Source organism: Eptatretus burgeri, chromosome 9 (genome assembly GCF_056783735.1).
Source record: "Eptatretus burgeri isolate ZD-2024b chromosome 9, Ebu_testis_v1, whole genome shotgun sequence".
In the NCBI taxonomy this organism is placed as follows: Eukaryota; Metazoa; Chordata; class Myxini; order Myxiniformes; family Myxinidae; genus Eptatretus; species Eptatretus burgeri.
This window is the reverse complement of record NC_140969.1, coordinates 95,487,500-95,559,588: the sequence shown is the minus strand read 5'-3', so window position 1 is coordinate 95,559,588 and position 72,089 is coordinate 95,487,500. Positions and strand designations below refer to the sequence as shown.

The 72,089-nt window shown below is 42.7% G+C and overlaps 3 protein-coding genes across 11 annotated transcripts in view; 2 read left to right on the top strand and 1 right to left on the bottom strand.

Moving 5' to 3' along the window:
* Positions 1–4,687, bottom strand: part of LOC147020680 (hyaluronidase-2-like) — a 65,969-nt gene extending 61,282 nt beyond the window's left edge. For 3 of the 7 annotated variants that reach the window (XM_085896208.1, XM_085896209.1, XM_085896207.1), the window contains exons 1-2: positions 3,839–4,086; positions 1,684–1,825 (exon numbers count right to left, since the gene is read on the bottom strand). The gene's annotated coding sequence lies outside the window, so the exon portion shown is untranslated. The other 4 variants (XM_085896211.1, XM_085896212.1, XM_085896210.1 and 1 more) reach the window with 4 other exon arrangements.
* A 23,057-nt stretch (positions 4,688–27,744) lies between these two features.
* LOC147020679 (actin nucleation-promoting factor WASL-like) lies at positions 27,745–61,619 on the top strand. 3 transcript variants are annotated; one of them, XR_015061924.1, is made up of 11 exons: positions 27,745–27,986; positions 35,178–35,312; positions 37,517–37,600; positions 37,698–37,788; positions 46,807–46,972; positions 50,904–50,946; positions 52,018–52,174; positions 52,852–52,980; positions 53,219–53,436; positions 56,381–56,528; positions 60,501–60,549. XR_015061924.1 is itself a non-coding variant. In XM_085896218.1 (11 exons), exons 1-11 carry the CDS (start codon positions 27,882–27,884, stop codon positions 60,557–60,559), a joined length of 1,287 nt encoding a protein of 428 aa, XP_085752344.1. In that variant the 5' UTR covers positions 27,746–27,881; the 3' UTR covers positions 60,560–61,619. The 3 variants fall into 3 exon arrangements, 2 of the variants coding, with proteins under 2 accessions (XP_085752345.1, XP_085752344.1); XM_085896218.1 differs by having other exon boundaries at positions 27,746–27,986; positions 56,429–56,528; positions 60,501–61,619; XM_085896219.1 differs by lacking the exon at positions 35,178–35,312 and having other exon boundaries at positions 56,429–56,528; positions 60,501–61,619.
* A 7,001-nt stretch (positions 61,620–68,620) lies between these two features.
* The window catches only part of LOC147020678 (mitochondrial import inner membrane translocase subunit Tim17-B-like), a 34,316-nt gene continuing 30,847 nt past the window's right edge, over positions 68,621–72,089 (top strand). Inside the window, exons 1-2 of the mRNA XM_085896206.1 lie at positions 68,621–68,770; positions 69,157–69,256. Coding sequence (XP_085752332.1) covers positions 68,745–68,770; positions 69,157–69,256 — 126 coding nt within the window. The 5' untranslated portion in view covers positions 68,621–68,744. The remainder of the gene's footprint in view (positions 68,771–69,156; positions 69,257–72,089) is intronic.

Genomic DNA, 72,089 nt, shown 5'->3' with positions numbered 1-72,089 from the left:
ACCGCCTCAGGTTAACCCAAGGAGACCGCCGTCTGGTGGACGACACCTCAGCAGCACTCCGACACACTCTCCCGCAATCTGACCCAGGGATGTTACCCCGTGGTTTCCCTCCTATCAAAGATTGGGGGTCCCGAAGGCTTTGCCCCAATCCCCTCATCCAGTGAGCTGCCCTGCGAAGGGAAGCTGCACAGGAGGTACTCCCACGGAGTGGGTTTTCAGATTTTTTTGCGTTTTGCGGAATGAAGGGTTTTACGGTGGCCGGAGTGCAAATCCTGCCACCAACCTCCTAATAAGAAGTAACCCAACTGCAGGAGGACGTCTGCAGACACAGTTGGGCACTAGATATGGATGGCCGTTGGCTCACAAGGAGCTCCTCCGCCCAAACCCTAACCCTAACCCTAACAAACCCTAACAAACAAACTACCTATATACCATGAACTCAGATTATAAAAACACTCGACCTGAACAATCATACAAAAATCATCTTTCACTTCCTAATAACATCACTACCCACATACCATGAACTGGGATTATAAAAACACTCGACCTGAACAATCATACAAAAATCTTTTTTCACTTCCTAATAACATCACGACCCACGTAGGATGAACTCAGATTATAAAAACACTCTACCTGAACAATCATACAAAAATTATCTTTCATTTCCTAATAACATCACTACCTATATACCATGAACTCAGATTATAAAAACACTCTACCTGAACAATCATACAAAAACCATCTTTCACTTCCTAATAACATCACTACCCACATGCCATGAACTCGGATTATAAAAACACTCCACCAGAACAATCATACAAAAACCATCTTTCATTTCCTAATAACATCACTACCCACATACCGTAAACTAGGATTATAAAAACACTCCACCTGAACAATCATACAAAAACCATCTTTCACTTCCTAATAACATCACTACCTATATACCGTGAACAAGGATTATAAAAACACTCCACCAGAACAATCATACAAAAACCATCTTTCACTTCCTAATAACATCACTACCTATATACCGTGAACAAGGATTATAAAAACACTCTACCTGAACAATCATACAAAAACCATCTTTCACTTCCTAATAACATCACTACCCACATACCGTAAACTAGGATTATAAAAACACTCTACCTGAACAATCATAGAAAAACCATCTTTCACTTCCTAATAACATCACTACCTATATACCGTGAACAAGGATTATAAAAACACTCCACCTGAACAATCATACAAAAACCATCTTTCATTTCCTAATAACATCACTACCCACATACCGTAAACTAGGATTATAAAAACACTCCACCTGAACAATCATACAAAAACCATCTTTCACTTCCTAATAACATCACTACCTATATACCGTGAACAAGGATTATAAAAACACTCTACCTGAACAATCATACAAAAACCATCTTTCACTTCCTAATAACATCACTACCTATATACCGTGAACAAGGATTATAAAAACACTCCACCTGAACAATCATACAAAAACCATCTTTCACTTCCTAATAACATCACTACCTATATACCGTGAACAAGGATTATAAAAACACTCTACCTGAACAATGATACACCTGTTGTGGCAATTAGCAAACTCGGTGTGTTATCAAAAGTAGTATTTTCACGTGGTGTGGTGAAACATGGTGAGTGGTGAACTATTACCTATTAGAAGGGTCGTGTTCTACCAGGTCTGTGCGGTCGTGTTCAATCACCGTAGTCACAGCACATTGACCTGTTCGGTTCCTTTGCAGGAACGCATCCCGATGATCGAGGATTCTTGGTTTGGGTTTTACCTCCGCGTTCCCTGGGAAGCCAAGGGGAGGAGAATTAGGGGATGGGGAATGGGGTGGGGGGGAGTTGTGGAGGAGGATGGGGTGCAGTGGGTGGAGCGACTGGGTCCATGGTGCATTGAAAGGTGCGTCGATTGATGGAAGAGAATGAAGGTGGACTGAGTGTGTGAGTGGGAGGAAATGGGGTTGGGGTTGGGGGAAGTGTTAGTTTTCGGGTGGGAATAGGATTGTGTTGGGGGATTGTTGATGGGTGGATGGGAGATGTGATGGCATATCTGTGGTGTTGACGAGATGTAACGGGACAGTATGGGATTGGATGGTTGGGTATAGTGGAGGGGTTGATTTGAGGGTGGGAATGGGGGTTAGCGTGGAGGGGTTTTTTTGAAGGTGGGAATGGGGGGTTAGCGTGGAGGGGGTTTATTTGAGGGTGGGAATGGGGGGTTAGCGTGGAGGGGATTGATTTGAAGGTGGGAATGGGGGTTAGCGTGGAGGGGGTTGATTTGAAGGTGGGAATGGGGGGTTAGCGTGGAGGGGTTGATTTGAAGGTGGGAATGGGGGTTAGCATGGAGGGGGTTGATTTGAAGGTGGGAATGGGGGGTTAGCGTGGAGGGGGTTGATTTGAAGGTGGGAATTGGGGGTTAGTGTGGAGGGGTTGATTTGAAGGTGGGAATGGGGCGTTAGCATGGAGGGGGTTGATTTGAGGGTAGGAATGGGAAGTTAGCGTGGAGGGGTTGATTTGAGGGGAGGAATGGGAAGTTAGCATGGAGGGGTTGATTTGAAGGTAGGAATGGGGGGGTTAGCATGGAAGGGGTTGATTTGAAGGTGGAAATGGGGAGTTAGCGTGGAGGGGGTTGATTTGAGGGTGGGAATGGGGAGTTCGCGTGGAGGGGGTTGATTTGAGGGTGGGAATGGGAAGTTAGCGTGGAGGGGGTTGATTTGAAGGTGGGAATGGGGGTTAGCGTGGAGGGGTTGATTTGAGGGCGGGGGTGGGAATGAGGGGTTAGCGTGGAGGGGTTGATTTGAAGGTGGGAATGGGGGTTAGCATGGAGGGGTTGATTTGAAGGTGGGAATGGGGAGTTAGTGTAGATGAGGTTGATTTGAAGGTGGGAATGGGGAGTTAGTGTAGATGAGGTTGATTTGAAGGTGGGAATGGGGAGTTAGTGTAGATGAGGTTGATTTGAAGGTGGGAATGGGGAGTTGGCGTGAAGGGGATTGATTTGAGGGTGGGAATGGGGAGTTAGCATGGAGGGGGTTGATTTGAGGGTGGGAATGGGGAGTTAGTATGGAGGGGGTTGATTTGAGGGTGGGAATGGGGAGTTAGCATGGAGGGGGTTGATTTGAAGGTGGGGGGTGGGAAGTTAGTGTGGAGGGGGTTGATTTGAAGGTGGGGGGTGGGGAGTTAGTGTGGAGGGGGTGATTTGAAGGTGGGAATGGGGGTTAGCATGGAGGGGTTGATTTGAAGGTGGGTGGTGGGGAGTTTTCGTGGAGGGTTGATTTGAGGGTGGGAATGGGGGGTTAGCGTGGAGGGGTTGATTTGAGGGTGGGGGCGGGAATGGGGGTTAGCGTGGAGGGGTTGATTTGAGGGCGGAGTGGGAATGGGGGGTTAGCGTGGAGGGGTTGATTTGAAGGTGGGGGGTGGGATGGATGAGCATGGTGAGGGGATAGTTAGTGGGGGAGAGATGGGGTGGAGCGTTGTCGTGGATGGGGGTTGATTTTAAGGTTTTGGTACGGGTTGAGTGGGGGTGAGGGTTGGGTGGGTTGTGGTCAGGTTAGGGTGATGTGACGACCATATGAACAAAAAGCTCCCGGAAAACGGTCAAACATTCTCCTGCTGAAGTACACCGAGTGGATGTCTCGGCACGATTCGTAACCGCGTTTCGTACACCACCACACGCACGTACTCCCGATACCATTTTAATTCCCAACGGTATCCGAACTCTTGAGTCCACACCTATTCGGAGTCCGCAGAGCGCGCACAATGCCGGCTTTTCCCAGCGTGAGCCGGCGCGCGCAGCTGAGGTACTCACGTGAGGGGCGCGCGAGGTGCTCACGGGAGGCTCAGGGTGACGCGCGAGGTGCTCACGGGAGGCTCGGGGTGACGCGCGAACCGAAGAGCCGCAGCCTGTGACCCGCGACTACCGCGCCGGCCGGTTGGTCGGACGAGCGGTGAGCCGAGGCCCCGGCGGCAGGTATTACCGGGCAGCGATCCCATTCGCGGGACAAATTCGATTCATTCGTTATTCATTCTCTTTCTTCCAGCCCTTCGCGACTCGATGTGTGCCACTCATTCGTTCATTGTGAGCGCGGCTTGAGTGTAACCCGTCGTGATTACAAAGCGAGCCGATGGAGGTGTCGTGTCGGTGAGGGTGAGGGTGAGGGAAAGGGAAACATTAACGACATTAAATAATATTTATATCTCACATCGATGAAAGACAATAATTTGCTTTTCTTTACCTGCGAACAGTTCACGGAACTCTGAGGTAATATATATTAAATTGCGATGAAACTTTCACCACAACGTCATGAAAGGTAAATCTGTGGTGACTCACCAATAGATTTCATTCATTCAATTTTCGCCCTTTTGCAAAGTTCCCCCTTTATACCCGAACACCCCCTCCTGACAGACCCAAGCCCTCACGCTCTGATCCACTCGACACCTGCGAACACAGTTGGGACGTTATTTGACGATGACGTCACACTGGAAGCTGATTGTTTCGTTTTAACAATCAGGATTTTCTCACCGAACAAACAGCTCTTCGCGAGGGTTTTAGAGTGCTGCGAACACTGCACTTCAGTATCGAGGAATTAACGTGGAATACACAACGGTCCTGCACACTCCGCTGGAGCTCTCATTTCTGGCTAAATGTCCTTTTGTCCTGGAATTCCTGGCACGAGGCTCCACCTCCTCTTTCCATCAATTTGGTGTGTGTGTGTGTGTGTGTGTGTGTGTGTGTGTGTGTGTGTGTGTGTGTGTGTGTGTGTGTGTGTGTGTGTGTGTGTGTGTGTGTGTGTGTGTGTGTGTGTGTGTGTGTGTGTGTGTGTGTGTGTGTTACCTTTTCGGTGTTGGATGAAAAAGCTGAAATTTTGCATTCCGCTGCAACGCGAAGCCAATATCCCAGGAAAAACTAGAACGGCACTCAGTAGAGCACTTACCTCCACCAAGCTGAATAGTTTACGTTTTATATCCACTGATCGGCTGGATCTGGATCCGGATCTTCACCAAAATCGAATCATTTCATCCTTGTCACGCACACACAACCTGTCCACCAATTTTCGTCCGAATCTGTCTGCAACGTTTTGAGATATCCTGTTCACAGACAGACAGACAAGCAAGAAAGATGTCATCCAGCGCATGAGAGTTGCAACATCCCCAAAACAAATATTTGACCTTAAAAAATAAATTGGTGGTTGAATTCGGTGACTTGATTCGCAAATCCTCTTCAAATTTCAAATAAATCGGAAGAAAATTGAGGATTTTAGAAACTTGATCTTCGTTGTTGACCTTTGACCTGTGTTGACCTTTGTTGACCTCAAAATCAATAGGCTTCTTGCGTATGAGCAACTCCACCATTTGGTGAAGTTTCGTGAAGATCGGTCTAAAATTGTGACCTGCATGCGATTGACAGACAGACAGACAGACAACCAGACAAACACACAGAATCACACACAGACCAACCAACATTCTTGAGAATCTTCAATTTCACAAGTTACAGACAAACAGACAAGAAGAAGACCTCATGCTGAGCACGATACTTGCAAAATGCATGAAACAAATTTGACCTCAAAAATAATTGGTGGTTAAATTAATTGACCTGAAATATAAATCCTCTTCAAATTTCAAGTTAATCGGAAGAAAATTGAGGATTTTAGAAATACCCTCTTACTTGTTGACCTTGGGCCTATGTTGACCTTTTGGTCTAGGTTGACCTCAAAAATAACTGGCTAGTTGAATTTATTGACCTGAAATATCAATCCTCTTCAAATTTCAAGTCAATCGGATGAAAATTGAGGATTTTAGAAATATCCCCTTCGTTGTTGATCAGTCATATAAACACCATGCACCTGGAGATGCCTGGAATGTCAAGCGATGTCTGAATTGGAGAAATGAACATTAATTTTTTTTAGCAGTTGGAACTATTTCTGAAGTCAGTAAAGAAGTTTAAATTTTGAAATTTGGCTGAGATTAAGAGATTCTCGAGGTTATAGCATGTGCGGATATGAAATAAAGCCACAAATGCTGGTGTGTCCAGGCGTTTATAAGCATTGTATCCAGTGATTCTGAGGCATGATGATCAGGCAATCGATGATATAAGTGAGGAAAGTGAAAAATAAAAAATTATCGTTAAGAAATCATTGCAGCCTATTCCAAGTTAAAGCACTGTTGAGCAGGCCAAAAAACATGGTGGCTTAAGACTCCAGAGGGCTGACAAAGATGGTGCTCCGCTATCAGGGTAAGGCTTATTTTGGTTTTTAGTGATGAGCACCTCCTAAATTATCTTCAAAAGGGGTGTTTTAATGAACTCAAACACCCAATTTTCATTCATGCATTACCTTGGAGTTCCCTTCGTATACATGTAAAGTTGCATGCCGCTATGTTTCATGATTTGGTGGTAAAAACGATTCACAATGACGGGTTTCCTTACTCATTGCTCTGCAGTCTGCATTCAACCCCTTCATTTGTCATCTCATTGACCTCATTTCATCTATCTATAATTCCAGCAATCTGTGTGTGTGTGTCTGTGTGTGTGTGTGTCTGTGTGTGTGTGTGTCTGTGTGTCTGTGTGTGTCTGTGTGTGTCTGTGTGTGTCTGTGTGTGTGTGTGTGTGTGTGTGTGTGTGTGTGTGTCTGTGTGTGTCTGTGTGTCTGTGACCGCTGTTTCCCGACAACCACTGGTCCGATCTAATTGAAACTTGCCAGCTATATTGCTGGGGACCTGTGGATGTGCCTTTTCATGATTTGATATTAATCAGACAAGTGATTCCCAAGTTATGGCCATTTATTTACCAACCAATGACAGGACACGTGCTGTGTAGGCGTGACCGATGCGCCATTTAGTTACCAATCACAGGACACGTTGCTGCATGGGCGTGGCTGCGTAAGCTGGTGCACGGCCGGCCGACGATGACGTCGCGTGCTGTGCTGGTTACGATGGGGATCGATCGGTGCCTTAGTTACTGTGGGGTAGGAGTGCCAATGGTAAATGGCAGCGAATGTCATTTCAAGCAAAGACAGGGAGGTAAATTTGATTTTTATTAACTCTGTGTGTGTAAGTATCACAGCAGTTGTTACTTCAATGCAAGCGATAATTCGTGGAATGAAGTGAACATTCCGTATGGGCACGCACTACTTTTGGATAGTGATGACTGACTGTATTCTAATAATTTCTCGATTTCTTATCCGCATTTATAGATAAACACAATGCCCCAATCCAGTCGTCGTTTATGAGAGCGAAGGAATGGCCTGTGTAGTTGTTTGAAAGTTTTTTTTTTTGCATGTACGGCCACGCACATATGGGCATGCGAGAGCGAAGGAATGGCCTGTGTGGTTGTTGTTTCTGGCACGCGGTTTGAAAGTTTTTTTTAATTTTTTTTGTATGTACGGGCACGCACGTACGGGCACGCACGTACGGCCATGCACGTACGGACACGCACGTACGGACACGCACGTACGGCCACGCACGTACGGCCACGCGAGAGCGAAGGAACGGCCTGTGTGGTTGTTTCTGGCAAGCGGTTTTAAAGTATATATATATATATATATATATATATATATATATATATATATATATATATAATTTTTTTTTGCACGTACAGCCACGCACGTACAGCCACGCATGTACGGGCACGTGAAAGCGAAGGAACGGCTTGTGTGGTTGTTGGTTCTGGCACGCGGTTTGAGTTTTTTTGCGGGGGTGGGGGGGGGGAGGGTTTGCACGTACGGCCACGCATCTATGGGCATGCACTAGTCTATCTATAATTCCAGCAATCTCTGTGTGTGTCTGTCTGTTTGTCTGTCTGCGACCGCCGTTTCTCGACAACCGCCATCTCTTTGAAACTTGCCAGGAATATTGCCGGGGACCCCCGGATGTGCTTTTTCGAGGTTTGATATCGATCTTTTTTATTTTTTTTCGAGGTTTGATATCGATTCGAGGACGAGCGGTTCTCAAGTTACGGCCATTTTATTGCTTTTTCAGTGTTGAAAAGGTGTATATATGGCAGCTAAAGGTGTTATTCCACCTTCTCACCTTATCATGCCATTTTTTCCCAGATTATTAATCACCAGACGACCACCGGTCCGATCGGATTGAAACTTGCCAGGAATATTGCCGGGGCGCCGTGGATGTGCATTTTCAAGGTTTGATATCAATCGGACAAGCGGTTCCCAAGTTAGGGCCATTTATCTGTCAACCAATGACAGGACACGGTGCAATGACATCACGAATGACGTCACAATTAATTTTTTTTTTAATTTTTTTTTTTTGGCACGATTGACGTCTCAATTCTTTTTCTTTCTTTGGTATGACGTCACAATCGACACTGGGGACCTGATTATGTGCCTTTTCAAAGTTTGATAGCGTTCTTCCTCATCCATTTCAGCTGTTTCCCAAGTGTTTCCCAAGGTTTGAAAGCTGTTTTATCCCAAGGTTTGAATTAATTAATTAATCCCAAGGTTTGATTCTTATTTAATTATTAATTTATTTAATTATTTAATCCCAAGGTTTGATTATTATTCAAGTTATTAATTAATCCCAAGGTTTGAATTTTCCCGAGGGAAACAGCTGTTTCCCCAAGGGTTTGAAAGCTGTTTTTTTCCCAAGGTTGGAATTAATCGTTGTGCTTGGTAGACATTTGTGAATACATTTACAGAGAGAGGGGTGAGAGAGGAGGGGGGAGAGAGGGGGTGAGAGAGAAGGGCGAGAGAGAAGGGCGAGAGAGAAGGGCGAGAGAGGGGGTGAGAGGGGGGCAAGAGAGGGGAGGGAGAGAGGAGGGAGAGGGGGGGCAAGAGAGAGGAGGGGGGAGAGATGGGTGTTGTGGGGGGGGGAGAGAGGGGGCGTTAACAGCTGGGGACCTGATACTGCAGGCACGACCTGATACTGTAGGCCCCTACGGGCCCGCACAAGTATTAAAAACAAGTGGTGCCAGGCACAACAAATCCCGCCCATTTAAGGCAAAATTATTTTGGCAATCAAATTTAAATTTGATACATCCTTAACCTGAATGTTGATTATAAGGAATATTTTAGTCTTAGTTTGAAGTCAATTAAACCATTTTGACGAAGTTATGAGTGAAAAACGATTTTGATCTTTTCGTGACCTTGACCTTGACCTTTGATGCAATTGGACCCAAAAGCTCATGGGGTCGTCCAAGGTTCATTGCCCACCTGTGGATTAAATTTGATAGTGTTTGCTAAAGCTGTTTTGCTGTAAAGTTGCTAACAGACAGACAGACAAACAAACAAGCAGTCATAGACTGGTACTTACGAAATCGTCAACTTGACCTCTGACCTTGTTTAATAAAAGCTGTCTCGAGAGAAGGTAGCGACACAAACCAGAAGTTTCTACGATGATTCTGTACCAAACCATCAAAAATCGAATGTTTTGGATGTTTGACCTCACTGTGACCTTGACCTTTGACCGATTTTGACCAAAATCTAATCAGCGCTAGCCATCACCCTCCTGAATCACGTGGCGTAATTTGACATTGGTAGCTTCTTCCGTTCTCGAGTTATCATTTTTTGGATGTTTGACCTTACTGTGACCTTGACCTTTGACCGATTTTGACCAAAATCTAATCAGCATGAGCCATCACCCTCATGAATCACATGGTGTAATTTGACATTGGGAGCTTCTTCCGTTCTCGAGTTATCTGTACCAAACCATCAAAAATCGAATATTTGACCTCACTGTGACCTTGACCTTTGACCGATTTTGACCAAAATCTAATCAGCATGAGCCATCACCCTCATGAATCACATGGTGTAATTTGACATTGGGAACTTCTTCCGTTCTCGAGTTATCTGTACCAAACCATCAAAAATCGAATATTTGACCTCACTGTGTACTTGACCTTTGACCGATTTTGACCAAAATCTAATCAGAACTAGCCATCACCCTCCTGAATCACGTGGTGTAATTTGACATTGGTAGCTTCTTCCGTTCTCGAGTTATCATACCTACAAACAAACAAACAAGCAGTCATAGACTGGTACTTACGAAATCGTCAACTTGACCTCTGACCTTGTCTAATAAAAGCTGTCTCGAGAGAAGGTAGCGACGCAAACCAGAAGTTTCTTTGATGATTCTGCACCAAACCATCAAAAATCGAATGTTTTGGATGTTTGACCTCAATGTGACCTTGACCTTCGACCAATTTTAACCAAAATCTAATCAGCACGAGCCATCACCCTCCTGAATCACGTGGTGTAATTTGACATTGGTAGCTTCTTCCGTTCTCAAGTTATCTGTACCAAACCATCAAAAATCGAATATTTGACCTCACTGTGACCTTGACCTTTGACCGATTTTGACCAAAATCTAATCAGCACTAGCTATCACCCTCCTGAATCACGTGGTGTAATTTGACATTGGTAGCTTCTTCCGTTCTCGAGTTATCGTGCCTACAAACAAACAAACAAGCAGTCATAGACTGGTACTTACGAAATTGTCAACTTGACCTCTGACCTTGTCTAATAAAAGTTGTCTCTTGAGAAGGTAGCAACAGAAACCAGAGGTTTCTACGATGATTCTGTACCAAACCATCAAAAATCGAATGTTTTGGATGTTTGACCTCACTGTGACCTTGACCTTTGACCGATTTTGACCAAAATCTAATCAGCACTAGCCACCAGCCTCCTGAATCATGTGGTGTAATTTGACATTGGTAGCTTCTTCTGTTCTCGAGTTATCTGTACCAAACCATCAAAAATCGAATATTTGACCTCACCGTGACCTTGACCTTTGACCGACTTTGACCAAAATCTAATCAGCACTAGCCATCACCGTCCTGAATCACGTGGTGTAATTTGACATTGGTAGCTTCTTCCGTTCTCGAGTTATCGTGCCTACAAACAAACAAACAGAAACGGAAGTCATCAATATACTTACGAAATCTTTAGATTTCTTAAGTAACAAACAAACAAACTAACAAACAAACAAATAAGCAGTCATAGACTGGTACTTACGAAATCGTCAACTTGACCTCTGACCTTGTCTAATAAAAGCATGAATCAGTCAGAAGCCCAAGGGGAGCTTGAATTCTGAATTCATTGTGATTTATGATTTTACACCGTGGTTTGCAGATAATGAGTCCCAGACAAAAACTAGATTTCTTATAAAAATTCCATTTTTTTTTTGTTTTTATTTTTTAAAAAGTGATTCAGTTCCAGCAGGATATGCCAGATAATAGGTGTATTACTTTTCAGAAGAATCTGATAAAAGACTTATTATTTATTATATATCAGTTATTCATCGCTGTTCCAGAATTTCGACAACCGAGTTTTAAGCGTCCTAAGCGATTGCAAAAACCGAAGACAAAATTAAAATCGAAGTTAAAACGAACTCGTAACGTCGAGCGAAGCAAAAAATCTCCATTTTTCCACGCAAAACCTTAACGTCACTCAACGATGCGTCTGCTCAAGCCCACTGCATCATGGGACGACCCGTGACGCGTCGAGTGAAATATTTTTTTTATACAATCTTAAAACATCTCCAAAACATCCGATTTTTACCAGAATTTCGACAACCGAGTTTTAAGCGTCCTAAGCGATCGCAAAAACCGAGGACAAAATTAAAATCGAAGTTAAAACGAACTCGTAACGTCGAGCGAAGCAAAAATACTCCATTTCTCCACATGAATTTACGGAATTATGTTTGACCTCACTGTGACCTTGACCTTTGACCGATTTTGACCAAAATCTACTCAGCACTAGCCATCACCCTCCTGAATCACGTTGTGTAATTTGACATTGGTAGTTTCTTCCGTTCTCGAGTTATCGTGCCTACAAACAAACAAACAAACAAACAAGCAGTCATAGACTGGTACTTACGAAATCGTCAACTTGACCTCTGACCTTGTCTAATAAAAGCTGTCTCTCGAGAAGGTAGCGACGCAAACCAGAAGTTTCTACGATGATTCTGTTCCAAACCATCAAAAATCGAATGTTTGATCTCACTGTGACCTTGACCGTTGACCGATTTTGACCAAAATCTAATCAGCACTAGCCATCACCCTCCTGAATCACGTGGTGTAATTTGACATTGGTAGCTTCTTCCGTTCTCGAGTTATCTGCACCAAACCATTAAAAATCTAATATTTGACCTCACTGTGACCTTGACCTTTGACCGATTTTGACCAAAATCTAATCAGCACTAGCCATCACCCTCCTGAATCACGTGGTGTAATTTGACATTGGTAGCTTCTTTCGTTCTCAAGTTATCGTGCCTACAAACAAACAAACAAACAGAAACGGAAGTCATCAATATACTTACGAAATCTTTATATTTCGTAAGTAACAAACAAACAAACAAACAAACAGAAACGGAAGGCATCAATATACTTTCGAAATCTTTAGATTTCGTAAGTAACAAGCAGTCATAGACTGGTACTGACGAAATCGTCAACTTGACCTCTGACCTTATCTAATAAAAGCTGTCTCGAGAGAAGGTAGCGACGCAAACCAGAAGTTTCTTTGATGATTCTGCACCAAACCATCAAAAATCGAATGTTTTGGATGTTTGACCTCAATGTGACCTTGACCTTCGACCGATTTTAACCAAAATCTAATCAGCACGAGCCATCACCCTCCTGAATCACGTGGTGTAATTTGACATTGGTAGCTTCTTCCGTTCTCGAGTTATCTGTACCAAACCATCAAAAATCGAATATTTGACCTCACTGTGACCTTGACCTTTGACCGATTTTGACCAAAATCTAATCAGCGTTAGCCACCACCCTCCTGAATCACGTGGTGTAATTTGATATTGGAAGCTTCTTCCGTTCTCGAGTTATCATTTTTTGGTTGTTTGACCTCACTGTGACCTTGACCTTTGACTGATTTTGACCAAAATCTAACCAGCACTAGCCATCACCCTCCTGAATCACGTGGTATAATTTGACATTGGTAGCTTCTTCCGTTCTCGAGTTATCGTGCCTACAAACAAACAAACAAACAAACAAACAAACAGAAACGGAAGGCATCAATATACTTATGAAATCTTTAGATTTCAGAAGTAACAAGCAGTCATACACTGGTACTTACGAAATCGAAAACTTGACCTCTGACCTTGTCTAATAAAAGCTGTCTCTGGAGAAGGTAGCGAAGCAAACCAGAAGTTTTGACGATGAATCTGTACCAAACTATCAACTTCTTCCGTTCTCGAGTTACCGTGGATAAACGTAACAAAAGGTCACACTCGACGCCCCCCCCCCAACTCAAAAGGATGCCGGCGCAAGTGCGATGACGTCAGCGCGCACACACAAAACCTTTACTTGAATCAACGACGCGTTTGCTCGAGCACGCTGCATCACGTGACGAGCCATGACGCGGCGGGTGAAATATTTTTATACGATCGTAAAACCTCTCCAAAACATCCGATTTTTCCCAGAATTTCGACAAGCGAGTGTTAAGCGTCCGAAGCGATCGCAAAAACCGAAGACAAAATTAAAATCGAAGTTAAAACGAACTCGTAACATCGACCGAAGTAAAAATACTCCATTTCTCCACATGAATTTACGGAATTATGTTTGACCTCACTGTGACCTTGACCTTTGACCGATTTTGACCAAAATCTAATCAGCACTAGCCATCACGCTTCTGAATCAAGTGGTGTAATTTGACATTGGTAGCTTCTTCCGTTCTCGAGTTATCGTGCCATCAAACAAACACACACACACACACACACACACACACACACACACACACACACACACACACACACACACACACACACACACACACACACACACACAAACACACAAGCAGTCATAGACTGGTACTTACAAAATCGTCAACTTGACCTCTGACCTTGTCTAATAAAAGCTGTCTCAAGAGAAGGTAGTGACGCAAACCAGAAGTTTCTTCGATGATTCTGTACCAAACCATCAAAAATCGAATGTTTGACCTCACTGTGACCTTGACCTTTGACCAATTTTGACCAAAATCGAATCAGCGCTAGCCATCACCCTCCTGAATCACGTGGTGTAATTTGACATTGGTAGTTTCTTCCGTTCTCAATTTATCGTACCTACAAACAAACACATAGTGGGGTAAATTGGTGACAAATATGGGATCGATCTTGCAAAAGTGGATACCAACATGCCATTTGGCACAAAGTACGATAGATATGTCTACTTTAATTTTTTAACGAGACCCAAGTTGGCAAGGCCCTTGATTGGCTGTAATTAGGTCATGATCCAAGATGTCTGCCAATCACTATATATACATAAAGTGACAGTGTAAAAATTTCAATATCAATTATATTTACAAAAAATATTAATCAAAATAGTTAAATAATACAAAACAAATCATAAAATATGAATTGTAATAATGTATATTTAATTAAACTGCCCAATAAAAGGGAAAAAAGTAACGATTTTTTTTTTCTCATAATACTATATGAAAACCATTGATTTATGCAAAAGTTTCATTAAAAAAAAAAAATGCACATCTTTTCTCTTGCCTCTATTGAATGAATATGTACAGACCCCAGCCATGGTTCACCATACCTTTGATATTGTTCCGGCTGTGGAAATTAGCATTACACCATAAAGGACCCTCAGGTGAGATATCTTCATAGGTACATGTGTAGTTAGCCCAAGCCCGTTGTATAGAGGGAATTTATGTGATTCATCCGGGCTGCGACGCTTTGAGTTAGCCATTTTTTCTTTCTCTATTGTTATTTTCGACCATTAAGCCGCCAACAACGCAAACAGCCACTACCCTTACCTTCACAACTCCATCCCGCAAACACCGCTTCACCGCCATTCCCAAACGGCACCATAACCATCAAACCACCACCGAAAACCCTCCACCACCTTCGCCTCTCTCCTTCACAACCAACAACCGCACCACCTGTGAACACTGAATGTCGGGCCGTCTCGGGCCCGTTCGGCGATTGGTGCCGAACACACCGAGCCACGAGCGCGAATAGCGGTCTTTCCAAGGGGAAAATTCAGATCAAAAACGCTTCACGCCCACTTCTCCTCCGTCCAATTAGCGAGCGCGGGGCGGCTTGGCCCCGCCTCCAGGCGCGTGTGTGTGAAGTCGATATATGCAAATTCTAGGATCAGGGGAGGTTCACGTCCCCATTTCCTCCGATCAATGGGCAAGCGTGGCTCTGCCCCCGAGGTCATTCTGATCCGAATATTTGCATATTGGTTTCTCCTGCCGCCTATAAAAAGGCGAGCGCAAGGCGAAAGGAGAGTGACAGAGTCGAGTCGGTCGCTGAGGAGAGTGTGGAACGGAGAAGAGTTGCAGAGAGTCGGGCGAGGGAGAGCGGTGGAACTGCAGGCAAGGGAGCTCGGGTCCGAGGCAAGAAGGACGGCGGTCGGCGACGAGGTCACGGTGTGGGATCGCTCATCTCGTCGCGGGACCCAAGCCAGCCAGCCACTCCCCTCCCCCAGGGCATCAACAATCTCCCTTTCCCCCGCGCTGAGATAGTGCAAAAGGGGGGCCCGTCCCCCCCCCACCCCACACATGGTGCCAACGAAACCCGCCAAGGAGCACGGAGTCGGGGCACAGCCGTGCCGCCACATTTGCGGCTCACCCGCCAACGCGTCACGAGGACGCGGGTAGGACCCCCCCCCCCGATCTCGCGGACCTGGCCGCTCCTCTAGGTCCCACACACATTTGGCCTACGGGCCTGTCTGCCTCCTTGTCTATGAGGGTGGCTTCTTTCCTTTGCTTTTGTGTAAATGTGTGTTGGCGCCGTCTGCGAAGTAAAACTGTATGTATTGCCGTGTGTGCGCGTAGTCGGTATTAACTCTGCATCGTTGTTGCTTTTATTGTTTTGGTTGCTTTATGTGCATTTTGACTGTATGGCTGTATATACGTGCTTTCCGTGTGCCAGGAAATAAATGTGCATTGGGTGAACTGTGCCTGTTTCGCTTCGTCTCCTTCCTTTTAATTGACTCTCCATCCTGCTTCACGTAAAGGGTTCGTAGTGGGTGCAAAACGCCCGGTAAATAATCTGAACCGTCGAGGTCGACGATAACACCACTCGGTTATCCCGATAGTACGGAACGGGCCGCCCAAGCGGCTTGTGTCCGGAGTCGACCTGCGGCGAGGTACGATCGCCCGGTTTATCATCCGCGTAGGTACTTAGGTAAGTCGAGTTTGGCGAACAACCCTATCCTACGCGGGTGGCCGATTGGCACGATTGTGGTGAGGTCGAAAGGCCCACCCGTGACTGGCCAGCCACTCCGGGCGATAGTTCCCGGAGGGTCACGACTGAATTGTCCGTCCGGTGGGCGACGTGCCACGATCCGAGTTATGTGGCCGTCCGCACGCCAGCGGGCGCGAATTCGCAACAATATAATCAAGTTTGCATGCAACAAGCTGAACCCAGACCAGCCTATTGTTGTCACATGTGACCAACCTGTGTATGCTGTGGCGAAGTAGGTGCAGTGGCTTCTGCCAACCCAGTATGGAGAAGACCATGTGATTGTTATGATGGGAGGCCTCCCTATTGAAATGGCAATGCTTCATGTTATTGGTGACTGGCTAAGAGGGAGTGGACTGGATGAAATCTTGGTGAAAGCAGATGTGACTACTTCAGGTAGAGCAGAGGCCTCCATCTTCGGAAACCATGTAAAAAGGTCTCGCTACGTACATCAGGTGACAGTTGCATCATTGTTTATCCTCTTGAGGAAAGCATAGGAAAGTCACAAGGATACAAGCCTTGAGAAGTTGGAGTTTTCTGAGTGGGTCGCAAAACGAACAGATGAATCTGGCCTGTTCCCTTACTGGTATCAAGTGGTTGTCGAAGAGACAATCCTTTTGATGTTCGTCAGAAGCATTCGTGAGGCGAATTTCATCATGTTTATGGATGCTCTGCAACAAATTTGTCCATGGATGTTTGCACTTGACCATGTCCACTATGCCAGATGGCTGCCTGTTTTTGTGAAGAGTCTAAAAGAGTTGAAGACCAGGCACCCAAGTGTATACAAGTTTATGCAAGGAAAATATGTAACTCAAAAATCCCACAGGCCATTCTCTAGTCTTTCAGATGATCAGGTGCATGAGCAGAATAACAGAAATGTGAAACATGATGGAGGTGCTGTTGATATCCTGGACAATCCTTCTGCTCTCATGAAATAGATGATTTCAGGACCTGAGATTGCCAGAATGGTGACCGAATTTGAAGAGGAGTGTGGAATAAATGGCAATGTGGAAGAGGGGTTTCACCACGAAGACACAAAGTCGTTCTCGAAACATTTTGAGAAACACATCAGAAATGTTGTATAAATATTTGAAGAAGAGGGAAACTCTTACCAAGAAGGAAATACACTAATGTCTCTGATTGATAAAAATGTTCTGGAAGGAAAGGCTGTTGAATCTGTGAAAATAGCAGCAAAGATTGGAAGTGACCAGTACCAATAATATGTCCAAGAGAGACTTGAAAAGAGCAAAGTGTCTATCCATGATGTCATTCGCAAGAACAAGCTCCATCTTTTCCATCAACCAAATTCTCCCTCAACAGGAAATGCAAAGCAGAAAGTATCAGCTTTGACTCAGGATTGTCATTTATTTTCTCGCTTATTCATTGCATGCCAAAGTTGGGAAGGGGACCTGGAAGATTTCTTTAGCCATTAGAACCATTCCTACCCCCCATCCCTTTCAGAATTTGGAAAATTAAGGAAAGGTACTAAATCAGAAATCATGGAGTGCCTAAAAGAATGTGGATCGCCAGAGTATGCTGAGCCAGATTATACAGCTGTACTCATTGATGGATGAGTCACTCTACCGCTTCAATGAGCTGTACTCATTGATGCGGTAGAGTCAGGCCAGCTGTCCAGCCAATGGGTGTAATGCAGTGGGGGTGGAGTCACGGCAGCTAGATACTGACCAGCTGTTGTTCATATGGCAACACCTGGAAACGCAGTTAATTTTTCACTATACAGCAAAGATGATTTTAAACCAGCAATTATGAGCAATTCCAGGAAGGCATCAATAATAGATGTGGTATTTGACCAATACTTCCCAAACAGCTTAAAGGAATCTTGCAGAGAGAGACGGGGAATTGGTAAAAAGGTCAAGGTGACCCCCTCAACAAGAATTCCTAGGAATTGGAGCAACTTCATCAAAGTGGACGATAACAAATAGGTATTATTCAAACTTCTTGCAGAGGATTTGATAAAGGACCAAGATGAAACTAAAACAGTTGTGGTGAAACATTTGGACAATGTGAAGTCATCATCTCGTATATTTGAGGCAGACAATCATCTAACATCAGTATGCCAGAAGTTTGGGACCACAGATGTGTTCAGCTCTGCCTTACTGGCATGCCTATACTGGCTGTGATACAGTTTCAGCATTTGCAGGGCATGGCAAGAAATCTGCCTGGAAGGTGTGGAAGGCATTCCCTGAAATCACTGACATTTGTCAGTCTCTCCATGAATCCTTCTGAAATAACAGAGTCAAATGGCACATCTGGAGAGGTACACAGTCCTCTTGTATGACAGGACAAGTTCATGTACTGACATCAATCAATGCCGACAAATGCTTTTCACCAAGAGAAGTCGGCAAATCGAAAATATCCCTCCCACAAAAGACAGCATTAGAAGAACACTGCAAAAGGGCAGCTTTGCAAGCAGGATACATTTAGGGGTAGTGTCTGATCAGGATGCCAGAGGTACCGGATGCCTGTCAGTGGGGCTGGAAGAAGACTGACCAAGGAATGGTACCCCACTGGACAAATCTGTCCGAAGCCTCTGTTCATTGTCAAGAGCTCCTTCACTGTAACTGCCAAAAACGATGCAGTGGGAGATGCAAGTGTATTAAAGCTTCCCTCCCATGTACAAATCTGTGTGCTTGTGATGGACATTGCTCTCGGGATTGAAGGAACATAGCATTGCTGGACAGAATTTCTTCTGCATCTGTGTGTCAATAAGCTACAAATGAGCCCTTGAAATGAATATAATTTGCAATATTTACATTGTCTAGCTACCTTCTATGATGCCTCTCTGGGGTATATAAACACAGACAAAAGGTAGACTGAGTAAAAGACTTAACATCTGTAAATACTTCTGTAAATTAAATGTTGTTTAATCAAAATAATGGGAATTGAACTCATTAAAATACCATTATTAATTATTTAAATATTTTTTTGATGTAAACTCAATTTCTTTGAATCATGTATGAAATATGGTGATATTAAAGCATATGCAAGTAATATCTAACATAATTTGATGGAAATGGTTGTTTTTTATACTGATTAATTAGCGTTTGGTGGCCATCTTGGATTTTGCTTAATTACACCCAAATCTGAATTTGGCCAGTTTGGGTCTCATTCAAATATTAATCTATATATAAAAAACTCCCTTTGTGCCAAATGGCATGTTGGTATCCACTTTTGCAAGATCATTTCACCAATTTACCCCACTAACACAAACACACACACAAACAGAGGACGGAAGTCATCAATATACTTATGAAATCTTTAGATTTCGTAAGTAACAAACCGGACAATTACAATATCCCGCTCCCTCCCTCCGGGGGGGGGGGGGGCGGGATAATAACCCAATGTACACACATGAAGCAAAAGCATGTGTACGGCTTATGTGCATATATAATACATCATGGTGATATACCTGGCATCATTCCAATTGCACTGGGCCATGGATTAACACCCAAGCCTAAGGCCCTAAGGCCTGAGGCCTGCCGATCTGTGCTGCTTCATGCAATGGCGGCATGTGATTTTGTTGCGGTAGAGTCAGGCCAGCTGTCCAGCCAATGGGTGTAATGCAGTGGGGGTGGAGTCAGGGCAGCTAAATACTGACCCATGTATAATATGTGATGTTTTCTAAATCTAAAAAGAGCATAACAGCTGTGAAAAATTGATGAAATGCCCTGAAACTCAAACGTGTTTTGTAACTTTTCAGAATAAATCCACGTACCACATCTCGGTTGAATGTGTTAAAGGATATGGGAAATAAGTCTGAAAAAACACAGGTGGGAAGGATGGATGGACAGAGAGCAAACCTATAGTTCCCTCCAGTGAAACCAGTAGGGGACTAATAAAGGTTCAATGGGGGTGGTGTATAATGGTGCTGTTCGGGACTGCTTCTGGACTACTTCAATAACACTAAACTAACGTTTTTTTTTTTAAAAAAAACGATTGTTAAAATCATTATTTTATTGAAATTCAAGTAACACTGCATGGGGTATCATGTTCTCTGAACTCTCTAGTTCCTTTTATTTCATTGTTATACATCTATCAATCAAATTTGATGTCATTGATGAAGATACTGATGACATCTTGGGTTATCCAAATGAGGAATCCTGCTTCACTTTGCTTCCTGCGACCCTACGTGTTTTTTGGTGTCAAACAGGATATGGATTTCCAAGTGAACTGTTTGGTCTTGCTGACAGTGCGTGGCAGAAACAGTGGTTGTATCTCTTCCTGGTGGGGTGTGCTTACACATTGTGTAAGCATACGAACCGTGCTTCCCCATTGTCTCGGGTCACTCACCTGCATTTGATTTTTCATTGATTTATTTTCATTGATTTATTTTCATTTATTTATATTTTAACTTATGGACGCTTTCCAACTATTCTGTAATTTTTTTTTCCTGGTGTATTGACTTCGATGTCCGGCGGCACACAAAATTACCATGCTTCCCCATTGTCTCAGGTCACTCACCTGCAGTTTTTTCATTTTTTTTCATTTATTTATATTTTCATTTCTGGATGCTGTCCGATGTACCGGCCTCGATGTCCATAGGCACGCAAAATTTCAGCTTTCTTTGTCACCGGAAGGTACCGATCTTTAATGTGAGTGAGTCAGTGAGTCAATGAGTGGTTCGAAAGAGCTTTTTATATATTAAATTAACCAGACATTTTGGCCTTCAAACTTCGTGACTTAGCAACTGCTTTGACAAGTCTGACAAGTGTGTTTTAGTCTTCGAGATAAAGTGTGTGTTCACCTTTGTGATGTGTTTTGGGATTTTAAAACTTTTATACAAAAGGGTATTCCTCATTAGATAAATGCAATTCTAATCTTACATACTTCCCCTGCAGGATTGTTGTCTTTGTATAGATTTATTTCAGAACCTAATGAGGAGAACATCACAACTGAAGTGCAATGGAGTTCAGATAATACCTACACAAAAATATACAGTTTGTAAGAACTTCATCACCGATAGGCAAGCTATGTGGCTTCGTCATAAGATACAGCTTCGGGTATTGGAATTGGTAGATAATAATTATAGCGAGCTGAAATGTCACTTTGTGGAAAAAGGTTAGTAAATAAGTTCGGGCAGAAACGTGAGATGCTACACATTCCTTGAGGTTTTGTGCTCCTGCATATCTGCCTCGAAGTCAATGGAAGGAAGAAAAGAGAGAAGAAATAAGTGCATTGTTTTCTGCAACAGAAAGCCCAGACCCTCTTCAAGATTTCAAAATTATGTTAATGCAAATACTGGAGGAGAGACAAAGTGAATGTGGGGGGTGCAAAAAATTCTGTACCCTGAATATGGTGTTGCATTGTCTTCTGAATTTCCCTAAAGTACTGGATTCACTCTGAGATAATACGGTGCATACTTTGGATTCTCTTGAACTCCCTCACACCTGATGGGCCTGAGCTATGCCAAGACGGCATGAGTATCCAAGGTCTGTCCACACCATGCTGAGACATTTGTTTGTGCATGGCAGGAGCACCTGTGTTTGATGTGGACAGGAATGCGTGGGGTTTGCTGCTTGGTTACTCCCTTCTTTTCAGCTTTCAGTTTTTCACAATGGGGCTTTTTCAGAATTATGAAATCTCTCGAAGGAAACATCTGGAGCCATGGATTAAAAAAAAACATTAATTCTGAAGCCAAATTAGGCTAAATAATACAAAACTAAAGTGCGGTAACGCGCGAAACCATGTTTCCTTTCATGCTGATTTCACAAAGGGTAAGATTGAAGATGACGGTGAGAATATAGATAGAAGCTGAAAGGATATTGAAATTACAGCTGGACAATGGACCGCAGGAGTACGTGGAATGTACAGACGAACATGATCCATGTCACTTGAGAAGAGCGAAGGTAAGGAGATGTCACAAGAGTTAATGAGTGTGGACAAGATTATGGGTTTGTGTGAGAGACAACATGACATAGCAGCGGGAGCTGTCATTACTTTCAATCCTTGAAGGCAGAAACAGGATTGATTTCCCCCACTAACAAGGAGTTACAAAAAACTTCAACACAGGAAGAGGCCATTAGGCAGATCACGCGTTCGCAAACCGACCAATATCCAAGTACCCATTATCCCCAATACTTATAGATAACTGTTTGACTCGATTTTAAATCTACCAACTGTTCATGCCTCAACTACCTTTCCAGGAAGACTATTCCATGTATTAATACTTTTATTTCTGAGTGAAAGACCCCTTCCTTACTACCGTGCTAACTCTCCTCTTCCTTATTCTGAAACTATGGACCCTGCTCCTGTCAAGTCCATTCTGCTGAAAAAGTTATTCTGCACTTATTGTTTCTCTACCCTTCATTATTTTAAACCTCTTTATCATATCCCCTCATGTTCTTTCGTATGCAGCCTGTGGCTTGCCCCTGTTACCAGTAAACTGGTACTCATTTTGCTGACCTCAGAAGGATGACAGGCTGAGTCAACCCACCTGGTGTTATTTCAACGGAGAAAGAGGGGTTCAAACTCACCACCCTAAGATCTTAAGCCAGCCACCTTAACCGTTAAGCCAACACCAGGATTTATCCCCTCATAATCATCTCTTTTCTGAAGTATAAACCCCTGTCTCTCCTTCAGCCACCCCTCATGGCTTCATCTAACTATGCCCAGAATAATTTTGTCCATTCTATGCTGAATGCTCACTATCATAGCTATATCTTTCCTGAAATGTGGTGACTAAAACTGAATACAATATTCTGGATGAGATCTCACTAAGTTTTAATACAGTGTTAACACGATCTCTTCTACTGTTCAATCCATCCATTGGGACCATACTCTGTGCAGAGCAATGGTGCTGCCGAAGCAGTTTCCTTGGCTATTGGACACAATCCTGGACGAGTCGCCACTCTGACACAAGATACCAGCAAGTTGGCACTCATTTTGCCAACGTTAAAAGGACGAGAGGCAGAGTAAACCCAACCTGGTATTAATTCAATAGCCAAGGGGGATTTGAACTCAGGATCCAAGGATCCCAAGCCCACCACCCCAACCATGAAGCCAACACAAGGCATTTATACTGTTATCACTACCTCTTATGCGATATATTTTATCCCGCTAGGAATACAACCGAAAACCCTATCAGCTTTACATATAGCTACCTGGTACTGTCCTGTCTGTTTAGCCCCCCCCCCTCCCTCACCTACCTCGACAACCCTCCAATGCTCACAGTACACCGTATCTATAACCACCGAAGATCCTTCTCCTGTATAACACACTCCAAAATTTCCCTTTCCATCAATGTAATCCTTATTTTCATTATTCTTACCCATCCATACCCAGCAACTTACATTTCTTCATGTTGAACTGTATCTGCCAATCTTTTACCCAATGTATTAAAATGCGTTTAACAGGTAGGGCGATTCATTAATATGTGTGCCGTTCCTCGGATGGATGTTGAACAGGTGTCCCATCTGCCGGCATTTGTTGCTGGACGTTGAAATTCCCACAATTTCTTTTATGAAGAGTAGGCGAACTATCTCCGGCACCATAAACAAATTCCTGCCATAACTACTGCTGGGAAGGCAATGGCAAACCAACCAGCATAACCCTTGCCGAGAAACAGTTTTGGCAGCACCAACGCTCTGTATCAGAGTATGGTTCATGAGAATTAAAGTGTCTGTACTTTCCTGAATCTGATCACCCCCACCTCGTTGCCTTACCCCCACCCCTCTATATTCCTTACCTCCTAGCTTAGTGTCATCTGCAAATTTGAAAAGCCAACTCATAACCCCACAATCTAAATCATTGATGTAAATTATGAATAATACTGGTCCCAGGACTGATCTCTGAGGTACTCCCACTACTTCAGTCTTCTCATTGAAAGTCACTCTTTGCTTCCTATCACTAATCCAGTTAGCTATAATGGCCTGCAATAAATATTCATCCCCATCTACCAATAATGCCACATTTAGATTAATTATGCAGAAACAATTTTTTCCAAATTAACTTTTTTATTCATAACCAGAGATCAAACTAAACAGTGTTATAGTTGAAGGAAGTTACATGTTAGGAATACCTGAAAAAAACACGTACAGATCAAAATTCACCAGTTATAAAAGTGTTCAGCTTCCGTGGTCAACACTTGGTGGAAGCACCTTTTGTAGCAATGACTGTTACGAGTCTTTTTGGGTAGGTCTTGACCAGCTTTGTACAGTGAGGTAGTGAAATATTTACCCATTCTTCACGTGAAAATTGCTCGAGTTCTGCCAATTTTGATGGGGATCGTCGATGGACTGCAATCTTCAAGTCTCACCATAAATGTTCAATTGGGTTCAAGTCAGGACTTTGGCTGGGCCATTAAAGAACATTTATTTTCTTCTCATTCAGCCACTCCAGTGTGGCTTTATCTTTGTGCTTCAGATGATTGGCCTGCTGAAATGTGAATCTCCTACCCAGTTTCAGATTCATGGCTGACTCGAGCAGGTTTTCATCAAAGATTCTCCTGTACTTTGCACCGTCCATGGTCCCTTCTCTCCTGACAAGCTTGCCAGTCCCTGCTGATGAAAAGCAGCCCCACAACATGATGCTGCCACCACAATGCTTGACAGGAGGAATGGTGTGACTGGGTGATGGGCAGTGTCAGACTTGCGCCAGATGTAACGCTTTGAATTTAGACCAAAAAGCTTTTAGATGCGTCGTTTTCAGCAATGGCTTGCCACCTGTCCATAGAGCTCTTTCTTGCCACCTGTTCTTTCTTGCCACCTGTTCTCCTTCTTGCCACCTGTCTATAGTGGCTAGCTTTGTTAAAGGAATAGGATATTGTTGATTGATGAACACTGACCGCTATCTCGGAGATATACCCTTACAGATCTTTCAAAGTCATTGTTGGATTTACAGTGACATCCCGAATCAGTTTCCTGCTTGCCCGGCTGCTGCGTTTGGATGGGCGACCTCATCTCGATCGAGTCTGGGTAGTATGATACGACTTCCACTTCTTAATGATGGATTTAGCTGTATTCAAAGGGATAATGAGTGACTCAATGTCTGACTTCTTTGGAAAGTTCCTTGGTATTCATGTTTGCCTTGTTGGTTGACCAAGTGAGTTGCACCTTAAAACTCCTTAGATAAGTGGGGGAGTATAATTTTTAAGGTAAACCACTGATTACGTACAGATAAAACCTCTTACACTTATTTTTTAACCTTTCAAACAAATAATTTGCTCCTGAAGTGATTTAGGGTTAATTAGGCAAAGGGTTTGAATACTTATATTATACAACTGAGAATCATCTGATTTTCCCTGTTAATCTCACTTATTCACATTTTATCTGCATTTTTAGCTTTATCACTTTAGAGTAGTTTGTGAAGACTCTATATGTTAAGTTTGATTTGAAAGTATCATTAAATCAAATCAGGTGGCATCAAAATGTGAACACTTTTTAGGGGGGTGAATATTTTTGCAGGCCACTATATGCAGTAAACCCTCAAATATCTCTGGTTCTAATATCGTGGGTTTTGACCAATCGCTGGCAACCTATTGTGTTTTGTTATCGCAGGATTTCATTTTGACCAAACACACGATTTCGATGAAACTTAACCACAACCTTCATCACTCGTGATGCCAAAAATAATCGTCCTATTTTCACCAAACTTTGCAGAACTTCCGAGAACCAAGGCCTCCTGAGGTCTTACAAATGCCATCAAAACTATTGCATATTAAGTTGTGTCAATTGAAAGGTCAAAGGTAATTACGATTCTGGGATCACTACTTTTGACTTCTTCTCAAAAAGTATTTTCAGCCGATTTGGATGTAACTTGGTAAGAATCATCTCTGCACGGTGTTTCCACAAGTTTGTTCAAACCATCGGCTAATTTACACATTCCGTGGGTCATCCATGCCAACCAGTGGTTCCCTGGTTCTACCAGGTGAGCCCAGGGGCATTGCCCCTATTGTAAAAAAAATACAGTATTAAAATGATTGCCAGTTATGTTAGTAATTGTTTTGAATAATTTTATTACATGCTTTTGACAAAAAGAAAGCAATGCTTGGAGGAAATGAAAATCCACCGGAGCATAAGGGCAAATCCCAGATAATTACCCAACTTTCAGTGAGGCTTTCTGCTGCTCGGAAATGTTCTTTTGGCTGAAGTTTACCCGGATGGGCAACATCTGGATATCTTGTTCTATTGCTCAAAACGAGGCTGCAAGGAAACTTTCCACTTGCAGTAGCTGGGCGTGCTGTCAGCAATAATTATAACATTGACAATGATGGAATGCCTGCAGGAACTGGGTCAACAACACATCTGAGGCTAACACGTGAGTGCTGCTTGGGAAAATAAATGATGCAGCACTTTTGTGCCCCTTGAAAGTGTGTTGTGTTTTCACTCCTTACATAAAAGAACCTGGCATGGACACATCCCTCAAAATGACCTTGAAATGTTATCAAAGCTCTGCTTGAAGTTCAGGATTTCTTCCTAAAATATAGGAGCAAACATATTTGGAACTCACTCCCCTCAAGGAGGGGTTTGTACTTACCGCTGCTGCGACGTTTCCATTCTTTTATACAAAGTCAAGGTTCGTGGAAGAGCTAGTACACTGAATGCATCAGAATGCAACATCACAAAAGGAACAATAGAGAGAAGGGGGGGGGCACACCATCAGGGTTGAAGGATAAAATAGATTGAGATTTGAACTAATGGGATGTGGGGAGGAAAAAGGGGTAGGGGAGGATGCATGCGGTGGACAAGATTGATATAGAAGGAAACTCTCAGGAAGGGAAAACTTTGGATGGGGGGTGATCTGAGAGAAATTGTAAACATATTTGGTGAACAAACACTTTTTTTATTTATATAAGGAGAAAGATCACTTTCAATACTTTCAGTTGGTCTTCGAGCTAATTTGCCTAATCGTTAATTATGGATTTTACCAAACAGGACTCAAAGTGTAGATTTGGTGCTGTGAAAAATAAGGTAATGTTCACATTTCGAGCAATGCTCTTAATCAGAGAAACCAAAACTCGTATTCTCGGTAAGATTATGCTAGAACTTCATTGGTCCAATGAAGGGTGATACCCAAAATATCAGCCTTACCTTGTTTCTTAACGATAGTGAACTTATGCTTTCTCAACTCCTTTTTGAGAAAATCCATTGTTGTCTTCTACGCAGACATCACTTGTCTTTACCAAGATTGGTATTCCTAATTATTAACTTTACTTGTAAATGTAATGGGAAATCCAAATGAAGAGGATGAAGGTTCATTCATCAGTTGAATAAGACATGATTTACGTTGAAACTCAATTACATTTTGCTTTTAATCTTAGGGTTTTTCCAAAGCAAAGATACATGATGCCATTTTGGTCCCTCTTTATAACATCGAAAGTAGTGAGCCTTTTCCACTACCTGTCCACCGATAAGTTTTAGCTATTTCCTTTTAAGGACCTTTTCGATGACTCAAATCACATTCCACATCATACCCAATCAAAAGAGCTGGCAACCCAATCCATGGCAACATCGCTACTAGAACTACAGACCTTTGGTATGACATAGTTGTAAATTGCCTGCAATCAAAGTTTGTGGGAGGATGAACCTTGCATTGCCCTTTGCCTTCTTGTTGCTTTACCTTGGATGAGAGTGCTGAGGAAGACAGGTGGATGGTTTGTTGCTCGGTTTTATTTTGAAAGCGACCCATTTTGAGCATACGGGTTAAAAAAATCTACCGGGCGACTGGCAAGGCCCATGGCTGTACCTCCTCCGAAGAAACGGGATGTGAATGTCTCCTCGCGCCTCCTGACGGAAGATGAAAATGATGTCCTTTTTAGCTTAGTAGGGAAAGGGAATGTGGTACGTAAGATTTAATTCTTATAAAATACACGTGATGCATGATAGGTGGGTCATTTGACGATTTGATTTTCCTCAACTGATATCTAATTTTTTGGGGTTTTACCTTTCTTTTTCATCTATGCTTTATTCTGACTGTTGTTCGAGTTCACACCCTGATAGTTTGTGGAATACCGGTAGTTCACATGAAGTTTGCATTTCTTTCCTGTCATTCTTGTCAAGCTCAGGGTGAAGTGTTTTCTAACTTGTTGTAAAGGCTAAACATTAAATGATTGTATGCATTGGCCTGCTTTCAATCTTCCTATCAAATAGTACAAGCAAATGTTTGGTTGGCTTTTGCGAGATTGTTATTTAGTTATCAAATGCCAGTTCAATAGAAAACATCAAAGCCATGTCCACAAGGAAAGGATCTCTCATGTACTTTCCATCATGTGCTGCCTTTTTGGCTTGCACCATTAGTTAGGGGCACAGCTATGCCGCTGATGCAGTGCCCCTATTACCAGTATACTGGTGCTCATTTTGCTAACCTCAGAAGGATGACAGGCTGAGTCAACCCCCTGGTGTTGATTCAGTGGCCAACGGGGCTCGAACTCAGGACTGTAGGATCCCAAGCCACCACCCTAACCGCTAAGCCAACACCAGGCTATTATCATGCAGTAAAGGAGAACTTATTGGAAAACTTTCTTCTTCATGTCTGCGATGTCTGGCTTTATCTGTTTTTAACATGTTCTGCCTTCCTTCTTGAGACTCATGGAAAGTTTGTCAGGTCATCCAAAAAAGTGCAATATATGCACAAAATTGGGCACTAAATGGAATACAAAATACAGATTATACAGTCGTATTTACTACCTCCAACAAATAAATGTTGTCAATAAATGAAAGGGAATATCAACGGAGGGAATGTTTTCTAAAAACATCAATATTCGAGACATTGGAGTTTTTCATGAACAATTTGTACATGACACCAAATGGCAACAAACTGTCCAATCCCTCAATGGAAATGATACAAAAGCGAGCTCCTCTTCTACAGTAAGCGACATTCAGACCTGACAATAAGTTTTGGAGATTCTCCAGTTTCAATTTGCAGAGACACTCTGCAGCATCAGTCACCATCAGCCAAGGACAAGGCCAAAGGTCTGTTGTGTATGAAAAACACCATATAATCACTGATGCCAAGCGAAATGAAGTTGATGCGACAAACAGTTTAACATTTTCTTCAAAGGATGGCCGACACTCCGATGCAGTATCATTCTGTCAAATATCTGGATGACACTTGATGGTTGGATTCTAAATTAAATAATTGTTGGAACCACAAAAATTGCATTGCACAGGCATGGAACAAAAATCAAATCCTCCTCTCACTGCAGGCTTCCAATATATGCAAAGTCATGAAATCCATAATTACAGTTGACATCAAATTTTTAGAATAGCAGTTTGGTTTCTGACCTTCCCCTCCCTGGACATGCTGCTTCTGCTCTCCCAATAATGGATGTAGGCCCCTCAATCTTAGAGAAGAGATCAGGGCCATCCCTCTGGACATATCTCGAGCATTTGACAGTCAGGCACCTTTCATTCCTTTCTCTACGATACACAGTGACAGCAATGTATATCCAGTCTTCGTGATGTCCATTTGGGAAACACTGTCAAGTATTTGACAGTATCCATATTCATGACCATATTCAGCACATCCATATTCATGACCTTTTTCAACCCCATTAATCCTCCTCAAGCCCATCCCTTCCTTTCCACGTTATTGTATTTCCCCCTATCACTCCACCTTCCTTTTACGTTTTTTGTTGCATTGCTGGTTCATCCCCAGTTCTCCTTTTCAGCCCCTTCTTGCATCATGAATCCATGGCGTTTAGAATTTGGAATTCGAACTCTGTTGATTGTAATCTTAGTACTTGTGAAATTTATACACACTTCGCCATTGTGTACTTTATCCACCAAAGATATATTTCCTTGATTTGGGAAGCAGGCTCTCAACTATGCAAGTACAGCTGCCATTTTTGTTTCTTTCTTTCCCAAAGGAACGGTTTGCACCTCATTGAAATTGCTGCCATGTATGTACAATTAAGCATTCGGGTTACACCACGAAGTCTGAAACAGCCATCCCATTGTGAATCCTTCTTCCCAAGAGAAATACTCTTTTTACCATTTAATTGTTTTCTTCATTTGATTGTCATGTTTTTGTTGAATACAGCTCTCCTAAAACTCTGCAATTGTAAGGGTGCAGTGCTCGACCATCATGAAATTGCAATATACGGCACTTTGCTTTTATACGTTTAGTTGGATATTAATCGCTTATCAAATTTTCATTTTCTTGGAAAAATGCTACTTCCACCGAAACTATACTTTGAAACTTAAAAAAAACTTTTCAAACATGCACTTCAGAAAATTGAGGAGTTTTGGTGGTTTAAAGCACATCGAAATCCCTCATTTCATGATTGCCTGCAGAGGCTGAAATCGAATGCACATGCGTGCCGACACCCGGGGTCTTCACTTACACTTCAAAAACAAAGTGTAGAATTCCATCAACTGAACTTTCATTTCTGTTGATACAAGTTGTGCATAGAGTGCAGAAATTGTAAATATTGTTCCTTGCTACAGATTCATTTTGTTCGTTTGGTTAATACTGCACATATTGGTTGATGAGTCCACCGATGTCATTTTATTGGCCACTTTAGTGCAGAAAGGTCCGAAGTCGTCCTCAAACTCTTTCGAGGTACAGGTTTTATTTTATAGTAATTACAATGATGAATCGGTCATTGTATCTGTATTTTTTTAATTTATTCGTATGCAGCCTGTGACTGCTTGGCTGCATCATTTTCTTGGGCACATCTGTGTTGCCGATGCCCCCCTGATGCTGCCCATGTTACCAGTACACTGGTACTCATTTTGCCGACGTCAGAAGGATGACAGGCTGAGTCAACCCTACCTGGTGTTAATTCAACGGAACTAGGATCTTAAGCCAAGCACCTTAACCGTTAAGCCCACACCAGGCCTACTGTATCTGTATGATGGAACACATCCAGTTGGGAAGGTGTAAAGCGACTTTCAGGCCACCTTATACAATCTTGCATTCATTAGATATAAGCCCATCCTTTCCTTTCCACGTTACTATATTTCCCCTCCTCTTCTCCTTCCATTAATATTGATAATATTAAAAGCTGGATAACTTTTACTGTAGCCTGTTATGTTCCACATGCCCTTACGTCTTCAAATAACATCAGCATAAAATTCCATCTATATTTAATTGTAACCATCCATTTGTCAAGTTAAAACTGCTGGAACTTCTCATTCTCACTATCAGCCACAACTTGTCTGGAGCTGCCCACATAGCTAAGAATGTCATGCTCATCACAATGCTGTTAAAAAAAATTTGCAACACCAAATATTTTCTCACTCCTCACCATCTGCAGCATTGATTGTCACTCGCTATAATAATATGTTCCCTTACAAGGAACGCCAATGCAGGAGGAAGCTATTCAGACCATCAGAGCCTGTTGCCAACCTACGGTTGTTTGTCCATACATGCTCTATCCTTTTTAAAATGCTGAGCATTAAGGAAGGAAGCAGCATGTCCCATTTTAAAGTCTTTGGTATGACTCGGCCGGAGTTAGAACCACCGACCTCCAAAACTCAGAACAGACGGTCTCACCACGACACCAGTGAGTATTAGTTGTCATGGTCCGTTTCATCAAGAGGACATGCCGATAATGCCAAGAGAACAATTCTGTATCTCACAAGTGCAGGGTCGTTTAAATCTCATGTGAAGAGGAAGTGATCCCATTTGACAGCTGCTCCTTCACGGGTTGAAGAAGACAGGAGATGCGGTTATAAAGGTCCTCGCGGTGCACGAGGTTTTCTTCAGCAGAATGAAGTAGTGGAGTTAAACACTGTACACCTCTCCATGACTATGAGCTGAGGACATCCCACTGCCCAATTGGTGCCCTTTGATTATGTTGTAAAGTTCTGAAGAGTATGAGAAACACCACATCAGAAAGGCCAGAATCAAGTCATATGCATTCAATGATCAACCACTTCCATATGAATTACATTACCGAATCAACACAAGCCTGCTCTTACCTTCTCACTTCACCAAAAGCCTGCTCACTATCTTAATGACAACTAGCAAAGGTACCTGACGTTGCTGGGCAGCACCAGGTCCCACCTCCCACACCCTCACCCTCTCCCTCCAGACTCCCACCCCACCCCTTCCCCTCCCTCCTCCCACCTCCACTCTTTCCCTCCCTCCTCTCACAAAGGTACCCAGCATTGCGCGGAATTTAACGTACATCTATTGGACTACCTCAATTAAGCACATATTTAAAGACAAACATCACCTGTCGCAATCGCTGATGGGAATACTAAGAGAAGGGAGTGACAGGAGAGAGAGAGAGAGAGAGAGAGAGAGAGAGAGAGAGAGAGAGAGAGAGAGAGAGAGAGAGGGAGAGAGAGAGAGAGAGAGAGAGAGAGAGAGAGAGAGAGAGAGAGAGAGAGACAGAGAGAGACAGAGAGAGAGAGACAGAGAGAGATACATAGATAGATACAAAGATACATATACATATATATATATATATATATAAATATATATATATATATATATATATATATATATATATATATATATATATATATATATATATATATATATGGGAGAAAGCAAATAAGAGCTGTCGCTTCAATAAGATAAGATAAGAGTAAATAAGACCCAAGCTGACCTTGTCATGATATTTAACTCCCTGGGGATCTTTGACTGGTTGAGGATTAAACATGACCATCGTTTATGTTTGATTGTGTTTATGTTTAACATAGTTTATGTTAAACATCTCCATGACGAACATCAACGCAGAGCGCCGTTTATGTTTGATTGTTTTTCGCAGAGTGGCAGTGCGTGCCACCTGTGGGTACTTTTGACCGTGAAATAACACTATGTAATGCGGGATAGCACAGGTGACAGGTCATACTAAACACCACCGAAGACGTCCGGAGATGCTCCGAGATGCCTGGAAATATCTCTGGAGAGACGTCCGTAGTCTGTAGATGCTGCCTTCCCTTTGCTGCCTTCGCTTCCCCTCCCCTCACACTTACCTCCTCCCAAACTTCTCCCTTCTCAACCCCCATACAACTCTCCAGACGTCTCCGGGCCCTTCCGGAGGCCGAGAAGAGGAAGGGGTCTCAAAGAATGTGTGAATTGGACAAATTAACACCTTTTTTTCTGCAGTCAGAACTGCTACTCAGCTCAATTCCACAGTTTATATTTTGAAATTTGGCTCAGGTTAGGAGATTCAAGAGATTATCACATTTTAGTTGTAAAAAGTGTGTGGAAATCAAAATAAAAGCACAAACATTGGCGGGGCATTTTTGACGATTGAACACGAACACTGGCGAGGCTTTTTGACAATTAAAGGAAAATGCTCTTCCTTCCCTTTCCCTCCCCTCATACTTACCTCCTTCCAAACCCCCTCCACCCCATATCCCCATAAAACTCTCCGGGCATCTCCGGGTGTCTCTGGGCAGTGTTTTAGTATGACCGCAGGTGACTGAACTGCATATGTAATACCTTGTTATTCATCTCACCTTACCTCATCGTTCAGTCGGCACTGCCACATCATAAAGATGTGTGAACACCGTGGGACTGCACCAAACACAGATTGTGATTACATACTTTAATTATAAATTTTACGTGCTTTTTTTAAATCTAGACAAAGACTTTCTGAGCAGGCTGAAATAGCCACGGGTCCAGATTAATTACATAACCAGACAAAATGGCAAGCCATAAATTACATCAAAATGACAACCACACAGGTTTCCCTTTAAATGGAGTTCTTTAAAAATGGAATTCAGGTGAAAAATTAGCAACATTCATGCCAAAGAAATTCAAACCACAGATGTCACCTGTTGGTTCTTTGCTTTAACAGCTGGAACCAACATGGTGGAGTTCTGAATACAAGGAACGATTCGACGTGATCGCACAAAAAGGTGAAACAATGTGATGTCATGTAAAAAAAATATTGCACAACCTTTTTAGCAGGCGAACCGCATGTCTCCGATCCTTGTCGTGCAGGTACCGCATGACGGTTGAAACTTGATACGTCGATCGATGTATTTTTTGTTGTGTTTATCAGAGTGACTTAACTGTGCAGAGTGGCAGTGCAAGTACTTTTGTCATCGCATTGGGAGGGGACGGAGGGGTGGGATTGAGTGAGGAGGTGGAGTTCAGGTAACTGAAGTGCATACGTAATGCCTCATCATTCAATTTGCCAAAAAAAAAAGACCACTGTTAACTGTATCTCCATGGCTTGCAAACTTGTAACCAATCAACTTGTAGCATGCTTGCCAAGTGGAATAAGCACTTTAAAGCAAGCACTCCAATGAAATGGTTTTAAGGCTTAGCGGGCGATTAGTGATGTATACAGCAAAGATCAGGCATTTGATGATGAGCATTTTATCAAACAGAAACCATCGCGGCCTGTTCCAAGGCAAGGCATTTTTGAGCAGGCCGAGAAAATTTGTGGCTTAAGACCCCTGAAAGGTGAAAGCGAGCTGACCAAGGATAAGCATTTTTTTTTGTTTCTTCATGATGAGTGCCCTGTTAATTATCTTCAAAAGGGGTGTTTAAATTTATCCAAACACCCAATTTTCATTCATGCACTCAATTGGAGTTCCCTTAGTATGCATGCAAAGTTTCAGGCCAATATGCTTCATGGTTTTGGAGGTATGGAGCACACACACACACACACACACACACACACACACACACACACACACACACACACACACACACACACACACACACACACACACACTCACACACACACACACACACACACACACACACACACACACACCAACATTTATTTATATAGATTCTTCCTGTTTATATAGAATCAATTTATATAGATTCAATGTATATAGCTCTTCAATTACAATGGCATACAATATATATCTGCATTTGTTTTAAGAATTTTAACCGTTAAACATATCACAGTGTAACTATCTATATATATATATATATATATATATATATATATATATATATATATATATATATATATATATATATATATATAGGTACATATGTGTATATCTCAGGCCATGCTAGATGCTTTGCTTAATCCACTGGAGTTGCACAAGCCTGTCTAAACTTTGTCTCTGTGATCTTTTTTCTACTTGCATTCATGTTTTCAGATTGTTGCCTCCAGCGTTGTGCAGTTACTGCAGGGCATCACAGGTTCATGGATAAAAAAGGACTGTGGGGTGGCATGTCTGATCAAAAACAAAACCAAAAGATCCTACTTCATATCTTTATTCAGCCTGGCAGAGGTACTGGTTTTAATATTATTGAATGAGGAGACATGTGCAGAATCCCCTGCCCCCCACCACACACTTATCATATGTATGTACCTTTTTCTCCCCTTCTTTTGTCCCTATCTACTCCCAACATCTTTCGGATTTTCTACATCCTAATTTTAAAATATATAATGAAACTTAAATAAGACAGGAACAAAATACTTACCCTGCACACGTGATGTGAAAAGTGGGGTTAAGCAATTGGTTCACTTCTGTCTGTCTGTCTACAAACGTCGGTTTTATGATTGAGGAACAACTTAATTTCAATTGAACATTTTATTTTGAACACAAATGGGAAAACGACCGTGCAGTTTTATAGTACTTTGGTTCTGAATTCGTCCCGATCGCACATGCACATCGAGGAGTGAGATAATATTTTTTACTCTGTCTGTCTGGCAGTCAAACAGAATTGAGAATTGTTCCAAACAGAAAACTTACTGTTTTTAAGGACGTTGAAAGGACACAAACAACAGGGACAAATAACTAATGTGGCATATTGAATAAGGTGGTGTAAGATACAGTATGTTGCAGCAATGGCAGTAAACTTGTGAATTTTTTTTTTCTCCAACCTTGTCTGTTACATTTGTTTTCCATGCACTCCTAAACTGCTGAACAGAATGAGTTGAAAGCTGATGGTTGTGCTAGGGGATGTAGTAAAACATGAGGGGTGGCTGGGTGCTTGAGAAACTTTTAGGGGGTAAAAAAATTGAATAGTCACAGGGGTTCAGGGTGAGGTGAAGACTCCAATTCTGTGTTGGTTAAAGATTCTGTTTAGCAGCACTTGGAAGAATATTCTTCCAAGTATATATGTATTCTTGTATACTTGGAAGTATATATGTATTCTTCTTGGAAGAAGAATCTGGGTCGGGCCTGGGGAGTCATGGATTCACTGGATCATGGGGTGTGGCGCTGCCGGTACCTGTGCGGGAGGACGAAAGTCCGAGTCTTCAGGTCCTTGGTACTTCCAGTCTTGCTCTATGGGTGCGAGACTTGGACTCTGACCAAGGATCTGAGACGGAGACTTAATTCCTTTGGTACCAGGTCTCTTCGGAGAATCCTTGGCTATCGCTGGTGGGATTTTGTGTCCAACGAGCGGTTGCTGAGAGAGACTCGGATGAGATTTGTTACCTGCATAGTCCGTGAGCGTCAGTTGCGGCTGTATGGACATGTGGCTCGTTTTCCTGACGCTGATCCTCCTCACCAGATTCTCTCAGCGAGGGAGTCTCATGAGTGGAGGAGGCCAGTGGGCCGACCACATGCCTCATGGTTGCAGCAGGTTGACCATCATCTCAAGGAGATGGGGATGGGCCTGGCATCTGCCTGGGGGATGGCCAGACGGAGGCCCCTGGAGTACCGGCGGAAAGTGGACGCAGCAACGCGCTGTTCTGGCACATGCTCCCATACCTGACCTGACCTGACCTGAAGAATATTCATGGGGCAGAGGGCAGAATAACTATGAGAAAAACTATGAGAATCAGCATTCACGCCATCATGCCCTGAGGACAGAATAACTATTGGAGATTCTGCATTCTGATAAATATGGCAGCACATAGCGATGTATGGTTACCATCAGGCCTGTTATGAAAGGTTCACGAACAAAACAAACATAGATCGTGCTCAGAAACATAAAGCAAGAGGTTAAAAGACCCCGTCCATGTCCTTCTTTAAGACTTTGCAGCTAAGGTTCTCCATGAACTCTTTAGCATGCGGGGCAAGTTAGAGGTGATGAAAAACGGGTTGGTAGGAATCAAAAGTGGAGTTTTATCTATTTATTCATCAGATGTGATCAAAGGGTGAGGTGATACTGTACGTGGAATCCTGGAAGGTGGTGACGTGGCCTTTGGTGAGGGAAAGCTCATGTAGTCACACAGCCAATTGACTGACTAGCGTGATACCTTGCACATTGGCTACAGGTCTATCATTCTGTTTGTCAAACCTTGCGATTGCAATGGAAGGGAAACATTGCGTTTTTAAAATTGATAACACTTTTCATTCAATACGGGTTTTGACGATACAGTCCTAAAACGGGTCTGCGGGTTTCCAGAAACAAAACAGGACAAACCTGTGAAATGAGGGTCACTTGCCATCTATGCTCTATTTCAGACAAAAGATGCAATCCTTGTCTTCAACAAAACTGTGATTGCAATAATGTTCCGATCTTTCTTGTGTGTTGTCAGAGAAAATGCCTTTGGGAACAGGAATTCTACTTTCAAATGATGTACGGTACACCTCTGCCGTATTTCCATACCATTGAGGGTGATGTAAGTATCTCAAGGATAATGAACAAGCATTTTCTAACTGTTGAACCCAAAGGTTCAATGGCCAAGAGATAAGCCGGTCATGTGTCCTTTGTTACAGACCTGCTTGTATGGACTAAATTTTGCACAAGAATATGAATGCAGTTTTTTTGCTCAAAAGGTACAACAAAAGCTTCATCTCATAAATCAAAGTAAGTGTTGACTTAAAACGCCAGGTGAATATTGAATGGAGAGTGTAAACATTTCCAAGAACTGAATGATCGCTTGAAAACAAATCTCAACCCTTTGAACCCGAGTGGCCGTTTTACCAGCCACTATTCAAATCTCCATATACCAGAGCAGCCGGTTTACTAGCCGCTATTCAAACCTCCATATATCCGAGTGGCCATTTTACCGGCCACTATTCAAACCTCCATATACCCGAGCGGCCAGTTTAACAGCCGTTATTCAAACCTCGATATACCCGAGCAGCCAGTTTAACAGCCGCTATTCAAACCTCCATATACCCAAGCAGCCAGTTTAACAGCCGCTATTCAAACCTCCATATACCCAAGCAGCCAGTTTAACAGCCGTTATTCAAACCTCCATATACCCGAGCAGCCAGTTTAACAGCTGCTATTCAAACCTCCATATAACCGAGCAGCTGGTTTACCAGCCACGATTGAAACCACCATATATCTGAGTGGCCAGTTTACCAGCCATGATTCAAACCTCCATATACTCAAGCAGCCAGAGTACCAGTCGCTATTCAAACCTCCATAGACCTGAGTGACCATTGTACCGGCCGCTATTCAAACCTCCATATACCCTTGCCGCCGTTTTACCAGCCACGATCCAAACCTCCATATTCCCGAATGGCCGGATTTTTCTCCAGGGAGCCCAGGGTGTGGGAGCCGAAAGTCCAAGAGCTCAGGGTTCAAAGGGTTAATGAAAATGTTTGCTCATCTTGATCATATACCATCTATGATACCTTGCATATATACTTATAACTTTCTGAAGCCTTATCTCACTATCTTTATCACTATCACGATCACTATCCTTATCTCCTTATCACTAAACTTTAAGAAAAGGTCATGTTCCTTTTTCCAACATGAACACACAGTTACTGAGAATCGTGGTTCGGATTGTTATTAAATTGTTTTACATTTTACCTTGCTGTTGTGAGTAGCTCGGTTGTTGGGTGATTAAAACCTTATTGTTCATCGGGGTGTGTTCGATTCCCAAAAATAGTGAGGATTTCTTCACTTTGTAATGGAGTGATGACCTGCTCATGTTTGGTTCTTAGTTATGGAAATGTTTATTGTGAGTGTCCCAATAATTAATTGAACAGTGTGGGCCTCCACATGTCACTGCTGGTGTAGTCAACTTATTGCATTTTGTTGTTACAGCTTCACAGTTTTTTTTTTTAACTCATCCCTTAAAAATAGTGATTTTTGTATCAGCACAGACATATGGGATTTGTAATCAGAAAGCTAAAAACAATTTCTACTAAAGGTATGCAGCAGTAGTCGTTTTGTCCAAAAAATCTAAAATGGGATTTAAACAAAACAAATGTAACAAGAAAAAGAGCAATCACAGATTGCAGACCCTCACCAGGACTTGTTTTGTGTGGTGTGTTGTTTGATGTTTGCGTAGTTTTGTGTGGTGTTTGTGTACTGATGTGTTACATAATTAACTAGAACGGCACTTGGTAGAGCGCATACCTCCACCATGTAATGCCTGATCCACAAGAACATATCAGGCCCAATACATTTTTGAAATATCACACTATACAGTACTATTTCGTTTTTGGTCCAATCTCTCAATGGTGAAGAATCACTTTAAAAGTTAAATAATTCTCCTATCCAGATCGGGATTCGGATCTTCACAAAGATCGAATCAATTCATCCTTGTGACACACCCAACCTGTCCACCAAGTTTCGTCCAAATCCGTCCACAACTTTTTGAGATGTCATGCAATGTCGTTTTTCGCCCCATCTCTCAATGGTGAAGAATCAGTTAAAAATTACATAATTCTTGTATCCAGATCTGGATTCGGATCTTCACCAAAATTGAATCAATTCTTGCTAGTGATTCTCCCAACTCGTGCACCAAGTTTAGTGTGAAACAATCCCAAACCTTTTGAGATATTGTGCTATATATCGTTTTTGGCCCTTTCTCTCAATGGTGAAGAATCACTTGAAAAATTCTCAGATTCGGATCTGGATTCGGATCTTCACCAAAATTTAGTGTTGCCGTCCTTCGCCAGTCACCTACACACAAAAAAGAAATTCACGATTGCTTGAAAACTGTGGCCAAAAATCGTGTGACAAACAGACAAACAAACGGAGAAGCCGGTAGGCGGCGATGGGTCGTCGAGCATGGAAACTATAAGATATAGAGCAAAATGGATGTCATATAGTGGATAGGGAATCACCTTAAGATTACGCATATCAAATCTGATCCAGTTCCATCGACTGATAACTACTCGGTATCCATTTGAATGTAAAGTACCGAAAATGCGGTTTGAAATCGGAAATCCCCAAAGTTCGAGGGGTGCTGTGGGTGAACAAAGATCTAAATCGAAAATCCGGCTTGATCGTTTGTGCACAATGTATTCCAGACGATTAGTGTGAATTTTCATGACCATCCGACCATAACCCTAGGAGGAGTAGCATTTGGCGCGAAGGCTCCTCCAGCTCTCGCATATTATCGATTTTTGCACTAATTGACCTTTGACCCCTGACCTAAGCAAAATCGGTCATTATGTCCTGAGGCAAAGTTGTAGTACTCATTGAATACCATGAACCTGCAGTTTCATTCGTATCGATGCACTCACCTGGTCGCTAGGGGGCCTTCAATTTTCGCCAATTTTCGCGCATACCCGAATTGTAGGGGGCGCTGCGGGTAAAGTATTCCATATATCACAAAAACCGGAATATATTTGATAGAGCATCACCTGTAGATCATTTGTGCCAAATTTCATAACCCTATGTGGGATAATTGCTTTCGGAATTGATTTCGCGTGAACGGTACCAATTTTGAAGGTTTTTCGGTTGTTGCTCAGGAACCAAAGCGTCCAGAGCAACCATCACAATTTACAAAGCACTAGGTCATAATATGTACCTATCACCCCAGTTTGGTCAAAATCCACCCCCACTTACTACCAATTATGCTGATGCGAACAAACATCCAAACAAACATCCAAACAAACAGACAGAATTACTGACAATAAGGGTCACCTATTTCAGCGACCCAACAGACAAACAGACAGGCAAAAATCTAATGCCCTCTATTTCAGCAAGGCAAATTACACAATTGAGATATAGTAAAAGAATGGATATCAAGGCAGATAGTAAGCTGAGACTGCAAAAGAGAAAACACTCACGTTTAATCATGTTTACCTGGTCAACTGACAAGGCGAGGTCTGGGCATCCTTCAACATCAAAATATATCGTGATGCCAAACCATAAGAGTATTGTGGTGTCATATTGTGGAATCATAATGTGGTGTCATTCTTCGTTCTTCTTCTTCATATATCACAATCCCACAACAAAAGTAAAATGTCAAAAGATGTAGTGGTAATCCATAAGAGTATTGTGGTGTCGTATTGTGCCATTGTAATGTCGTGTCATTCCTACCTTGTTTGGTTGTTTTTTTGAGATTTCATCCCTCTATGTTTTTACATTTTTTGAAGTGTTTCTTTCTCAAATAAGTATATATGTATATAGTATATACTTGATACGACACACTCGTATACATGATACGACACACTTACATACTTGATAAGATACACTTATATACTTGATACGATACACTTATATACTTGATACGACACACTTATATACTTGATACGATACACTTATATACTTGATAAGATACACTTATATACTTGATATCATACACTTATATACTTGATATGACACGCTTATATACTTGAAACTATACAGGTCAGGTCAGGTATGGGAGCATGTGCCAGAACAGCGCGTCGCTGCGTCCACTTTCCGCCGGTACTCCAGGGGCCTCCGTCTGGCCATCCCCCATCTCCTTGAGATGATGGTCAACCTGAGGCAACCACGAGGCACATGGTCGGCCCACTGGCCTCCTCCACTCATGAGACTCCCTCGCTGAGAGAATCTGGTGAGCAGGATCAGCATCAGGAAAACGAGCTACATGTCCATACAGCCGCAACTGACGCTCACGGACTATGCAGGTAACAAATCTCATCCGAGTCTCTCTCAGCAACCGCTCGTTGGACACAAAATCCGACCAGCGATAGCCAAGGATTCTCCGAAGAGACCTGGTACCAAAGGAATTAAGTCTCCGTCTCAGATCCTTGGTCAGAGTCCAAGTCTCGCATCCATAGAGCAAGACTGGAAGTACCAAGGACCTGAAGACTTGGATTTCGTCCTCCCGCACAGGTACCGGCAGCGCCACACCCCATGATCCAGTGAATTCATGACTCCCCAGGCCCGACCCAGACGTCTATTGACCTCTGACTCGCAGCCAGCAGAGACATGAATATCACTGCCAAGGTAAGTGAATCTCTCCATGACCTCAACATCCTCACCACAAACAGACACAGACAGGACAGCAGCATCAAAGATGTCACCGAAAGCTTGGATCTTAGTTTTGACCCAAGAAACCCGTAATCCCAGCGGCTCCGACTCCTCATTCAGCACCTCGAGGGCCCCCAAAAGGATGTCTAAAGTCTCCGTAAAGATGACTGCATCATCTGCAAAATCAAAGTCCGAGATCTTGACATTCCCAAACGATGCACTGCAGTTTGATCTCTCCGACATCCTCCCTAAAATCCAGTCCATACAAGTGCTGAAAAGTGTGGGGGCCAGTACACACCCCTGACGAACTCCAGTAACAACTGGAAATAAGTCAGAGATGGTACCAACACACTTCACAGCACTCTCAGTACCAGAGTAGAGTTCAGACATCAGATCGATCAGTTTCGGTGGCACTCCACGAAGACCAAGAATCCTCCAGAGGACATCCCGATTCACTGAATCGAACGCTTTACAGAGATCAACATAGGCTGCAAGCAGCCCCTGCCGAAACTCTCGTCTGCGTTCGGTGAGGACATGAAGGGCAAGGATACGGTCAATCGTTGACCTCTTTGGTGTAAAGCCTGACTGCTCTGGACGCTGGTGCTCAAGCAGATGGTGGCGAACCCTATCGAGAATTATCCGAGCAAAGACCTTGCCCGGCACTGAGAGCAGCGTCACCCCTCGGTAGTTGTTGCAGTCTTGGCGATCACCCTTCCCTTTCCAGAGAGGGACAACAAGGCCCCTCTTCCAGTCATTTGGGATGATGCCTGTGTTCCAGGCAGAGCACAAAACTGCATGCAACGACACGAGTGCAGCACTTCCACCATCCTTGAGAAGTTCAGCATGGATGCCACAGATCCCTGGAGCTTTGCCCCGTTTCAACCGGTTCACCGCAGCCCGTGTTTCCACAAGCGAAGGTGGACCACAGTTGATTCGAGGGTCAGCAACAGGGATTGTAACACCCTTGACGTCCAACTCGACAGCTGGGGGATCCGCCTGGTACAACCGCTCAAAGTAACCGGCCCAGCGGGCCTTCACTTCAAACTCCTCTGTCAAGAACCTACCACTCTCTGCTCGACCTGCAGTGCTCCGAGGGAGGGACTTGGATGAACGCAATGCGCGAATTCCCCTGTAAGCGGGATGAGAATCACCTGTCCACAGGTGATGCTCCACCCCCTCACAGATTCCCGGCACATAGGCCTCCTTGTCCACCCTTAGTGCACGTACAGTTTTACACCTCAGCTCCCTGAACAGTTCAGCTCTGCCATTCAGCCTGGCCCTGCGACTCTGGTCAATGGTATCCAGTGTTCCTTGAGAGACAAAATTCTTCTTTGCCCTGCGGTGAGCTCCAAGACATCCACCGGCAACATCAAGGACGGTGGTCTTGAAGGCACTCCACAACTCTTCAGGACCCCCCAAAGCACCCAGACCTCCCACGTGTCCACTCAGCCTGTTCGCAAACTCCTCAGCTACTCTCTCATCCCTGAGCTTGCCAACATCCAGCCTAGGCTGGGATGGTACCATTCTCCAGGATTTAAGGTGCAGCTTTCGAGTTGCTACAACAAGCCTGTGGTCAGAATTGAGGAACTGAGCACTCCGGTAGACCCTGCAGTTCTGAATCATCCTCCAACGACCGTCAATGAGGACATGGTCAATCTCCTTTGCCACACCACCAGCGTTGGAATACCAAGTCCAGCGATGAGCTTGTGGGCGCTGAAACCATGAACCAGCCACCCTAAGTTCATGACTTCTTGCAAAGTCAAGGAACTTAGTGCTATTCTGGTTCATAGTTCCTGACCCATGGGGACCAACACACACCTCATAACCATCCCTATCAGTTCCAGTCGATGCATTAGAATCCCCCAAGACTAGAAGTGTATCTCGTCTGGGGCACTGATCAACCACAGACTCGAGCGTGGCATAGAATGCGTCCTTCATGGTGAGATCACTCGCCTCAGTCGGAGCATAAACAGAGACCAGGGAAATGACACCGAAGGAGTGACGAATCCTTAATCTCATAATACGCTCGTTGACCGGTGTTACCTCAATTATCATTGGGGTCAGCTTATTGGACACAGCTACAGCAACTCCTTGGGTATGGTAACCATCAGAGCGGCCAGACCAATAGTAGGTGTAACCACCGCCCATTATCTCGCCGCAATCCGGTCTCCGAACCTCAGAGAGAGCTGCAATCCCGATGTCCAAACGCTTGAGCTCATATGATAACAGAGGCAGGTGATCATCCTCTCTTGGGGATAGGACATTCCAGGCACCCACCCGAAGGGACCGCCTCAGGTTGACCCAAGGAGACCGCCGTCTGGTGGACGACACCTCAGCACCACTCTGACACACTCTCCCGCAATCTGATCCAGGGATGTTACCCCGTGGTTTCTCTCCTATCATCAAAGATTGGGGGTCCCGAAGGCTTTGCCCCAATCCCGTCATCCGGTGAGCTGCCCTGCGAAGGGAAGCTGCACAGGAGGTACTCCCACAGAGTGGGTTTTCAGATTTTTTTGCGTTTTTGCGTTTTTCAGAATGAAGGGTTTTACGGTGGCCGGAGTGCAAATCCTGCCACCAACCTCCTCATAAAAAGTAACCCAACTGCAGGAGGATGTCTGTAGACACAGTTGGGCACTAGATATGAATGGCCGTTGGCTCACAAGGAGCTCCTCCGCCCTTTGACAGGTTTTGTTTTTAATCCTGCTGGGTGTCCATATCCAAACACCCTCCTCACCAGAAAACCTGGTGGGGGAGACGGTTTAGTCGCCGACAACCCGACCATGGAACAGGTTAGTACAGGTTTACATGGTACCTGTAGCAGGTCACAGATCGAACCTGACCTGACATACACGATACACTTATATTTTTACTATACACAATATAAACGATACACTTATACACTTGATACGATACACTTATAGACTTGAAGCTATACACTTATACACTTGATGTAATACACTTGCATACTTGATACGACACACTTATCCACTTGATATGACACACTTTTATACTTGAAACTATACACTTATATCCTTGATAAGATACACTTATATACTTGCTATGATACACTTATATACTTGATAAGATACACTTATACACTTGATACAATACACTTATATACTTGATATGACACACTTATATACTTGATACGATACACTTATATAGTTGACACGATACACTTATATACTTGATAAGATATACTTATTTACTTGGTACGATGCACTTATATCCTTGATAACATACACTTATATACTTGCTATGATACACTTATATACTTGAAACGATACACTTATACACTAGATACAACACACTTATATACTTGATACGATACATTATATAGACTTGAAATGATACACTTACATACTTGAAACTATCCATTTATATACTTGATACGATACACTTATATACTTGGAACTATACACTTGTATACGTGACACGATACACTTATATACTTGATAAGATACACTTATATACTTGAAACGATACACTTATACACTAGATACAACACACTTATATACTTGATACGATACATTATATAGACTTGAAATGATACACTTACATACTTGATACGATACACTCATATACTTGAAACTATCCATTTATATACTTGATACGATACACTTATATACTTGGAACTATACACTTGTATACGTGACACGATACACTTATATACTTGATAAGATACACTTATTTACTTGATACGATGCATTTATATACTTGATACGATGCACTTATATACTTGACACTATATACGTATATACTTGATACGATACACTTGTATACTTGATACGATACACTTCTATACTTAATATGATACATTTATGTACTTGAAACTATACACTTATAAACTTGATACGATACATTTCTATACTTGATACGATACACTTATATACTTGACAAGATACTCTTATGTACTTGATACGATACACTTATATACTTGAAACTACATACTTATATACTTGATACGATGCACTTATATACTTGATACGATACACTTATATACTGATGCGATACACTTATATCTTTGACATGACACACTAATATATTTGATATGATACACTTATATACTTGAAACTATACATTTATCTACTTTATAAGATATACTTATGTACTTGATTCGATACACTTATATACTTGATATGATACACTTGTATACTTGATACGATGCACTTATATACTTGAAGCTATACACTTATACACTTGATGCAATACACTTACATACTTGATACGACACACATATATTTGATATGATGCACTTATATACTTGAAGCTATGCATTTATCTACTTTATAAGATACACTTATGTACTTGATTCGATACACTTGTATACTTGAGATGATACACTTGTATACTTGATATGATACACTTATATACTTGAAACTATACACTTATATACTTTATATGATGCACTTGTATACTTGATACTATACACTACACTTATATAGTTGATACGATGCACTTATATACTTTATGTGATATACTTATATCCTTGATACGATGCAGTTATATACTTGATGCAATTCACTTATGTACTTGATGATTTGACTTGAATACTTGATGCTTAACTTGATTGATGCTCGGACCTGCAGCTAAACTAACCGAATAAATGCTCTGTTTTAATGTGGCATCTTTCTACCACATCATAGCACATGACTGATTGTTCTGTTGCAGGAAGAACCAACATCACCAGGTGTGAAACCTTTCCAAGACACATTGAGGGACCAAAAATCTCCCCGAGTCATGCAAAATACCCTTCCAGGTTTAACCATGAAAACGGGATCAAAATACCAAAAAAGAATATCACCAAAAGTCTGATTGGACGTCCCCATAATTTTCAGTGAGTTTCTTCAATGCCCATACAGACTCGAATGAAGATATACAGTATAAACCACTGAATCGATTGTCAAAAGTATCAAAAACAGCACACATTCGATAATTGTACAATAGTCAACAGAAAAATACCTGTGTCAAATAGAAAAGGGGCATCTACATATTACATAAGCATTAGGGAGTTTTTGTTGTTATATTGAGAGGAAGGGGAAGTGGATAAGAGAAAAAGCAAGGGAGAGGAATAAGAGGAAAGATAAGTTATGGAGTTTGTATTACTCAGGTAAGAGGATTTTGGATGATGCTGCTTTTACTTTCTCTTATTCCAGAAGAGCAAGGCTCATGAAAGAGCAAGGCTAAATTAACATTGGGGTGGCACAGTGAATATTGGGCCAAACTGGCAGGGGGATAATTTAACAGGTTAGGAAAAAGAGAGAGAAATAGAGGAAACACTGAAACCAGCAAGTAGGAGAGTTGAGTTGTGAAGCATTAATAGGGGTAATAAAGATCATGGGTTAGGATGTGGGACGACAAGAGGTGGCAGGACACTACTTTGTTGAAGCCCTGGAGGGTGGAGAACACAGCCTCTGGAAGGTGGATCCAGAGATGGGCAAAGCGAGGAATAAAACAGTTAAGGTAAGCAGTCAGCCTGAATTTTGGAAGTTTAACCAGGAGAAGTTACTGAAAGAATGCGTGCATCGTGGAGGTCATTGGAAGGATCAGAGAACTGAGAGAGCAAGAGGAAGCAATGACCGAGAATATACGGTAAAAATAGGACTGTGGATTCTGAAGCTCACCTGGATCAAGAGAAACAGTCACTCAACCCAACCCCCCCCCCCCCCACAGACTCCCATAGAGGCTGATTATTTTATCTGCGATGTGAACAATCTTTGGTGCATCACGGGTGATGAAAGTTGTGATCAAGTTTCATCGAAATCGTGTGTGGAGTTTTGGAGAAAAGAGCGAACACCTATTTTTGGGGAAGGGGGGCTATAGAGCCCCTTAATGAGCGCAGATTTTTATGTGGTCAATACACCTTCGTTAGGCTTCAGATATGAAGTTTGTGGCCAAGTTTCATCAAAATCATTTGTTTGGTTCAAGCGATAATGACTAAAGTGTTTACAGACTCACTGACTGACTCACTCACTCACCACTTTTCCAAAACTGCTGAACAAATCGATGGAAAACTTCATACATATGATCAACAAGCCATGGGGAATGTTATTTGAATTTTTTTCATATTCATCTTCATTGATGAAATTTAGCATTACTGTGCACAAAAATGGTCATTAAATACCCTAATAATCCAATCAATAAAAAAGCCTCAGATAATGGCAATGTATGTGACATAATAGGATGTATGGATGACATGGGTTTTGGATCCATAATGGCAGTCGGCCATAATAGTAGTATGTTTAGTTAAAGCCGCTGTCACACCTTGACGATTTAGCCAGCGTATGCCTACGTATGAAAAATTTGTGTAAAACGCTGGCACACATCGAATACGTTATGGGTAAGTTTTGTATACGTTAAGAGCACGCTGGCATACGTCGTAGTAGGCTGGCATACGTCGTAGTACGCCGAGCTCGTCGACAAATTTTAACATGCTCAAAATTTTTCGACTTATGCCAGTGTATGACTCACACGTTCCGCATATGCTGGCCATAAGTTGTAGGCACGTAACGCGATCGTTGACACACGTCGACACACGTTACTTGTAAGTTACTCATCAGTTGAAACACGTCGAGGTAATGTTTAGCGTACCCGAAACTTATTTCTAACCTATGAGTAACGTGTTGTAGGCACGTTACACGATCGTTGACACACGTCGGCACACGTTACTTGTAAGTTACTCATAAGTCGAAACACGTCGAGGTAATGTTTTGAGTACCCGAAATTTATTTCTAACCTATGAGTAACGTGCTTTGAACCTATGAGTAATGTACTTTGAACCTATGTGTAACGTATCTCCAACGCACATTTACGTATGTAGACGTATTTGACGTCTTCCGGACGACCACAGAACTTACTGAACGTGTTTCTAACTTACAGCTACCATATAATGGTGTATTGGCAGCGTTTCGGGGAATTGGTATATAAAAATGGGCTTCATAGGAGGAACCCCTCAGTGTTCCAGACCCCATGGTTTTTTTTTGTTTGTTTGTTTGTTTTTTTTCTTCGGCATTACGGTAATGTTGACATTTCGATTTCTAGTGCGGTTATAATATAATATAATCAAAAGGCTGCCGCTCAACGATTTAAATCATAAATTTGAAACACCTTCATGGTTATGATTTTAATCGTCGAGCCGCAGCCTTTTAATAGGCTATGCCACGTGATCGTCGGCGATACGCTGCTGCGCGCTATGCATAAGTTAGACTATCGTTGGGCATAGGTTGTGAACGCCGCCAACACGCAAAGCATTCGTTGGTATAAGTTATCTATATGTTATCGAAACGTTCTGTGTACGTTACTAATACGTTATGCATACGTCCAACTCGTTATGAATGCGCCTAAAACTGGAAAAAAAACATCAATAGTTCAGTATACGCCAGCGTTTTACATACATTTTGATACGTTGCCATACGCTGGCTAAAACGTCAATGTGTGACAGCGGCTTAACGGTGGTATTTTTGTTCAGAATGAGCATGCGAGGTGAGACTGTACTCTACCCAGTGTCATTCTAGTTTTGAAAGCTTTAAAATTCACAGAATCCAGAGGGAGAGAGAGAGGGAGATATGATACTGGGGCACCAGCCCATAGGGCGAGAGCAGTACTGCATTGAACACTGGACAAAGGTCTGTGATTAGTTGTGATATTCCAAGGAAAGACTTGGGGATTGACGGATGATGCCTAACCTGCGGCTGGCTTGGGAGGGCAGCTTTGCTATGTGGTTGGCCCAGTAGAGGTCATGGCTGATGATGAGACCAAGAAGTTCAAAAGACTGAACCTCTTCCAGTGGATGACCAAGGAAACAGATAGGTGGGTTTGTAAGATGATCATTCTGGAGTGATAAGGTGTCACAATGCAATTTTCTCGGATTGAAGTAGACGTTCGATTTATCAAACCAGAGTTTAATCATTTCAGATCAGCAGAAAGAGAGATTCAGCTTCAGTCTGCTAGCAGAAGGATGGGGTACTAATATTTCTTATAACAGATAGCATTTCTATGCTTCTCATAGCTGCCCTGAGGACATAGAGAGTCAGGTTCCATTATGTAGACTGACATCACATGGAGACCAGACCGAGAGGAGCAGGAAGATTACCCCCTTGATTATCCTTAAAATAAAAACCAAGCTGCATGGTGGAAGACGCTTAGTTTTTATTTTTTTTTAATTGAAAATAACATTGCAAATCTTCTTAGACTAACGTTGTAATTTATAAAAGCTTAGAAACTAAATCCTGAATCCTGCTACCTTCAGTTGTATTGGAACATTGGAACCCCCTAATCTCTATGCTACCTGTCCAGAAGCCTTACCGCTTAAGTAATTGTTGTATCATTGGAAGGGGTAAGGGGTTGGAGGATTGTGGAAATATCGAAAAAGCAGAAGAAAGGCAATTCCATTTGTGCATATGTAATATCTAGATGGCCTCCAACTGAATTATCTGACCCATTGTTTTTAACATTCACAATATTGCATTAGACAATCTGATTTGGTTACAGCATTTTCTTGAGGAGTAGTATCGATGCATAAACGATAATGTCACAAACATATTCAATGTCAAGATTGAAACCTTCCTTTGTCATGTTTCAAGATATACAGTCAAAGGAAGTGGGAATATTGAGAAGTTTGCATGTTGTCTAAAAACAATTGTTATAGAATCCATGACATGCAACAATACTGTACTCCAGTTAATCAGCTCTGTACTTGGAAGTTTGCAGCACTGTAGGCCTACTTTTTATGGCCGTTTCTAACAAAATTCATTTGAATGTTCTTTCAGACATTTGACACACATCAGATGGACCCAACAAAACAAATTTGATGTAAGTGTGCCGTGTTTGTTTAATGAGTTAGAAATTGAAATTTCCAGCAGTCATCACACCTTATTAGGGTCCAGACCTATTTTTCCATGTTTCGGGAGGTGAGAGCTAAATTAATAAAATTACAGTAGAGAAAAAGAAAGTAGGTTGGGAGGAAAGGGAGGGTAGGGGGATGTGCTCGGAGTGAAGGAAGAGAAAGGGAAAGATGGTCGGCAGGAAAGAAGGAAGGGCCATGTATGAACTGTTCGGAGCCGTGATAAAAATTTCCGACATAATAAATGGATTGTCCCTTGGGAAGAAGCCATCGCTAAAACATCTGGAAACCACCTTCCACATTCTCTTCAATCTCATTCTTCCCTCCAGGTCTTAAAGACAGCTGTTCACCACGATCTCAGATCATCCCTAATCCAAAACCATCATCTTTTCTACCCCCATTAGCCCTCCTCAAGCCAATCTTTTTACAAGTTTCCAGTTTTTCTTTTTGAGTGTTTGCTTGTATATCCATCTTGTCCACCCCATGTGTCCTTACCTAGTCTTCACTCTTCCCCACATTTCTTATTGGTCTAAAACCCCCTCAATTTTGTCCCTCAACTCTGCTGTTGGTGTTTCCCCACTCTCTTACTATTCCTTATGTTCTGTTATTTCCTGATCCATTCTATGTTCTAGCTCCTCCACGACTCTCAACATTGTATACAAACAAAAAAAAAAACAGTCTGATGGGTCGTCTGTATGACTGTAATCAACAAAAACAGAAACTACGTGGATGCCGATGGTATACATAGTTTGCACAAGGGGTGTTCAAAATGTTCTGGGCCAAACAACCACATTCAACATGTACACCATTCGGAAGTGAACAGCACTACATTTTTCCAGCGAAACCATCCTAGTTAACAATGGATGTTTAATCAATTTATTTTTTACACACAATTATTTTTGTCTTCTCTGTACCCAAAGTGTAAACTTTTTAAACTCTCCTTAGTACGAATGTGTTGTTAAAGAGTGTGTTCGTTAAACTGAAACAAACATGATTTTTCATGCATGGAAATGATTTGACAATTTACCCTCTTTGCACAGATCACCAAACTCGATCCACAGCTGGAGTCCTTGTTTGCCAACATCGGCATTGAAAGATTTCACCTTCAGGACAGACGAATCAGTCGAAGGATTTCGAAAATAATTTGTGATTTTGGTGGAATTGAGGCTGTAAAGGAACAAATGAAGACAGAAAATGGTAAATCAACCAACCCATGAGTCTTAACATCTTCCCAACTTCCTGCTAAAGTTCTCATCTCAATGTCTTTGTTTTCTCAGTCAATTTAGGGGATATGTGGCTGCTGACAGGATGACCTTGACTCTAGAGGTACACACACTCCCTCTCTGATCTGTCTAGCCTGGGTTCGAATCCCAACCTGAATTCGAATCCCAACTGTCACCCTGTTGTTTCACAGGTAGGGCAAAGCACTCAGATGGATGTTAAACTAGACATCCCATTTGCCAGCATAAGTTGGTGGATGTCAACGATCCCATGGTGTCTTTAGCGAAGACTAGGCGAGCTATCACTGGCACCATGACCAAGTTACACATTCCTGCACTTCATTAGAATGTCAAGCCCATCTCACCATTTTGTGAAATATTTGGGTCACAAGCGTTCCCTGGACAACCCCATAAAAAGATGGGAATAATTTTGGCCGTTTAATCAAGTAGTCGTCATTCAAGTTGAATACAGTATATGTTTTGGGGATTCTGGGAAAATTGTAATGGATGACCCTTACCCCCATCTGTTTTATGATAGAGTGGGTTTGTTTGTCCATCATTCATCTTTGTGGAAAACCTTGACGAGCAATAATCCATCGTGCACGTTTTCATCGCCATCTTACAAGGAAGTGTTTTACTGTTTCGACTCCCCAGGTCGCAGCAAAATGACAAAGTCATCACCCCAAGGTTTGGCAATGAATTCAGCTGGAACATGGAAAAGACCACAGCCCAAACAACCTCCAAAGGTTCCACCACCTCCTCCACCATCTTTAACAACACCAGGTCATAATTCATTGACTTGTTTCATAGTCTTGTCCAACTGCCTTGTTTTTCTTTCATTCTCATCAACATTGTCCACCTTCCTCGGGTGTTAACGTGTCCGACATGGACATTGCAAATATCAATTGTTGACCAATGTTCATGGACCTGAGTTGGTCCCTCATATTTCAAGTGCATTATTTTCCCAATCAATTCACTGTCCTTGAATGTTGAGTAAACCTTGAAGTTTTAACGTTTTTAGGACTGCCATCAGAACCAGATCCTCAGGATTCATTGGTAAAAGCTTCGCATCAGGCTTGCCCTCCAAGTCCACCACCCCTTCTTTCTGTACCTGTTTCACCGCCTTCTCCAGCACCGACCAAACAACCACAACCTGAGTCTTCAACACCTAAACCGCAGAGTCGGGGCAAACTTCTTAATGAAATTCACATGGGTATCCCACTGAGGCCAATAAACAAGGTGCAAAAGACATCACCTTCATCCGGGAGTCTCCGTGTTGTAACAACATTCCATTATGTTATGTTTGTCATTGTTCTGTTTTTCCATAATATTGATATATTGAGGTTCTTCAATGTAATTCACTTTTTATTTACTGGGTTCTATGCTACTGTTGTCAGTATTATAACCTTGTGGTTGTTTTCGCACGGTTAGTCCCAAGTGAATGGTAGGATAGCATACAGGTAGGCAGCGTCCTTGTTTTTAAGATGTCAAGCCTGGGTTTGAGTCTGGAGCCAGATATAAATTACCATCCTGGTGTTCTGCATACAGGGCAAGGCACAGATTTGTGTGTCATTTCTTAGAAGACGATATGGTGGAAGATCCGTCTGCAAGTACTGATCAGGGTTAACCATGGTGTCTTTCATGAAGAGTAGGTGAATTTTCATTGGCAACCTGTCCTAATTCCAAATCCTTCCATCTTCAGTCAAATGTCAGGTCTGGCAAGCCGCTTCTTGAAAGACTTGCGCCATAAACGTTCCTTGGTTGACCACATCAGAAAGTTGGAATAATTGGCAGTAGTATAGGTAAAGACATCAGTCGAATAGTAGTATTTTTGGTGTTTTCCTGTTAGTGGAATAATTGGCGTTAAAGAAGTAGTACAAGCAGCTGAAGTAGTTTCTGTGAAGTGAAATCCCACATAAATTTAGAGAAAATAGAGTTATCGACTTCTACTCACCGCTAAAGGTTGATGACTGTCAGTAAAACTGTACTAGTGCTGAGGGTGGACAAGGAGGCCTATGTGTGAGGAATCTGTGAGGGGATAGAGCATCACCTGTGGTGAGGTGATTCTCATCCTGCTTACAGCGGAAATCATGCATTGCGTTCCTCCAAGCCCGTCCCTAGGTGCACTGCAGTTAGAGCGGAGGGTGGTAGGCTCTTGACAGAGGAGTCCGAAGTGAAGGCCTGCTGGGCCGGTTATTTTGAGCGGCTGTATGTACAAGGCTGACCCACCAGCTGTTGAGTTGGATGTCGGGGTGTTACTATCTCTATTGCTGACCCTCCAATCAACTGTGTTCCACCTTCATTTGGAGAAACACAAGCTATGGTGAACCAGGTGAAATGGGGTGAAGCTCTGGATCTGTGGTATCCATGCTGAAGTTTTCAACGCTGGTGGAAACGCTGTACTTGTGTCATTGCATGCAGTTCTGTGATCTGCCTGGAGCACAGGCATCATCCCAAATGACTGGAAGAGGGGCCTTATTGTCCCTCTCTGGAAAGGGAAGGGTGATCGTCAGGACTACAACAACTACCGAAGGGTGACGCTGCTCTCAGTACTGGGCATGGTCTTTGCTCAGATAATTATTGACAGGGTTCGCCACCATCTGTTGAGCACCAGCGGCCAGAGCAGTCAGGTTTTACACCAAAGAGGTCAACAATTGACCGTATCCTTCCTCTTCAGGTCCTCACTGAACACAGACGAGAGTTTCGGCAGGGGCTGCTTGCAGCCTATGTTGATCTCTGCAAAGCGTTTGATTCAGTGAATCGGGATGCCCTCTGGAGGATTCTTGGTCTTCGTGGGGTGCCACCAAAACTGATAAATCCGATGTCTAAACTCTACTCTGGGACTGAGAGTGCTGTGAGATGTGGTAGTTCCATCTTTGACTTATTTCCAGTTGTTACTGGAGTTCATCAGGGGTGTGTTCTGGCCCCCACACTTTTCAGCACTTGTATGGACTGGATTCTGGGGAGAATGTTGGAGAGATGAAGCTGTGGTGCATTGTTTGGGAATGTCAAGGTCTTTGACCTTGAGCTCATGGTTGCAGCATGTTGATGGCATCTCATGAAGAAGGGGATGGGCCAGGAATCTGCTAAGGGGAATCGTCATACAGAGGCCGCTGGAGTACCGACTTAAAGTGGATGCAGGAGACGCGCTGCTGTGGCGCATGCTCCCATACCTGATCTGACCTACCTGGGTTCGTCCAGTCTGAGCAGTGTCCCATAAGCTGTGAAGCTTGGGTGCGGGTGAATACAGTCACCAGTTCAATAAGAAGCAAGAAATGGCGTATCACCATTGGACCAATTCGGCGTCGTGTCCACAAAATAAAATGATCCACTCGGCGATTCGGGTGTTATATATGGCCAATTCCAATGGAAATAAGTAGTTCACCAAAAGGGGTGTGATGATAATAGTTCTGTGGTTGAAAAGGAGTGAAAACCCACTGAAGATAGGGTCTTGAAGCGGAATGTGGTGCGGAGCTCCATGAGTCAAGAGAGGAAATGCGTCACTGAAAATAGGGCTGCAAATGCAGTTTAACTCTGGTGAAACTCAAGACGATGAGTTATTTCCACGATGATGTAAAATGTGAGCTGCCAGACAGGAAAGCATCATCAAACTCAGTTCCAACCTTCCTCAATGCCTGATGCCCTGATGGGGAGGTCCAAGAGCCCAATAGTAGTGTAGGGCAAAATGATTGGTTGGAAATCAGATTTAAAAAAACACAAATACACTCCTGCCATTGGTTGGACAAGTCAATGGAACAAAGTTCATGGAATAAAAGTACTAACAAGTTGGCACTGATGAAAAGTACATGAGAGATTCAAACCGAACTATTTTCTTTGTGTTCTACCCTTTCAACATTTCTGTGCCAACAGGAAACAATTATTGTATTTTTCCAATCTGCAGCATCCCTGCATGGCTAATAATGTCATCACGATTTGATAAGAAACTTTATGACTCATATATATATATATATATATATATATGTATACAAAATCAAAATGGGCTAATAACTTTTCTCTGAACAAGTTATTCAGACATCTCTAAGTTCTAAGAGTGAGTTGTTAAGGCTTAAAGTCAGTGTTGATGGTAAACCGAGGTGGATATTTCCGACATTACATTCAATTCACTAATCTTCCACTTCATTTGTGCATGTCATTGTCCATATTCCATTCCATCCTTTGGCAGGACTGAAGGACGAAAATCATGTTTGTTAACAGTACATGATCTCCCTAGGACGGTGAAAAGGAAAAGGAAGGTGCATCTGACCAACCTTCCTTGCAAGATGCACTCCGCAATGCTGTCCAGAAGATCCACAAAAGCATGTATGACAGTGGTAAGTAGGAATGTACAACACTCAAATCAGATTAAACATTAAACATGCTACTTTTACCTGGAGGCTTCAACTTACTGAACACTGTAAATAATAATTATCAGATTCAAATCAATTGCACTGCAAATGAACCACTCAAATAATAGTTATCTAATATATAAAGCTCATTCAAATCACTGACTCACTGACTGACTGATATTAAAGATCGGTGCCTTCTGGGTGATGCAGAAAACTGAAATTTTGTATGCTGATGGACATCGAAGCCAATACTCCAGGGAAAAACCAATGGACCATTGGAAAACATCTGTCAATGGAAATATAAATAAATGAAAAAAAAGAAAAAATGCTGGTGAGCATTGCGAGACAATGGGGAAGCACAGTGATTTTGTGTGCCAATGGACATCCAAACTGATACACCAATAAAAATCACAGAACCATCAGAAAGCCTCCATAAATGAAAATATAAATACATGAAAAAAATGCAGGTGAACGACCCAAGACAATGGGGAAGCACGGTAATTTTATGTGCTGACGGTCATCAAAGCCGATACACTGGGAAAAATCACAGAACCGCTGCAAAGCATCCATAAATTAAAATATACAGAAATGAAAAAACAAGCAGTCATAGACTGGTACTTATGAAATCGTCAACTTGACCTCTGACCTTGTCTAATAAAAGCTGTCTCTAGAGAAGGTAGCGACGCAAACCAGAAGTTTCTACGATGATTCTGTACCAAACCATCAAAAATCGTAACGTCGACCGAAGCAAAAATCTCCATTTTTCCACGCAATTATTTAATATTATTTTATTAAAGTCACAAAACCGTAATATTCCGCCACCCACCAACAATCTTTACATAATCCGACGGCTTAGCGAGTCAGGCATGCGACGATAACCTTTATTGGGATAAAAAATGACTTTTAAACACCATCTTTATCGAAAACACCGTCAGCGCGCACACAGAAAACCTTTACGGGACTCAACGACGCCTCTACTCGAGCGCGCTGCTCTACGTGACGGGCCGTGACGCGGCGAATGAAATATTTTTATACAATCTTAAAACGTCTCCAAAACATCCGATTTTTACCAGAATTTCGACAACCGAGTTTTAAGCGTCCTAAGCGATCGCAAAAACCGAAGACAAAATTAAAATCGAAGTTAAAACGAACTCGTAACGTCGAGCGAAGCAAAACTACTCCATTTCTCCACATGAATTTACGGAATTATGTTTGACCTCACTGTGACCTTGACCTTTGACCGATTTTGACGAAAATCTAACTAGCGCTAGCCATCACCCTTCTGAATCACATGGTGTAATTTGACATTGGTAGCTTCTTCCATTCTCGAGTTATCGTGCCTACAAACAAACAAACAAACAAGCAGTCATAGACTGGTACTTACGAAATCGTCAACTTGACCTCTGACCTTGTCGAATAAAAGCTGTCTCTAGAGAAGGTAGCGACGCAAACCAGAAGTTTCTACGATGATTCTGTACCAAACCTCTCACAAAACATCCGATTTTTACCAGAATTTCGACAACCGAGTGTTAAGCATACTTAACCGTTAGCAAAATTGAAGACAGGATTGAAATTGACTTTAAAATGAGCGCGTAATGCCATGTGTTACACTCCCCTCATTAGCATAATCTTCAGTTAAGCCTCAGACATGACACCCAACATAAATCTCATAAAACATCTGATTTTTACCAGAATTTCAACAACCGAGTGTTAAGCATACTTAACCGTTACCAAAAGTGAAAACAGAATTGCAATCCAAGTTAAAACGAACTCATAACATAGACTGAAGCAAAAATCTCCATTTCTCCACGCAATTATTTAATATTATTTTATTAAAGTCACAAAACCGTAATATTCGGCCATCCACCAACAATCTTTACATAATCCGACGGCTTAGCGAGTCAGTCATGCGACGATAACCTTTATTGGGATAAAAAAAATGACTTTTAAACACCATCTTTATCGAAAACACCGTCAGCGCACACACGCAAAACCTTTACGTGACTCAACGCCGCGTCTGCTCGAGCGCGCTGCACCACGTGACGACCTGTGACGCGGCGAATGAAATATTTTTTATAAATCTTAAAACGTCTCCAAAACATCCGATTTTTACCAGAATTTCGACAACCGAGTGTTAAGCGTCCTAATCAATCACAGAAACCGAAGACAACATTAAAATCGAAGTTAAAACGAACTCGTAACGTCAACCGAAGCAAAAATACTCCATTTCTCCACATGAATTTATGGAATTATGTTTGACCTCACTGTGACCTTGACCTTTGACCGATTTTGACGAAAATCTAATCAGCACTAGCCATCGCCCTCCTGAATCACGTGGTGTAATTTGACATTGGTAGCTTCTTCCGTTCTCTAGTTATCGTGCCTACAAACAAACACACAAACACACACACACACAAACAAACAAACACACAAACAGAGGACAGAAGTCATCAAAATACTTATGAAATCTAAAGATTTCATAAGTAACAAACACACAAACAGAGGACGGAAGTCATCAATATACTTATGAAATCTAAAGATTTCGTAAGTAACAAACACACAAACAGAGGACGGAAGTCATCAGATTTCGTAAGTAATAAATGAAAATAAATACATGAAACAAAAGAAATGAAAAAAGATGCAGGTGACCGATCCGAGACAATGGGGGAGCACGGTAATTTTGTGTGCCAATGGACATCGAAGCCCATATACTAGGAAAAATCACAGCACCATCAGAAAGCATCCGTAAATGGAAATAGAAATAAATGAAAAAAACTAGCAGTCATAGACTGGTACTTCCGAAATCGTCAATTTGACCTCTGACCTTGTCTAATAAAAGCTGTCTCTTGAGAAGGTAGCGATGCAAACCAGAAGTTTCTACGATGATTCTGTACAAAACCATCAAAAATCGAATGTTTTACCTCACTGTGACCTTGACCTTTGACCGATTTCGACCAAAATCTAATCAGCACTAGCCATCATCCTCCTGAATCACGTGGTGTAATTTGACATTGGTAGCTTCTTCCGTTCTCGAGTTATCGTCCCTACAAACACACACACTCACACACACACACACACACACACACACACACACACACACACACACACACACACACACACACACACACAAACAAACACACAAACAGGGGACGGAAGTCATCAATATACTTACGAAATCTTTAGATTTCATAATTAATAAATGAAAATAAATAAATGAAAAATCAAATGCAGGTGAGCGACCCGAGACAATGGGGAAGCACGGTTCGTTATTGCTTACAATGTGTAAGCATACCATGCTAATATATTATACAGATGAAAACTACTACTACTACTACTACTACTACTACTACTACTACTACTACTACTACTACTACTACTACTACAACTACTACAACTGCTATCATGATGACAATACTACAACTATAACTACTACTTTGGGAGCCCCAATTATTCCCACTTCTTGTAGGGTCAGCTGGGGAACGTTTTTGGGTCAAATATTTCATGAACCTTCTGGCCACGATTGACGTTTGACTACAGGTGACAGGTATTGGTAACTTGTTCAGAGTGTCAGCGATAATTGACCTCCGCTTGACAAGGACACCGTGGGATCTTTAATGTCCACCAATTAATGCTGGCAGAAGGGACGGCAATTTAACGTTCATCCGAGGAAAGGTGTACACACATTGATGAATCGCCCTGCCTGTGAAACACCGGGATGATAGTTTATAGCTGGGTCGGGATTCAAACCAAGGCTTGACAGCTTAGAAGCGATTGTGTGTACCTCGAGTCTCGGCCATCCTGTCAGTCCCTATTTCAGGGGACATAAAGGACTTGCATGGTGTGTTGGTGTGGGTATTCAATGATCTGCCACTGTGTGTATGTAATATATAGACAGCGATTTTAACACTTCTCCTAAAGCATATTATATTAATCGTTTATTGATGGTGTCTTGTGCAGATGAAGATGATGAAGATGATGATGAAGATGATTACGATGATGAAAGCTGGGATGCCTGATTAATGGATGTGTGAAACACTTTTGCTTTTTCTTTCTTATGATAGAAGATGATGGGAAAGTGTTTTTGTTGGATTATTCATTCATTCTACTCTTGCTCTGTGGTCTGTGTGCTCCACTGTGAACGTTTTCTTCTGTAACTTTAAAGAAAACATAGTGGGAAATATTATTATGACAGCACTGTATTGTTAATGTAGTGCAGATGAAGCTAGAATGTAGTGCAGATGAAGCAGATGAAGAAATCTTGTGGATTTAAATCTTGTGGATTTAAGGATTTTTGAAAATTAACAATGAAAACTCACAAGATGAGGATTATCGTAAAACCCTACTTTTCTGGTCTGTTTTTAGGGATCATCAAAACATCAATTTCACAAGTATGTGTGATAGGAGCATATTCTACCTGGACAAAAAAAAATTGGGAAATGTTGTCAATATCTACTACTATTACTACTACTACGACAACTATTTTAAATTTTGTATAGCTCGTATAATATAACATTTGATAAAATATTTCAATGTGCTGAACATAAAATGAAATATAAGAGAAAACACGATTTGCAGGAATGAAACAAAAACCAAAACAAAATCCAAATTATCTGTCCTAATAAATGTCAGTCAGTGTGTCAGTGTGGGTGTGTGTCAGTGTGGGTGTGTGTCTCCTCCATAACTCCAACACTATAAAACATAATGGCCCGAAACTTTGCATGCATACTAAGAGAACTCCAAGGAAGTGCATGAATGAAAATTGGGTGTTTCAGTTAACTTAAACACCCCCTTTTGAAGACAATTAACGGCCTTATGTAATTATCCTTTATCAAGGTATCCTTCTTGGTCAGCTACTGAGTGAGCCCTCTGTCAGCTTACTGAAGTCTTAATTCGCCATTTTGTTTGGCCTGCTCATCAATGCCTTGACTTGGAACAGGCCGCAATGGTTTCTTAACGATAAACCGATCATGAACTTTTTTTTCACTTTCCTCACTCATGTCATCTAATGCCTGATAATTAATTAGCATACCTACAAATCGCTGTATGCATCGCAATGCTTATAAATGCTTGGAGACACCGGTGTTCATGGCTTTATTTCATTTCCGTACATGCGATAAACTCTAGAATCTCTTAACGTGAGCCAAATTTCAAAATTTAAACTGCAGAAATGACCACAGCATTTCCGACTACTAAAGAAAAATGTTATTTTGTCCTCTCCAATTCGGACATTGTTTGACATTCCTGGCATCTCCGAGTAATGTTTGTTATAACCGGTTGCTTATCGCTTGCTAAGCCAGTGCAGTCATATTAAACACCGTCCGGAGACATCTGAAGTGTCGAACAATGTGAGAATTGGACAAATGAACACTTTTTTATTTTTTTATTTATCAATCGGAACTGCTGCTAAGGTCAATTCCACTGTTTAAATTTTGAAATTCAGTTCAGGTTAAGAAATTCTAGAGGTTATCGAATTTCAGCTGTCATGCTTATAAACATTCAGAGAGTTGTATTCAAACATTATTTCATACTGGACGGTGGTTATCTCCGGACGTGTCCAGAGGGTGGTTGTCTCTGGACATGTCCGGATGGTGGTTTTCTCCGGACGTGTCCAGCCGGTGCTTATTTCTGGACGTGACCGGACGGTGTTTTCCTCCAGATGTGTCCGTACGGTGTTTGTCACTGGACGTGTCCGGGCAGTGTTTATCTGCAAGCGGTGTTTATCTCCGGACGTGTCGGCATTTAGAGTTAGCCAGTAAAGCATGCTCATTGCTTTGCTGATGGACGGGTAGGCAATACATCGACTGATAAAGTTTCGACAACATGTCGTTCAAAAGTTCCAGAAGTGCAGTTTGGAACTATTTCAGTAAGGTTAAAGAAGACAGTCTGAAAGTTGCATGCTCACTTTGTTCAATAGCCATTACTCATTTATATAATACTGTACATCCAATATGCTATAACATTTGAAAACCAAACTCCAGAGAGTACTTATTAGTGATGGTTGAGTGCGGATTCAAAGAAACCAAAGTCCGCAACAGCAACAAGTTTGCTTTCACAATCGACGATTGAAAGCACTTTCCCCACGGTAATGCCCCAGTCTGCTGCCATCCCTTCCCTTCATGCTGCCTTCCCTTCTCTCACACTGCCTTCCCTCCCCTCACACTGCCTTCCCTCCCCTCACACTGCCTTCCCTTCCTCATGCTGCCTTCTCTTCCCCAACCCCTCCTCGCTCCCCTTCCCTCCTCTCTCTTTTCCATCGCACTCCTCATTCTCCCCTCCCTCCTCCATCCCTCCTCACTCCCAATCCTCACTTTCCACTCTCTCTCCCTTCCTCACCCCGTGCTCACCCCACAGCTCCCTCCTCCAACTCCCACCTCGCTTCCCACTACCACTTGCTTCCCTCCTCCCTCCCCTCTCTCCCTTTCTCCCCCTGCCCTCCCCTTTCTACCCTCCCCCCTCTCATTCTTTCCCCCCTTCTCTCAACCCCTCTCCCTCCCCTCTTTCTCTCCCACCTCTTTATCCCTTTGTATTTCCGTCAGCGAAGCGATGGGTGGTATTTGCTGGGAGTTAATATTAAAAACGGATATCACGTGAATGTTCAGAATCGTGTGGATAAATAAATGACCAAGAATACGGGATTTTCAAAACGACGTATGAATGCTAATCGAGGCCTTTCACGCATTCACTTTGTGTATGTTTACACTGATTGGTTCGGCTTGCCAGGTACTTTTAACCTGCCATGGCTAGCATGAAATGTGTAATTAAAATTGTCGTTTAAACAGAATTTTCAGCATTTAGTCGATAGAGTGCCAATTTCAAAATGGTTAACCATAATTGGTCTGTTTTTGAATGCAAATTGTCAGACTCAAGAGAATATAGGAATACGAGAAATATCCGTGGAAGAGAGGAGTCGAGTTCCCTCCATTTCCTGTTGATACATTTTTGAGCAGTTGCAGTGCAGATAACATATGCATACTAAAACACACACACACACACACACACACACACACACACACACACACACACACACACACACACACACACACACACACGGACGCTTCTCCTTTTACCAATAGATGCAAAAATCGAGGATAACATATCTTGTGAACCTGGAACCAAACAAAACAGATACATACTTGTAACAACACTCGCAGCCCATACACCTCCGAACTCCCACCCCTTCTTCCCAAGCATGATTAATAGTAAATATCATCATTTTGAACTTAACCTTGTGCATTAACTAGCCCCAGATATGACCTTCCCATTGGTGTTAAGAAGCACACAAACCAGATACAATGTTTCCCTCTGTGAAGTCTGCGTAGATGTTGGGAATGATGCATCATCTTTTCCGATTGAAGACCTCCATTAAATAAATCACCAAGCCTGCCATGTTCACACAAGGTAATTCCGCAAGGTTCAAAGTGTACTCACCGGCAGCGATGGCTGAAGGTTTGGGTAGAACACACCCATGTATGAACCTTCGGGCCTTGCACTGGTCCAAGTCCTCGGGAGTTTGCACAACGGGCACTGAAAGCTGTCAGGTTTTTGGGAGAGTTCAGAAAGTTCTCCAATTCTTTCGGTGTGCGGAGGCACACCACTTTCTCGCAGGTATGTTTCCAAGTAAGTTTGGCTTCTGTTAGAAGCTTTGTGAGCCATTTTAGGTAACAATCCTTATCTCTCACACACACACACGATATACTTTATTTTGCCCTGAAAAACCTCCTTTTCCTGGAGTTTCTGCTTCTGCGCATGTGCACCGGGCATTTTGAGGTGGATTAAGTCATTTTGAAAATCGTGTATTTAGGCAAGTGAGTTATGCAATGTGAAACCGTGTTACTGCTATGTCGTGGGAATCAATATTGAAGCCTGTTGTTGGCTTAACGGTTAAGGTGGCTGGCTTAAGGTCTTGAGTTCAAGCTCATGTCGTGCTGTTAAAATAACACCGGGTGGTTTGAATCAGTCTGTCATCCTTCTGAGGTTGACAAAATGAGTACGAGCTTACTGTTACCAGGGGCAGTGAAGGAGATCATGGCATCGATCACTTCACGTCCGAAAACTAATGGTGGCAGATGGGATGGCCAGCTTAACGTCCATCTAAAGGGACGGCAGACACATTGCTGAATCACGCTACCTGTGAAACATTGGGATGACATTCCAATCGAACCCAGGTGAGACAGCTCAGAGGAGTGTGCCTACCTCTTGGACCGAGGCTATATATCCATGCCAGTCCCAAACAATAATAAGGCTCTCCGTTTTTTACCGTCCATTCTCAGATCTTGCTCCCTCTTAGTCCACTGACCCTCCCGATCTACCCCAGGATCCACGTTCTTCCAATAACCCCTCCTGGTTAAACTTTCAAGATCAGGATGATTTCACATGGACACCTCAACTCTGTTATTGCTCGCGTCTCCCATCTATGGAACCACATTCCGGAGACTGTTCTGTCTCGTTCTTCCCTCCAGGGCTTCAACCAAGTAGTGCACGAGCACCTTGTGTTATATCCCTCAACTTGATCTTTATTACCCCCATTAACCTTTCCTAACCTTACCATTTTACTTTCTAGTTTCAGTGTTTCCTCCTCTTCATTTTTCTTTTCATGTTCATTCATTCCCTTGATGCTTGTCCAGTAATCCACCTTGCTCTTCCATGAGCCTCGCTCCTGTAAAGAAAAAAAGATATAGAAAAAGGTTTGACGAATGACCAATGTTCGAAACGTCAGCTTCCAGGCTGTTTCAGCTCTCAGTGTTTTCCCCAAGGGTTGACATACCTTTACAAAAAGGAAGGGCTGCATCTCGGAGCATGCTGTTCGTTGAGGTGTGTTTTTTTTTAGATTGTGGATGTGAAAGATCCCGTTGTATCCTTACAGCAGAATAGGGCAGTGACCTCATTAATTATTTGAATAAATTAATTTTTATAGCTCTTCTTGTGAATTAAGGTTTTAAAACATGTGAAGCAATTCTCCTGTGCTGTGCAGGGCTGCAGATTGAAATTATTTGCTGGTACTGTAGTGCGGCTGTGCTACTGACGCAGTGCCCCCTGAAGGTTAGAGCGGGAATTTGTCATTTTTTACGATGTTGCGTTAACTTGTCTCCTCTTCGTGAAAAACATCCGCCATCAACCAGTACTGGACCCCCACCCAGTAATGCACCCCCAACCAGTACTGGACCCCCACCCAGTAATGCACCCCCAACCAGTACTGGACCCCCACCCAGAATTGCACCCCCGACCAGTACTGGATCCCCACCCAGTAATGCACCCCCAAACAGTACTGGACTCCCACCCAGTAATGCACCCCCAACCATTACTGGACCCCCCCCAGTAATGCACCCCCAACCATTATATAGGTTGGTTGAGATTCGAACCCAGACTAGACAGCTCAAGACCATCCTTCCAGCCCATTCAGTGGTTTAGACATAGCTAGCTATAAATGCCTGAAACAAGGAAGGCCCTACTCTGTCGAACTGACAATTTTGTGACCGGTTCTCCGGAGGTCGGTCGACTTAATTAGCATTGGTTAGTAATCTTGTGCCTTGCACGAACCCGAATCGTATAACCACCCAGAAATAACACGTGCGAAGAAACTGTTTCGGCAACATAACACCCAATGCTCTGTAAAGTCAAGGAGTAATTGAATACCTGGGGGTGCAAGAAGTACTTAAGTCACATTTTTGAAAAAAATGAGCTGGCACCAGTACTATAATCTATAATGGCCAGAGCATCATTTAATACCAAAAAATTCCGAAAATAAGTACTCAATTCCTGTATATTGGTGTATGGTAATTGTTGAATTCACTGAAATGTAGTGCAAGAAATACCCAAGTCCATCATGTTTGAGCAAGAAGTTCCTGAGTCCATGACTGTCCAATCAAATGCTGGTATGTGTCACGTGACAAGCTGTGAAAATGGCGACCATGGAGGCTGGACAGCATGGTGTGAATGAGGATAACCCTGATAACAGGCATGATGGGGGCAAAAAACGTAAAAGAAACCCTGGAGACTGGGCGAGAAAGACAATGAAGGATGCCAAAGCATCAGGTATGTAGTTTCTATGCATTATACTTTGCTGGTACTGAAAAAGGCACTACATTCGTCATCAGCTTTTGAGCCCTCAGAAAGGTGGCCATGGTATTTTTATACTCTTAAGAGTTGACTGTTGCAATCTTTCTGATCTGGTATGATTTTGATGCAAACTTTCTGAGCAGGAGGACTTTGCTGAATGAGGGACTTGTGATGTGAAAGACGACTGGCACCAAAGTTAGGTTTTCTTTTATTTAGGGCATTAATTTCCGATTTATCTGAGTAATTTTGGACTTAACTGGGTAATATTGTAGTTAACCGAGTATTTCTGCATAAAATTAAACCACGAACGCCAAGGAGACATAGCAAAAATGACTGTTTGGCAATCAAAAATGAGCAATAAAGGGCTTTGTGTGTTAAAAGTACACATGTCCGGCCATTTTGTCACAAAAAGTACCAAAGTCCAAAACTAATTTTCTCGTTTCTTCGTAATAAAGGATTATTTTTCCACAAAAAAGGATTTGTCTGCTCTGTGTCGCCCCTGGAACCAGCAACAGGCTCCATAGTATGCCACCTTAAAAAAAGTATCTGCAGCATGTTTTGAAAACTTTGATCCTCAATATCTCAAAAGTGTTATTTTGTGACTAAAGTACTTCTTGCACTCAGGTCTTCAATTGTTCTTGTGGTGGGGCAACTTCGCATAACAATTGTGCATTTTGTGAGGGAAGCACCAAATTTGGCACACAAGTAGCCTATCATATTATGAACAGATTTGGATATTGGGCCATCTCAAATTTTTTGATGGCAGTGGAAAATGGCTGCCACAGCCATCACTGGCTGAATTTTGCGATGGCCCAATATCCAAATCTGTTCATAATATGATGGGCTACTTGTGTGCCAAATTTGGTGCTTTCCTCACAAAATGCACATTTGTTATGCTATATTTAGCTAAGTTGCCCCACTATTGTTTTCGTTGTTCTTCGCCACATTTAGCGGTTTGGGTGGCTGGCTGGCTTGGGATTCTCAGGTCCTGAGTTTGAGCCTCCGTCACCATTGAATTTGCACCAGGTGGGGTTGACTCAGCCTGTCATCCTTCCGAGGTGGGTGAAATAAGTACTAGTGTACTGATAATTGTGGCACTGCATCAGTAGCATAGCCGTGTTCCTCAATGATGCAACCAACAACCTCAAGGATGAAGATGAAGATGATGAAGAAGAAGATGAAGAAGAAGATGAAGAAGAAGATGAAGAAGAAGATGAAGAAGAAGAAGAACATCATGAGATGGGGCTTTATGGCTGCAAGTTAAAAAAAATTCTCCTGGTTGTTGTTCTTCAACAAGGGTTCAGTTGTCCTCTCTGTCCGGTCATCACACCGTGCGCCCTCTGCAGATGATGTCCTGTGAAGACCATAACGTGGGATACCGCTCACGTCGGCCGACACGTGCCCTCTCCCTTTATCAAACCGCTCCATAGAGGGCGTTAATGTTACAATTTGTTCATGACGTAACGTGCAATGCACAACGTCATGTTTAGTAACACGTTATAAAGTAAAAGTATGTTTGATAGACTGGGAAATACTCAGTGAGATGGCGGATGAAGGATGAAGGAGAGTCAGATGGTGCGTTTAGTCTTAGTCCTCAATCGTCTAATCCTGGATTCTCCAGAAGCCGCGACAATGGTGCGATGCCAGCAGGTCGGGCCGCATTGTAGAGCACGCAGGTGAAACGCGTCACGTGCGTTCGATTTATCGACACAATGTGATGCGCAGAGTCCTGATGGGTCAGGTGTCGTCAGGTACGGTGCGGTACGGTAGACCTTTCGGAGTTTCGGAAGAGAATCTGACGATCCAATCAGCTTTGATGCACAATTAATCCCATTGTATCTTGTACCATTTGCCATCATTGCTTGTTAGTTTTAATAAGTTAAGCTATATGTGTCTGAGATACTGTAATATAATTGGACCGGTGTATGCCGGCCATGACAGTATTGTTAGTGCCGGATTTTTTTTTCTCACACGTCGTGTAAAAAACGATATTTTGTCTTTATTTAATTTACTTTTCATTAACTGTACGTGACACGGTTGTGGCGTTTATTTATTTTTATTTTTTGTAGTGTGAGAAATTAATTTGAATCTGGGATCCGTGACGGTGTGAGCTCAGTTGCGCATGCGCAGAAGGGTCAGGCGGACATGGAGGAGTACACGAGGGAGCCGTGGTAAGGTTTTTTTTTTCCCCTCATGAACACTTTGACAGGTTTGTTTCATGCCCGACGCGTCGTTACCTTCACACAAAGACACCACGTTTATACTCACAGAGGAAAGACGCGTACGTACGTGTTTTGAACGGAAGGGAGGATCGGCCGTTTTCCGTTCAAGGACGATGTAACATTAAAAAAAAATTTTATCGCGTATTTGTTAATTTTGTTATGGTGGACGAGCTCTCCGGATTCAAACTCGATCTTGCATAATGTACGAGCGAACGTGAGGATCTCTCGGATGGTTCGGTTCATTCATTTTAGGTAAACGTGGCCGAGCATATTGTTCCGTTGTTGCGTTTCCTTGAGTGTGATCCTCCCTTCCCTGGTCCATGAACCCCACACAGCCCGTGGCGCATTGTGGACGACTGTGGGGGAGCCTTCACCATGGGAGCCATCGGCGGAGGCATCTTCCAGGCCATCAAGGGCTTCAGGAATGCTCCGATGGTGAGCTTTGTGTCCTCCAGCGGTGACATGCCAACTCAAGGTCATGGAGGAGTTTGTACTGTACACATCCAGGGTGTCCCAAAAAATATACTCACATTTTGGCTCCTAATAGCACATTGAATTTTAAATTTATTTTCAGATCAAATTGACCATAATGGTGGAAGTACGACTCGGTTTTGAAGAAAGAAAATTTATCATTTAAAGTGCTGCTGAAAGCACCAAAACATCATGGAAGTGCAAAGACGATTTAGAAGACATTTTCACAAATATCCACCAACGCGACGCACCGTTGCTCGCATCCGAGATAAGTTTGAAACAGATGGAACTGTGCATGACGTCTATAAGGAGCGTTCAGGAAGACCACGGTCATCAACCACCCCCGCAAAGGAAAATCAATTGCTGGAAACCCTCCACCGATCCCCACGGAAATCTGTACGACAAATGGCTCGTGAGACAGGAATCCCAAAATCAAGCGCCCATCGCATTTTGAAGCGAATTAATTGGAAAAGTTACATTCCAACATTAATCCACGCTCTAAATGAAGACGATCCTGACCGGAGAGCTGAATTTTGTGAGTGGTACCTTGGCAAATGCGAAGAAGATGCAGCATTTCCATCCAAAATTGTTTGGAGCGATGAGGCCAGCTTCAAGTTAAATGGCTCAATTAACCGACACAATTGCACCTACTGGGCTCCTGAAAATCCGCATGTTACTATGGAATATCATTTAAACTTACCAGGGGTTACTGTGTGGTGTGGGATATCAGCATTAGGCATCCTAGGGCATTTCTTTTTTGACCAAACTGTCACTGGGGATGTTTACTTAAACTTGCTGCAGGAATCCGTCGGTCCACGTGTCGAAGAGATATTTGGTGACGAAGAGATTTACTTTAAGCAAGATGGAGCACCTCCCCACTACCACCGTGATGTAAGGGCCTATCTCGAAGCAACTTTTCCGAACAGATGGATTGGGCGAAGAGGTAGTGTTGAATCCCCTGCGCTTTCTCCAGACCTCACTCCAATGGACTTATTTTTATGGGGATATCTCAAAGATAAGGTTCACGGCTCAAAACCAGCAACAGTCGATGAGCTGAAAGAGGAAATTGAAAGACAATGTCTTGCAGTTCCAAATGAAATGATTCGTAATGCTGTTGAATCCATTGGTCCGCGTTATCGGCTGTGTTTGTAACGTGATGGTCGTCAGTTTGAACATTTGTAAACACGCATTTATCCATTTATACATTTGATCATTAATCTTGTTTCTAAGTCAATAAACAACACATTTATTATCATTTAAAGAGTGAGTACATTTTTTGGGACACCCTGTATATATTGTTACGGTTGTGGAAATTCGTATTACACCATAAAGAGTCCTCAGGTGAGATATATCGATAAGTCCATGTGTAGTTAGCCCACACCCATTGTATAGAGGGAATTTATGTGATCCATTCGGGTTGCGATCCTTCAGTTAGCCATTTTTTTCTTTCTCTATTGTTATTTTCGACCATTAAGCCGCCAACAACGCAAACAGCCACTACCCTTACCTTTACAACTCCATCCCGCAAACCTCGCTTCACCGCCATTCCCAAATGACACCATAACCATCAAACCACCACAGAAAACCCTCCACCACCTTTGCCTTTCTCCTTCACAACCAACAACCGCACCACCTGTGAACACTGAACGTTGGGCTGTCTCGGGCCCGTTCGGCGATTTGGTGCGAAACGCATCGAGCCGCGAGCGCGAATGGCGGCCTTTCCGAGGGAGGAATTCGGATCCAAAATGCTTCACGCCCACTTCCCCTCCGTCCAATGGGCGAGCGCGAGGCGGCTTGGCCCCCTCCAAGCGCGTATATGTAAAGTCCGTTTATGCAAATATGCGGATCAAGGGAGGTTCACGCCCATTTTTGCCCAACCAATGGCTGAACAGAGGGTGGCATGGCCCCACCTCCAATCGCGTTTTGATCCGCATATTTGCATATCAGCTCCTCCTGAGTCCTATAAAGGTGTGAGCGCAAGGCGACTCGTGCAGGAGAGAGATAGAGATATATATATATATATATATATATATATATATATATATATATATATATATATATATATATATATATATATATATATATATATATATATATATATATATATATATATATATATATATATATATATATATATATATATATATATATATATATATATATATATATAGTAGAACAGGAGTGTGTGGAGCTAAAAGAGGGTTAGGTGAAGCTGAGCTTGGAGAGAAGTTGCGGAGGAGTTGCAGGGAAGACAGCGGACGGCGACAAGGTTGCGGTGTGGGGGCCGCTTGACTCGTCGCGAGATCCAGGCCAGACAGCCATACCCCTCTCCCTGAGCATCAGCGATTTTTTTTTTTTTTTTTTTTTTTTTTTTTTTTTAATAATCCCCCCCCCCCCCCAATCGCGGTGAGATCGTGCCGAGGGGGCCCCCGTTCCTCCCCCACCCTAAACGTGGTGCTAACAAGACCGCTCGCGCGGAGCATGCCGGAGAGGACTCGCCGACCACGCCAGGGCACGGAGTCGGGGCGCAGCGGCGCGAACATTGCGGCTTGCCCGCCATTGCGTCACGAGGACGCGGGTAAGACCTCCCCGGTTTCGTGGACCTGGCCGATCCTCCAGGATCCATGTCAATTTGGTCTACGGACCTGTCTGCCTCCTCGCCTATGAGGGTGGCTTTCTTTTTCCTTTGCTTTTGGTGTAAATGCTTGTGGTGGCGCCGTCTGTTGAGTAAAACTGCGTAAGTGTTGCCGTGTGTCCGTCTTCGTCGGTAGTATCTCTCTTTTACTATTTCTTTCTG

Excerpts from the sequence above, each read along its gene's own strand:
- LOC147020679 (XM_085896218.1), top strand. The coding sequence starts at position 27,882 with ATGGCTGTACCTCCTCCGAAGAAACGGGATGTGAATGTCTCCTCGCGC. Across the intron at positions 35,313-37,516 it reads CTTTATTCAGCCTGGCAGAG|AGAAAATGCCTTTGGGAACA; the intron begins GTACTGGTTTTA and ends GTGTGTTGTCAG. Across the intron at positions 52,175-52,851 it reads ACAAATGAAGACAGAAAATG|GTCGCAGCAAAATGACAAAG; the intron begins GTAAATCAACCA and ends TCGACTCCCCAG.